This window comes from Spinacia oleracea, chromosome 5 (assembly GCF_020520425.1).
Source record: "Spinacia oleracea cultivar Varoflay chromosome 5, BTI_SOV_V1, whole genome shotgun sequence".
NCBI classification, from domain to species: Eukaryota; Viridiplantae; Streptophyta; class Magnoliopsida; order Caryophyllales; family Amaranthaceae; genus Spinacia; species Spinacia oleracea.
This window is the reverse complement of record NC_079491.1, coordinates 36246293-36318381: the sequence shown is the minus strand read 5'-3', so window position 1 is coordinate 36318381 and position 72089 is coordinate 36246293. Positions and strand designations below refer to the sequence as shown.

At 35.5% G+C, this 72089-nt stretch overlaps 5 protein-coding genes and 1 long non-coding RNA gene across 6 annotated transcripts; 3 read left to right on the top strand and 3 right to left on the bottom strand.

Annotated features, from left to right (window-relative positions):
• Positions 1–4008: 4008 nt before the first annotated feature.
• Positions 4009–11680, bottom strand: LOC110804973 (uncharacterized). The gene is made up of 7 exons (XM_022010571.2): positions 11447–11680; positions 11178–11347; positions 5225–5301; positions 5060–5125; positions 4904–4978; positions 4742–4816; positions 4009–4590 (listed from the first exon to the last, which is right to left on the bottom strand). Exons 1-7 carry the CDS (start codon positions 11596–11598, stop codon positions 4225–4227), a joined length of 981 nt encoding a protein of 326 aa, XP_021866263.2. The 5' UTR covers positions 11599–11680; the 3' UTR covers positions 4009–4224.
• Positions 11681–37601: 25921 nt separating this feature from the next.
• On the top strand, positions 37602–39057 carry LOC130461436 (transcription factor asR4-like). Its single transcript, XM_056829538.1, has 3 exons — positions 37602–37985; positions 38428–38636; positions 38679–39057. The coding sequence occupies exons 1-3, from the start codon at positions 37602–37604 to the stop codon at positions 39055–39057; spliced, it is 972 nt and encodes a 323-aa protein (XP_056685516.1).
• A 4635-nt stretch (positions 39058–43692) lies between these two features.
• Positions 43693–45148, top strand: LOC130461435 (transcription factor asR4-like). The gene is made up of 3 exons (XM_056829537.1): positions 43693–44076; positions 44519–44727; positions 44770–45148. Exons 1-3 carry the CDS (start codon positions 43693–43695, stop codon positions 45146–45148), a joined length of 972 nt encoding a protein of 323 aa, XP_056685515.1.
• A 340-nt stretch (positions 45149–45488) lies between these two features.
• On the top strand, positions 45489–46376 carry LOC130461434 (uncharacterized). The gene is made up of 3 exons (XM_056829536.1): positions 45489–45723; positions 45844–46012; positions 46359–46376. The coding sequence occupies exons 1-3, from the start codon at positions 45509–45511 to the stop codon at positions 46374–46376; spliced, it is 402 nt and encodes a 133-aa protein (XP_056685514.1). The 5' UTR covers positions 45489–45508.
• A 1665-nt stretch (positions 46377–48041) lies between these two features.
• LOC130461433 (protein FAR1-RELATED SEQUENCE 5-like) lies at positions 48042–51480 on the bottom strand. Its single transcript, XM_056829535.1, has 4 exons — positions 50473–51480; positions 50163–50327; positions 48727–49840; positions 48042–48312 (listed from the first exon to the last, which is right to left on the bottom strand). Exons 1-4 carry the CDS (start codon positions 51465–51467, stop codon positions 48199–48201), a joined length of 2388 nt encoding a protein of 795 aa, XP_056685513.1. The 5' UTR covers positions 51468–51480; the 3' UTR covers positions 48042–48198.
• A 1998-nt stretch (positions 51481–53478) lies between these two features.
• On the bottom strand, positions 53479–54905 carry LOC130460804 (uncharacterized). Its single transcript, XR_008920913.1, has 3 exons — positions 54682–54905; positions 54247–54383; positions 53479–53705 (listed from the first exon to the last, which is right to left on the bottom strand). It is a non-coding gene; the product is annotated as an uncharacterized lncRNA (long non-coding RNA).
• Between the last annotated feature and the right edge of the window lie 17184 nt (positions 54906–72089).

Genomic DNA, 72089 nt, shown 5'->3' with positions numbered 1-72089 from the left:
AGCTGGTCTGTGGTGGCAACGATGTGAAAATACCCTTAGAGCCACACCTAACTTTGGATGGGAAGCATTCAAAACTGCACTAAGGAACAAGTTTTACCCACCATACCTGAAGAAGCAAAAGGCGCAGGAGTTCATTGAACTCAAAATGGGAAGTCTGTCCATCATTTGCACTTGCATTGTTGGGGAGTAGATTGATAGAGCAGGTTGGTAGATCAAGTACGATCGAAATCATGTGGCTTGGGATGATTGAGAGAGTTGCATGTTTTCGTTCTTTGAAACTATTTTATTTAACTTTATTTTAATGATGTTTGAAATATTTAAATTATTTATATTTTGGGTTTTGGGCCATTATGGTTCCAAATTGTAGGAGGCCTCGATATTTTATTAATTATGGTTTTTAAAAGTTAGTTGACATTTAATTCCGCTGCGTAATTCTGGTAATAGCCTTAGCTGTTATCACGGTGGCGGTAATACTTTAGTAATTCCTTTATTTTAAGTTGGAAAATGATTTTATAAAAGCAAGGAATTATTAGGGTGTTACACTCGTGATACCACTGTTAGGTTATGATACATATGAATAAACATAAATCATGCGGAAAAACCATAATGCTAGGAAACATATTATTTACACATAATCATATAGCATAATTTAGATGCATACACTTTGTAGCGTGCCCTCCCTAGCTGCGCCCGAACCGAACAAGAACAAGTCTTTAGGACTCCAAGTGTCGTCCCTCCGTAGATAGTCCACAGCACGTCGGGATCCGCTTTAAGATTGACCAACTAGAATCGCCCTTAAGGTTCTTAGATTTTCGGCTATTTGGGTGCAAGTGTTTGGCTGATTTTTGCTTAAAATCTTACCTTGAATACTTCAATAATCTCGATGTAAAATATGTGACCCTAGGCACCTATTTATAGAGTTTATGGAAAGGAATTATAATCCTACTAGGATATGGATTTATTAATTAGAATCCCATTAGAACTCTAAATAATAAATTTAATCTTTTAGGATTAGGATTTAATCAATGCACGAATTCCGATAGGATTAGGATTCGTTACAAACACGAGCGTCGCACGACCACGAGGGAAGCACGCACCGCGCAGGCCTTGCGGCCCACACGCATGAGCGCTGCCTCGCAGCCCACGAGCACGCTCAGCGCGCGCGCCAGCAGCCTTGCTGGGCCTGGCCTTGCGCTGGGCCTGGCGAGACTTGTGGCCTTCGTGTTGGGCGCTCGGCTTGCTGGGCGTGGGCCTGGCTTCGTGCTGGGCCTTCGTCTAGCAAGCCTCGTTCGATGCTAATTCGTACGATGCGCTTCCGATTAAATTCCCGGTTCCAGAATTCATTTCCGATACGAACAATATTTAATATTTCCGATTCCGGAATTAATTTCCGTTTCGAACAAATATTTAATATTTCCGTTTCCGGAATTATTTTCCGATTCCGATAATATTTCCGATTCTGACAATATTTCCGTTTCCGGCAATATTTCTGATTCCGGTAATATTTCCATTTCCAATAATATTTCCGATACGTACCATGTTTCCGTTTCCGGCAACATCTACGACTTGGATAATATTTATATTTCCGATACGATCCATATTTCCGTTTCCGGCAATATCATCGTTTCCGGAGTATTCATTTCTTGCCTTTGACGATCTCAGCTCCCACTGAAAACAAGATCCGTCGATTCCGAATATCCATAGATGGAGTATTTAATGCCATTAAATGATTGATCCGTTTACATACTATTTGTGTGACCCTACGGGTTCAGTCAAGAGTAAGCTGTGGATTAATATTATTAATTCCACTTGAACTGAAGCAGCCTCTAGCTAGGCATTCAGCTCACTTGATCTCACTGAATTATTAACTTGTTAATTAATACTGAACCGCTTTTATTAGACTTAATATTATATGCATACTTGGACCAAGGGCATTATTTCCTTCACTCGGTTGATGCGATGCCTCCTTGTTGCCTTCTTCCTCTTCGAACCTCTGACCCTTTTCCCGTCTCGAACTTGGCAGCTCATATAGGGACTCCGCCACTGCTATGGCCTCGGCAAGATCCTTGGCTCCTCGTCGCCGCACCTCTTGCTCCACCCATCATTGTAGCCCATCCATAAAGTAAATGAGTTGGGTCTTCTCCGGAAGATCCGATATCTCTAGCATGAGTGAAGTAAACTCCTTCACATACTCCTTGATCGATCCGGTATGCTTCAACCCATGCAGCTTCTTCATCGCGATTTCTTCGGAATTCTCCGGATAGAATTGTCTCTTGATGTCGGCCTTGAACTCGTCCCACGTCTTGATCGAGCAAAGACCCTTCTGGATGTCCAACTCACGCCTCCTCCACCAAAGGATGGCAGCCTCCGAAAAGTACATGGTGGCGGTGGAGATTCTCGTAGCATCGTCATCCAAGTGCATGGCCTCGAAGTATCTCTCGATGCTCCACAAGAAGTTGTCGATAACCTTCGAGTCACGCCTTCCTTCAAATCTAGACGGCTCCGGAACCTTCATCCTTGGTCCCTCCCGTATAGTAGCACCCCCAGCTACTGCCGCCTTGAGTAGAACCACGTCCCCCTTGACCGATTCTAGTTGCTCCTTCATGGCATTGTAATGCCCCATGATGGCATCCCTTAGTTGTGCCACCTCTCCCCGAAGTGTGGCAGCAACCTCATTAATGAGGACGTTCACGGCTTCCCTTGCCTCCTCGGCCGCCGCCGTAGCCCCCAACTCCAACACTTGGACTCGACTATCAACACCCTCGATGTCTTGCCCATGGCTAGCAGCAAGCCCCTTCAACTCTTCGAGTTGTTGTTCCGCAATCCCCATGCTGTCGACGAGGTCCGCCGTCACCAGCTCCACTTTAGCCAAGCGACCATCAAGCTCCGTGGTCGATGGCTTCCTCCTCTTGGTGGGATCCTCCACCACGCCAGATGCACCAACACTTTCCTTCATCGATGCCATACGACCAGCCTTCCGATCAGAATTTCGTCCACACAACAGCTAGCACTTCAACGTCAACGATGCTACATCCCAACGAACGTTCCCGCTCTGATACCACGTGTCACGTGCTGACTATTTCCAAGCCTTATGCACGCTGCCCACTAGCGTCACAGTCCCGTCGGAATCACTAGTCAAGGCTACCTTATGTTTTAGCTAGGCTAAGTGTGCTACGAAAATGGCTAAGTAAGGAAACTTTGTAAGCAAGAGAGTTTGGAAAGGTTTTTTTATTGCTTGAGAATGAATACACTTGTGTTGGCTGATTTGCACAAATGAATGGGCAAGCCTATTTATAGGCTCCCAAGTGCCTATAGACTTCCTACTCTAGAACATTCCACACATATCCTACAAAGAATGCCCTACAATTCTCTAGAATGTTCCCACATCCAAGGGAACCCTCTATACAAGGAGGTATCTAGAAATATCTGTACAGCAAGGTTCTACACTCTTCCTAGCTAGAACCTTCAAGAAACAACCAAGCTAGAGTGTCCAAGACCCATCCGGAGCATTCTAGAACCTTCCGGTGCACAACTGTGCATACCTGCTGCAAAACCGGGCCTTCTGGGCCTCAAACCTAAAATCTGGCCCGACCATTGTCTTCATTGGGCCAAAATACATGGGACCCCCAAGTTTCAGCCAATTTGGATATCGTTTGGTCCCCCAAACGACCCACTATCCGATGGACCATCACGTTGCCTGATGGTGTCCAACGACCTTGCCGCCACCCTTGGCGGTGCACCGCGTTGCCTTGCGATGCTTGTTGCCTTGCATGCTGCCACATGCGATGGTGTGGGAGGCCATCCGTGACAGAGAGCTCACTGAGTCACTTCCCTCCGTGTATGTTCCAAGAGACGACTTTCATATTATAAGATCGGGTTTTGCTGTGCATGCGGGAAAGCTTGGATACATTGAAAATGCATGCGGGTTTTGCTGTGCATGCGGTAATGAACCATGGCATCGTGGTTCATTACAATGATGCCATGGTTTATGTACAACACTTGACAATGTAAAGTTTTAAATAAAAAATGGATCGTAAACTTGTAACAATTACAAAGGATATTTTACACAGTTTGATTAAAAACAAAACTTGTCACCTTGCTAGGGAAGTTGTTAACAATGATTTACCCCACAAAAGTATTCCTTGCACCACAGCTCAATCTTATACACCGCATTCATGTAAATTAAAACCTTTGAATCTTAAAAGTTAATGCAAATATCCCAGATTACTGGGCCATGTTGGGAGGTGGAGGAGGTGGTGGTTGCATATGTTGACCAGGAAAACCTTGGGGCGGAGGTGGCGGTTGGTTCCCCATTGTGAAGTTTGCTGGGGGAGGTGGTGGTGCTGGAGGAGCACCAGGAGGCATAGGCCTCATACCATTTCCCATCGATGGTGGTGGTGGTGGTGGCGGTGGCATTCTTGGAGGATTCCCAGATGGAGCATTGGGTGGAGGTCCTTGCGGGGGTGGAGGCGCATGAGGAGGTGGGGGAAGAGGCCTCTGTGGAACTCCTGGAGCTGAAGTACCATTTGGTGCTGGAGGAGGTTGTGGTTTGTTTGCCTCTGGTGGCTTGGGCTTGAAATATAACTGCAACTGTAGAATTACCATATGAATCAGAGAAAAACAAAACAAATCCGAATTAACTTGAGATGACCAAATGATAAACAAAGTCTACATACAAGAAATGACATGTAGTGAACATCTTGATAGCTGAATTCCAATGTCAAAAATAATTAGGACATACCGTGAACATCTTGGAATCAGGATCCCAATGTGAAAAGAATTTGGCGGTAGACTTGTCGATTTCAGTGCTGGGAACCTGAACCAACATAAATTACAAAGCATCAACGATTATTTATCATATTAAAAATGATTCATGAAATGTGACAAGATTGATTAAATTTACCTTAAAAGCTATAATTTCGTAAGGCTCTGCAGCGAACATGAGATATTGGAATCTTTTGTCAACAGCTTCTACCCTCTATTGAAGAAATAAACAATATTAAGATATGCAACAATTAGATTCGGAGTAGTTCAACGTTTCCAACATATCGAAACTAACCTGCTCAAAAGAAGACATAAACCGGTGCCTTGGCTTTGTGTTGTCCTCAATCTCAGGATACTCTATCTGCATTCATATAGAGACAAGTCAGTAACTCCTTTTAAGCAGAGCATATAAGGTCCATGAGCAAGTTTTGCAAATAACAAGAATACAGTCAGCAGTTACCTGGAAAAGAAGAGACCTCTGCTTTGTCTCAGGATCAAATTGCTTAGTTACCCGGTACCCAGGCCTACCAATCTTGACTGCTCAACAAGGAGAGGAAAAATTAGACCGTCAGATACACTACATCATCTTTAAGAAACAAAAGAGTCGGCTATTGAGCACTAACTGTTCGACATAATATGCAGTAGCAAGTAATCGCATAGTAACTTCTACCCCTAAGAACAACTAAAGAATTGATGACAACAAAGTAGTTACAAAGTATAAATACCATACCCCCTCCTGGAAATAGTCAAGTGTACTATGTTAAATTTCTGAAGAAGATATCACGTTTTTCTAGTATAGAAATACACTATGATAAACTTTTCCAACATACCCAACTCAGGGTGACGGACAGAGGGTGGGAAGGGCACAACTAATAAAAACAGTATTATGCTCATATCAGAATGAACCCATGTTTTGAGGATTGGGACCAGGATTATCTGATTCGTGGTTTGCTTCCGTACGAGGTATAAATTCGGGTTCGTGATGACCAGGTTGGCTGATTTTAGGTTCATGAGAGGGGTTTGGAACTTTTCTTTTTGGGTATTTTTAAAACAATTGTCAAAATATTTGATACTTATAAAGATTTTATTTTAGTACTCATACTAAACAAACAAGTTAATAAAACAAAGGAAAGAAAAACAAACAAACTTTCATGAACCATAAAACATAAAAATTTCAAGCCTACCAGCCCCCACCAAGAGTAAGACACCAACGCTAATGAAGAAAAACCAAAAAAATGGAAATTGACTTGAAGCCGGGGTGTGAACTTTAGATTTAGATAACACGAAAGAACAACGACGACAACAATTGACGATCGCAATAAACATGTATTTCTTATCAAACAAAAGGCCCAACACATTTGTTTCTTCTCTCGCCTTCCCTGGCCTTCAATCGGTAAACCTAGGGTTTCAGATTTGACACGACACTACCAACGATTTGGTTGGCGAACCACAACGAATTGGGTCGCCGGAGAACCACGATCCGGTACGGGCAAACCTATTTGAGATTTGTGAGGGGTACCGCGAATCTGGTAACGCTGAATGGGACAGTATGATAGTGAATTCCGGGTATAAATGGAATATTATATCTGACAAATAAGCAAAGACACGCAGCACATTAAGGCATCAACTAAGGCAAATGATATCAAACTTCAACATCAAATATAACATAATAACATGTAGGCTATACTGCTTCAGATTTCAAATTTTAATAAAGTGAAAGCATGTTGGGCACGAAGCCGTTCACGAAAAGATTACAAGGAAAAACATGAAAATTAGACTTACGAGAAGACCACAAATCACAGCACAGAAAACAACGTTGACGCTACAGAAGAAAGATCCACTCTCACTGAAGAACATGTAGGTTCAGAAGACCTTGAACAACCATGCTAGCAACTCAAACAGCCACATGAACTATGAAAGACCTCGAGATTACAGCAAAAAGAATTGACAAACAAAAGTAAAATTTCAACATCATGTAATTGTCCTAGTGTACCTATAGTCTGCTCATGTAATATGCTAAATAACCATTTTACCAGCACCGTGGAGCATCACATAAGCAGACACAAAATTCAATAACTAGCCATTATCCATATGACCGAATAGCAAACACAAACAGATACAAAAGAGGAGAAAGTCAGAATCTCCATTTCAAACATTTTGATACCCTTTGTCTCTCAAATCCTCCATTCTATCTTTGTTTTAGAAAGCGTGAAGCACACTGAAGCGCAAAAGGGGCTGGGAGCTTAAGCGCAAAGCGAAAGCGCACCCGGAAAGAAATAATAAAATTTTAAAAGTTCAGAAAAGATGGAAAGAAAAGATGGGAAAAAAAAAGAGAAATCGAGAAGATGAAAGAAAAATTCAGAATCCGATTGGAGAAATCCGGCGAGAAGGCTAGAGAAATCTGGCTACGGGAGAAAATTGCACTAGGGTTTTCAAAACCACCCCAAATATTCGCTTTTAAAAAAAATCACGTGGTACTTTAAAAAAAGAAGATTAGAGTCACATGACTTTATTTTTTAATTAAAAAGAAGGGTCTATTGTGCCCAGATTACAGCAGAAGCACAGAAGCGCGCTATATTGCTAGGCTTCGGCTGGCAGAAGCGTTCTTCTGTGAGCTTCCGGGGCGTTAAGCGCGCTTTTTAAAACTAAGTTTTCTATGTCCTAAATTCTGTCTCGGTTTACCCAAAGAAAACGTCAATTTGCCCAACTAGTGTCAACTTACGAGTGTCAAAGTCACAATTAAATGCCATGCTTTATTACGATGGTAATTCACACACTTGTGTCTAGTGATTTACTATCACAGGGTAAGCACAATTTACCCAACCAATCTCTCTACTCTATCAAGACTTACAATTCACCTCTTAAAATTTTTACCAACTGACAATCATTTCGCAATAAAACATGCTTTTGCACTATAGAGTGAAATCCATGTGCATCCTGAAAATACTTCAAAGGATCTCAAGCAAAGCTTGTTGGTTAAGCTTGACAAATACCCTCATTGACCTCATATCCTGATTCATAAATCCTCCTTTCATGGGAATGCATGACGCTTATAGAATTATTTATCTACTACCAAAGACTTACAGATGATCTTATGACACTATTTTATGTACCCATCGGTATTTATTACGAGTACTAAAATTCAATAATGTCATATACAAAGCTTAGGCATGAAATCACAAAAGACTCACCACATACATATTTATACAGTGTGTAGAACGGGCCAAAAAATTAGTATAAAATCATAAAGCGAGAAACACATACTTGAAGAAATCAAAACAACAGTCCAACTAAAGAAAAAATACAATACAAGATCACAGAAACGAGCCCAAATCTGATGACATTTGTCCAGTATCTTGAAAGATACCAGACATGATAAAAGTAAGAAGATTATCCTGCCCCCCAAAAAGAGGTGGACACAAACAGAAAATAGTGAACATTTCGTTATCGGTTCGATAAAAGTTCGGCTTGAGCTTTCGTTTGCAAATGAACCAAGCTTGAGCTTAAATTATGGTTCAGTAACTAAACAAACCAAACTCAATGGTGTTCGGCTCGGAAGTTCGTGAGCTCGTTAATTTAAAAATAATAATGCATATTTATGAGATTGTTATGTATCATTTAATACCAATGCCTAAACGTAGTTGATGGGATAATATTTTACATAACTTGTCCAAAATAAACAGTATTAAAATGTTAATCAAGAAAATTATGAATATATTATTGTACTTATTGTTGGAATATGATTGATCAGTTTATCGAGACCAAGGCTCGATAAAGCGAAACTTGACTTAACTCGAAATTGATAAGGAATTTTTTAAGATCGAGGTGAGTTTGAGCTCGAATCCGAACTCGGAATTTTTTTACCAAACCAAGGTATGTTAGAGATCGGCTCGTGTCCACCTCTACCTCAAAACAACTAAAAGATAGTCACGAAAACATCCACTTTGTGATCCTTGTTCTACGAACCCTGCATATCTCACTTAGGAAAGCTGAACTCCATAGTTTCACACATATAGTCACAGACCTAAGCTATGTTACAAAACACCACAAAGAGGTACGAGTTCCCAGTGGGATACAAATCCAAGTGCCCAACATGCCATGACTTACAAACCTAGATGCTAGGATTTCGTCATGATATTGGAGGCTTAAATAGCCAAAAAAAAAGAACGTGAAAAATATTTCTACATTTTTGCATAGGCCATTCACATTAATTTGTCTACAAATACTCAAACATGTTTAAGGTAAAAATGTTTTTTGTCTCCTTTTTAAAAACTTATATTTAATCCCATTCGTGAGCATACCTAGCCTAATCTGGATCAAAATAATGAAATGTCCAACTAGATTGAAGTGTTCAATACAAATTCCATACCCATGTTTTGGTGTTAACAGTACGACATGATACAATGAAACGTTTGGATGAAAAGGACCAACCATAGATCACCCTATTTCTCAAGTTATTATCATGAACATACATAATATTAGACTTGAATATGGATGTTCACTTGTCTAGGTACATCATAGAAAAAAATCGCGGATGCAGTCAAGATCGCGTTAACGGTTGCGTTATCGCGGAAACCGCGTGTAATGGATAAATAGAACGGATCGCGGCTAACGCCGGTGTGAATTTCTCAAAAAAATCATATTACTAGGTTTAAGCTTTGTTTATACCTTTTAAGTTTAAAAGACATTATTTCAACACAACCTAACAAACCCTATCATAATGTGAGTAAGGGACATATTTTGTGAACAAATGATCATACAAAATACCTTGTTTTTAAAATGCATAACTAACTACTAAAATATTTTTGTCCAATTTGTACAAAAGAACGGTGTAACGGGAAAAAAGCGTTCTAACGCGGCGAGTCACCGTTACGCAACGGGCGACATGGGGTGAAAGATGTGATTTTTGTCGCACCATTATGTAACGGGGTGTCGCGGAACGGTAAATCCAAATCCGTTATTGAACGGCCATTACGTCCAAGTTTTAATTCCATGAGATACATACCCGAGCATCCAACTCGACAAAGCTCTAAATTCAAGACATGGGGACACAACATGGGCATTCTTCTTAGCAAGAATTACTGCAGTGGTAGGATAATGTTTAGGAGGATTAAAAAGGCATTAAGATTTTCAAGGTATATTCTAAATCCTTGAATACAACATTCCCTTAAGTATAATACAGAATACTAAAACATGAAGCTAATAACATTAGGAATTTGAGGGCCCAAAAAACTCCAAAAATAGCTTAATTTGACGCTGACTTATTTCTTAAAAGTCTTTTAGATCCATTCATAATTGCATATAAAATTCAACTGTAACCAAGGAACCTCTGTAATCTGTATTACTCCTTGAATGGAAGATCTATTTCATATAGGGTTGACTGCACCCCTTTATGCCTCTCTCTTTGCCATCACTCTCATCTTACCGGTGTGTTAAGAGTAACATGAAGCTTCCAATTGTAACGTAAAGTGTCTGTTATGGATTTGATACCCTTACTCGTGTCCAATCGTGAGACATGTGTTCGACACCAGGAGTAACAGAGATGACAAATAATAGCTAGCATCTCAGTTACCATAATTCCAAATTTTGAAAAAAAAATTAAAAAAAAATCAACCCTTAATATCTCAATTACCATAAATCTAAATTTTGAAAAGAAAATTCAAACCTCTATGCTTCCAAAAAATGAACTCACTAAATCGGAACCCAAATACAAGAAAACCCTAGGAAGCTCTTCTCCCCCCCAAAACACCCTCCCAAACATAAAACCGTTTCCCTTCCTTTAATCAATTCATCTAAGAGGCGATCTTTAAATGAAAATAGCTTACCATTTTTCCCTTCCTTTAATCAAATTCATCCAAGAGATGCTTTCTATAATGAAAAAGATTTAACTCTCCTGTCCTTACTTCAAAAAAAATCCAACAACACAAAATGCATAATATTAACAATTGATCATCTTTCACCAATCCACCATTAATTTAACTTCAATTACTTCCAAATCATCAAAAGAAATATGTTCAGAAATCATCAAACATAACAAAAACATCTCCCGAAAAGACAACAGAAAAGAATTATCCGGAAACAATAACAAAACCAAAGCCTTATTGCCAATAACAAAACGATCGATGGGTCAGCGGCATGAACTAAAGAATCTATTGGTCATCCACAAATACGCTCTTCCTCCATTCTCTTCCATCTAGTGCTACATATTCTAGCAAACCTTTTTAATTGTGAAACCTCTTCCTATTTTCGCTTCTCAAAGCATCTATTTACTAAATGTTCTAGCAAACCCACTTAATCGTGAAATCCTCTTACTCCATTTGTTTCTATCCAGTGCTACATGTTCTTGCAAACCCACTTAATTGCGAAAACTGCAAGAAAGTAAGAAAAGAGAAAGAAAAAACAAAAAAACTAACCAGTTTTACGGAGATTAACTTTGCGCTTATTAGGCTGAGGTTGAGCAGGAGCCTCTTTCGCCTCGCGCGCAGCTCGCTTCGCCAAATTGGTCTGATGACGCTTCCCTTGTGTATGTGCTAAGTAGTTGCCCTCATTATTGTGCAATGTTAGACACAGCTTACACTCGTAACTGTTGCCAATGAACAAAAACCGCCATTAAACACAATTTTCAAGCATTCAAAACCAAATTGAACAACAAAAAAAGAGGAGAGAGAAAAGGGGACCAGACCTGCCGAGATGATTGCGCATGAAATAAGGGTCTTTGGCAAGATCGATGGTCTCGAGGGCGAGACGGCGGAGACGTTCACGGCGGTCAATAGCTTCATTCTGGGAAGTGGCGGCGCCACCGCTTCCTGGCTTGGATCCCCACTCTCTATCCATCTTCTTCTCCCTACTATTCCTTCACTGTTTCTGCTGCCCGCTTGGTCGTCTGTCTCTTTTCTTTTTAGTCGGTTTGGAGTGAAGTTTTTATTTTCTGATTTTTTTTTAAGGTTTGGTGGAAAATAATTCAAAATTACGAAATACCATTAGAAAAAATTGATAATATGGAGTAATACTAATTACTGTTGTGAGAGAACAACTGACTTGGATAACAATAAACCCTAAGATATAGAAATTCCGAAAAAATACTAAGGGTATATTGGGCATTTACATAAATATTTCATAACAATTCTCCTTGGATGTCCATTATTGAAGATTATGCCTCGTTAAAACCTTGCTAGGAAAACATGTGGGATAGAAACCTAGTGAAGAAAAAAGAGTACATCATTCTTTATAATACGATTGGAATGTTGCCTCATTAAAAACTTATTTACACTAATATAAACCTGGTCCATTACACTTAGCATGGACCAGGGCAACTGAGTAATTTTTACGGGAAACATGTGTAACTGTAACGTGACAGTTATTTTGTGATTTTAAATAGTAACTATATGCGTATTACTGTAACTATGTGTTTTAAAGAGTTACTATGTGTTTTGTAGAGTTTAAATGAGATTTGTGTCTAGCCCACTTTATATACGTTTTAAACTTTTTTTTTTCAAAATTTCAGATCTACATTCTGTTCATTTTTCTTTCATTTCTCTCTCTACATTTTCTCTCTATGCTTTTCACAATTTAGCCCAAATTTCTAGGTTTTGTTCGATTTTCTTTATAATTATCTTATAATTCTTATAATTGAATCTATTAGATGAGGAAAAATTGGAGGAAGTAGTAGATCAAGAAGGAGGTTCGTCGTTGCCAAAATCGAATCTAAGAATTTGCGCTCGTCTATAAATCTTCGCAAGAATTTTTAGAGATCACATCTTGGTTTGTTGTTCTTTAAAGAATTTTAAGTCTATTATTTAAAATTTAAAACATTTGTTGTTTTGGAGAAATTAATGTTTTTATTTTACCGAAATATCGTTTTCACTTCGCGAATTCGATTAGTGACTTCACGATTTTAAATAGTAATTATATGAGTAATACAAAACTATATGGTTTAAAGATGTACTATGTAATTTTAATGGTTACTATATGTGTACAATAGTTACTATATTATTTTAATGGTTACTATATGTGTACAATAGTTACTATATGTGTACAATAGTTATTATTTTGTTGAGTGATTTGAAACGTTTGTTGTTTTGTTGAAATTAGGGTTAGTGTTTCACATAGTTAGTATATAAATGTATAGTCACCTTTAATTTATGTTGCGAAATAGTATTTTTAATAGTCACTGGAATGTTCGTTGTATTTATGTTAGTAATAGTTTTTAGAGTAACTATATTTTTTAAAAAGTTACTATAACTTTAAAACAGTAACTATGTGTTTAAAATAGTTACTATATTTTTTAGAAAGTTATTATAAGTTTAAAACAGTAACTATGTGTTTAAGATAATTATTATGTTATGAACAGTTTATAGTGACTTTTTGATAAATAACAGTTACTATACGATTACATTATGTACTATGTTATTTAGAATATGTTTTTGTCCGCTTCTTAGATAGTGACTATATGATTATAATGGTTATTATATGTGTACAATAGTTACTATATTATAATAATAATAATTATAATCACTATATGTTTTATATAGTTACTATATGGTTTATATAGTTACTATATATTTGAAATAGGTACTATTTTTATTTTATCATGATTTGTTACCACATGTTTATTTTCTTCAATAGTTACTATATTATTTATATAGTTACTATATGTTTGAAATATGTATTATGTTTATTTTATCGATCATGATTTGTTACCATATGTTTATTTTATTCAATAGTTATTGTTGTTTTATATAGTTATTATATGTTTGAAATAGGTACTATGTTAGTTTATTATGTTATTTGCATGTTTTTTATGTTTATTCTACATTTTTAGTGATGTAGTTACTATATTATGGATCGAGTTACTATATTATTATCACACCAACTATGTCTGCAACTTTGTGACTAAATGACCATCAATAATATAAATGACCATCAATGATATTTATAGGTACTATATCTTGTATTATAGTAACTATATGTTTGGTATAGTTTTTTATGTATATTATAATGTTATTTTTATGTTGTTTGTTTTCCTCTATGTTATTAGTAATAAGAGTTACTATGTGTTAGGTTATGATACATATGACAAAACATAAATCATGCGGAAAAACCATAAAGCCAGGAAACATATTATTCACACATAATCATTTAGCATAATTCAGATGCATACACTTTGTTGCGTGCCCTCCCTAGCAGCGCCCGAACCGAACAAGAACAAGTCTTTAGGACTCCAAGTGTCGTCCCTCCGTAGATAGTCCACAGCACGTCCGGATCCACCTTAAGCTTGACCAACTAGAATCGCCCTTAAGGTAGTATAGATTTCGACTAAATAGGGGCAAGAGAGTGGCTGATTTTTCTTGAAAATCTTACCTTTGAATACTTCAATTGTCTCTATAAATTATGACCCTAGGCACCTATTTATAGAGGTATGGAAAAGGAATTATAATCCTACTAGGATTTGGATTTATTAATTAGAATCCAACTTGAACTCTAAATAATAAATTTAATCTATTAGAATTAGGATTTAATCAATACACGAATTCCGATAGGATTAGGATTCGTTACGAACATGAGCATCGTATGGCCACGAGCATCGCACCACCCGCGCAGGCCGTTCGGCCCACACGAGCAGTCGCTGCTCGCAGCCCAACAACACGCTTAGCGTGCGCGCGCCAAGGCCTTGTTGGGCATGGCCTTGCGCTGGGCCTGGCGAGGCTGTGGCAGCTCCATGTTGGGCGCTCGGCTTGCTGGGCGCGGGCCTGGCTTCGTGCTGGGCCTTCGTCTAGCAAGCCTCGTCCGATGCTAATTCGTACGATGCGCTTCCGATTAAATTCCCGGTTCCGGAATTCATTTCCGATACGAACAATATTTAATATTCCCGATTCTGGAATTAATTTCCGTTTCGAACAAATATTTAATATTTCCGTTTCCGGAATTATTTTCCGATTCCGATAATATTTCCGATTCTGACAATATTTTCGTTTCCGGCAATATTTCCGATTCCGGCAATATTTCCATTTCCGATAATATTTTCCGATACGTACCATGTTTCCGTTTCCGGCAACATCTACGACTTGGATAATATTTATATTTCCGATACGATCCATATTTCCGTTTCCGGCAATATCATCGTTTCCGGAGTATTCATTTCTTGCTTGTGACGATCTCAGCTCCCACTGAAACCAAGATCCGTCGATTCCGAATATCCATAGATGGAGTATTTAATGCCATTAAATACTTGATCCGTTTACGTACTATTTGTGTGACCCTACGGGTTCAGTCAAGAGTAAGCTGTGGATTAATATCATTAATTCCACTTGAACTGAAGCGGCCTCTAGCTAGGCATTCAGCTCACTTGATCTCACTGAATTATTAACTTGTTAATTAATACTGAACCGCATTTATTAGACTTAATATTATATGCATACTTGGACCAAGGGCATTATTTCCTTCACTATGTTATGATCATAACAATAACTATATATGCAACCCTGCTCGTATATGACTATCATTAATATTAAGAGATACTATATCATGTATAATAGTAACTATATGTTTTTAATAGTTATTATGTTATCATTATGTTCTTTTATGTTCTTTTTATGTTCTTTCTTTGTACTCTATGTTATTAGTAATAAAAGTGACTATATTATTATGACAGTAACTATATGACTATAACAATAACTATATCTGCAATTCTGCGAGTATCTTACAATCGTTAATTCTAAGAGTTACTATATGATGCATAATAGAAACTATTTGTTTTACATAGTTACTATTTTATTTTTTCATAGCTAAATGTTAAATCATTAACTTAGTTTAAATATTATTGATTCAGAAATACAAAGATGATGCATCCAGAATTGAAGTCGTGCAAAGAATAAATTTTGCAAGGAAAACAAAAGCAAGATAAGAAGAAAATCCTGACAACAATGGAAACCAAGGAAGTGGTAGAGGAAGGAGAGGACGTGCTGGTGGAAAAAAGAGACGTGGACGTGTCGATTAGTATTTTTTAGTTCAAAAAATATTTGATTTTAACCTGGTTTATTTAATAGATGCAAATAATTAGAATGTCGTAGCTAAAACAACTAACTAAGTAGTTAATGTTTTCTTTATTATTGTTCTGGAGTTGTAATTACTGTTACTTTTGATATAGTTACTCTTTTTTATTTCAGTAATTATGTGATATACAATAGTAACTACTCCCTCCGTCCCAGATTAGTTGTTACACTTTCCTTTTTCGTCTGTCCCAGATTAGTTGTTACACTTCTAAATTAGGAATGATCCCGCAATTATTATATTGTCTCTCTCTTCCCACTAACTTTTTTTTGTCCCCACACCCTCTCTCATTCAATTAAAAAAAATACCCCAATAATTACTATCACACCTACTTTTTCAATAAAATAACAATTGATAACCAAACAGCTACTTATCACCTAAAACTTTGTACAAAGGCAAGTGTAACAACTAATCTGGGACAGAGGGAGTATATAATAGTAAAAGTTACTATATGACCTCTAAAGCATCTATATATCATATTGTTTATTTTATAATATAGTAATTGTTCTACAGCTAAAGTTACTTTTCTATATGATATAGTTACTCTTTGGATAAAATAATTATTCATATCGAAATGACTATATTATTATTATTTTCATAGTTACTATTTTGAAGATATAGTTACTTTACAGAACCTATAGTTTCTATAATTTATTATTTTTGTCTGCAAGAATGAATATATAATTGTTCTTATTTTTATAGTAATTGTTTTACAGTTAAAATTACTTTTCTATATGATATAGTTACTCTTTGGATAGAATAATTATTCTTATCGAAATGACTATATTATTACGGAGTATTATTTTTTTCATAGTTACTATTCTGAAGATATAGTTACTTTACAAAACCTATAGTTTCTATATATATACTCTTTTTGTCTGCAAGAATGAATATATAATTATTCTTATTTTTATAGTAATTGTTTTACAGTTAAAATTACATTTCTATATGATATAGTTACTCTTTGGATAGAATAATTATTCTTATCGAAATGACTATATTAGTATTATTATTTTTTCATAGTTACTATTCTGAAGATATAGTTACTTTACAGAACCTATAGTTTCTATGATAGAAGACGCCGATTACCCGGTTCACGTTAATTTACAAAAACACCCTGGTCCACGCTAATTATAGCGTGGACCAGGTCCATTCAAGTGGGATTGTTAAAAACCTTACCAGGAAAACCAGTGTGCCAAAACCGTGGTTAAGGGAAAAAATAGTGCAACGCGTATTTCTCCCTCTGATGAATATATTATTTGAGATCTTCTAGTCAGTTGATCCAATATTGTTGGGTATTTTCTCAATTGTAGCAGCAGAGATTTCCTTGATAACAGATTCTCCAAAAATTGCTTGAATCTTCAAATCTTCACTTGAATAGATGAGTCGGGTATTCATATCACCATTCTTTTGAAAATCATGCACGTAGGATGTGCTTCGCTATATCTTATTTGATATCTTTATTCTCGAGTTGTCCAATACATGCATACAATAATAATTCCCTTATAGATAATCAAAGCTTCATCAGAAATAAATACATTTTGTTGTATATGATATTACAAACTTTAGCCATACATATTGGACATACATACCTTCTTCTAGAGGTCACATTTAATATTAGAAATCGATCAACTTTGATCGAACTTTCTCAATTCATTATTTCATGGATATATATGACAAATAACGATATCATTCTAACTCGGATATATATATAGCTAGTAATGTTGTATATGGTTCTTCTAGACCAATAAAATAAAATACATTATAAGGACATTACGTACATTAATCTTATACTTTGAGATAATTCATATTTGTATAAGAATTTTTCTGTTAAAAACTCAGTATGTGTATTTCGTAACTCTTATTTACTTAAACTTCAGGTTGAATTGTCATCTCAAAAACACTCCTTGAGATTTTTGATAATGTATTATCAACGTTGCGATATACATATGCAAAACTTGAAGGACCGAATGTTTAAAAACAACATGCATAAGTTCTTCAAAAACTCTTCTTACTTAATTTGCATGATTCACAACATGCTAGTAAATCAATATTATATATTTTCTTCGCAACTATTAGTCCAATGGAGTAAAAATCGCCCCTTATAAATTTCCATTACAAAATCGGTCTTATTATTCTTTGGATGCTATTCATACACGGCATGATAATAGTTTTGAAACTTGTGTATGCAATATGAAATTTATAATTGGATAATTCAAAATCAAACAATGATAAAATGTAAAATGAATTGAATGTATGATGAATTTAACTGGTTTATGACAGACGTTAATAACGTGTTTTCTTGTAGTGGATTTTGATGTTGATTCAACTGTGTCATCGACTAATTTCACTATTCATAACTCAATTTCTGAAGTTATTAATGGAAGCAATGTGATTGAATAACTCCAACCAGTTCATATTGAATTGGAAGACATTGTAGATGAAATTGATTTTTGGAAGTTTGCAATGCATGTAATGGATGGCTTTATCCAGTGGCGACACTAGTAAGGGTTCAGTGGGTTCAATTGAACCCTTACTAGTTCCCAAAAAACTGACAAGAGTTAAAACAGTAAATTCAAATAAATACAACTAAACGTGTGATGTATCATATAAGCACTAAATGCCTCAGTGGTTGTAGGGGGAAACGTGTTAGACAGTGTCAGGGTTCAACTCTCAAATGCACCATTTTACCGGTCTTTTTTCATTTTTCTTACTGGTTTTGCTTTACAGTTGCAAAATTATCCTAAAAAAAGTACGACTTTTATGTGATTGTTTTATTTTTTTTATTGAGGGGAACTTTTGTGTGATTGTAATAAGTTAAGGAGTAATATTATGCCTTATGTGTATAATTTTAGATGGGGTTAGTATCAAAGGAAACGTTAACCTTTTGATTGATTTTGAATAATTAAGCATCCCTTGATTTAAGATATGTTCTTTAATATGATTTGCACTTTTCTTATATAATTGCACTTCCTTTATTTGCAGTTCCTTATTTACCGTTTTTCACCTTCCTTGAGTAATATTCTTTTTAGCGTGTTTTGGAATAAAATACTCGTTATATTTCGCAATTAATAGGGGGATTACAGACTACTCATAAGGAGACACTAAAAGTTCATTTACCATAATGATCTTATGAGTTCTATTATAAAACAAAAATGTGTCTTGAAGGAAATAATGCCCTTGGTCCAAGTATGCATTTAATATTAAGTCTAATAAATGCGGTTCAGTGTTAATTAACAAGTAAACAATTCAGTGAGATCAAGTGAGCTGAATGCCTAGCTAGAGGCCGCTTCAGTTCAAGTGGAATTAATGATATTAATCCACAGCTTACTCTTGACTGAACCCGGAGGGTCACACAAATAGTACATAAACGGATCAAGTGTTTAATGGCATTCAATACTCCATCTATGGTTATTCGGAATCGACGAATCTTGGTTTCAGTGGGAGCTGAGATCGTCAAAGGCAAGAAATGAATACTCCGGAAACGATGATATTGCCGGAAACGGAAATATGGATCGTATCGGAAATATAAATATTATCCAAGTTGTAGATGTTGCCGGAAACGGAAACATGGTACGTATCGGAAAATATTATCGGAAATGGAAATATTGCCGGAATCGGAAATATTGCCGGAAACGGAAATATTGTCAGAATCGGAAATATTATCGGAATCGGAAAATAATTCCGGAAACGGAAATATTAAATATTTGTTCGAAACGGAAATTAATTCCGGAATCGGAAATATTAAATATTGTTCGTATCGGAAATGAATTCCGGAATCGGGAATTTAATCGAAAGCGTATCGTACGAATTAGCATCGGACGAGACTTGCTAGACGAAGGCCCGGCACGAAGCCAGGCCCTCGCCCAGCAAGCCACACGCTTCAACACACATGCCAAAGCCTCGCCAGGCCCAGCGCAAGGCCAGGCCCAGCAAGGCATGGCGCGCGCGGAACAAGTGGGTTGCGACGGACATGGGCTGCGAGCAAGAGCAGCTCGCGTGGGCCGCGAGGCTTGCGCGGGCTGTGCTCGTGCTCGTGTGCGGTTGTGTGCAATACGAATCCTAAAGCTATTAGAATTCGTTCTATGATTAAATCCTAATCCTAGTAGATAGAATTTATTTAATAGAGTCCTAACATGATTCTAATTAAACTAAATTGGTATTCTAATAGGATTCTAAGTCCTTTTCCATAATCCTATAAATATGTGCCTAGGGTCACAAATTTATATACAAGGTTTCAAGTATTCAAAACTAGGATTTTTAAGCAGAAAAATCAGCCATATTACTTGCCCTATTAGCCGAAAATTATAGAACCTTAAGGGCGATTCTAGTTGGTCAATCTTAAGGCGGATCCGGACGTGCTGTGGACTATCTACGGAGGGACGACACTTGGAGTCCTAAAGACTTGTTCTTGTTCGGTTCGGGCGCAGCTAGGGAGGGCACGCTATAAAGTGTATGCATCTAAATTATGCTATATGATTATGTGCAATTAATATGTATCCTGGCATCTAGGTTTCCGCATGATTTATGTTTTTCATATGTATCATAACCTAACAGTGGTATCACGAGCCTATTATTATTTGCATAATCTATAAATTTATTAACATGGTTAAATTTTACAAATTTGCAAAGAATTAAAAAGGGGTGATTAATTTTCGTAATTGTTAATTAATTGCAAATTGCGTTTATTTAATTAATATGTACGTAGTTTTTCGGCAGTTTCTTCGTTACTCAACGAAATTGAGTGATTTTTGTGTCCATTCCGCATGTAAAAGACATTCTAAAATTTTGACAATTTTTTTTTTTCGGCCGAACCCAGAATTCCCAAATTCGAAGCCTAACTATGACTTTTCGGAGGTTTTAGTTTTCGAACGCAAAAGTTTTTAGATTTAAGATGTTAAATTGAATATTTGCGATTCTTGTTGATAAATCTTGAATTTTTGATTGATCTACTATATATGTTTAACAATTTTGAATGCCTAGACTTGTTAATTATACAACCTAATTTGTAATTATGATTAATTTGTTGAAATTCGAATAATTTAGAATTGATTTGATTTTCATAATTAATTAATGATTTAATTAGGTACCCATGATTAAAAACCACCATAAAAATTGTTAATTTATGATAAATTTTAAATTTTTATGACCTAGATTTGAATCCATGTTAATCGGAAATTAATTGATTAATAAATTTTCGATTTTTCGCCCTAAAATTCTGAAAATAATATGATTTATTAATTTGTCATTAATTTTAAATTAAAATTTTTAATTTTATAAAATTCGATCATAAATGTTGCACGCACAAAGCAATGGAAGCTACGTGTTACCCTTAAGGGGTGTTGTATAGTGCGGGCACGCGACGACGAGCAAGGGAGCTCGTCGCCCATGCGGTACGAATGCAGCGAGCAACGAGCGTGGCATGCACAAGGCAATAGCTGCCTAAGGGCTGTGTGCTACGCGTATGGGGCGATGGGGCGATGGGCAAGCAAGTACAGCGAGCAAGGCAAGCACGTGTGGGCAGCGATGGATGCTGCGCCACAATGTGCGTTGCCTCGCCCAGCAGCACGCCAAGGCAGCGACAAGCGCAACACAACGTGCACGCGGGCAGCGTTGGCTGGCCTGTCCAGCAAGCGTTGCCCAGCAGCGCGCCAAGGCGATGGGCGAGTGGGCTGCGCGCAAGCGTGCTCGCTAGTCCTGACGCATTGGTGCGTTGTTGCTTGGGCTTTGCGGTACGATCAATCGAGTGACAAGGGGTTTGTTGCTTGTTGGACTTGACGAGGCATGGGCGCAAGCCCATGGCCTTGTCTTGACCCGATTGGTTCGTTTTAATTTTAATTTGAAATTTTCAGTTCGGAAATAATTTTAATTAACTTTAAAATTAATAATTTAAATTGTTTTCTCGGATTTTAATTTTGAATATTATAATTATTATAAAGTTTTAATTTATAATACTAAAATTAAACCTTGAATTAATTTAAATTCGTTTAATTCAACTGAAAATAAATTAATTGGATTCGATTATAATTTTATATGAGCTTTAAATTTTAATTAAATTTGTATGTTTCTGGTTAGACTAGAAATACATTTTTTATGTTTAAAATTAGTAAAGCATATAAAGTTATTGGTTTAAGTGGGAGCCTTTAGTCATAAACTCTTGATTAGGTCTACAAATCCTTTAAGGTTAAACAACTTGATTAGAATTAATAAGGACTGAATAATTGGTAGATTATTGGTGCTCTTGATTAATTGCTCCAATATTTATGTGATGCATAACGTGTTTTACTAACCAGCTATGTGGGCCATTCATGATAATGAATGGGGGAATGGTACATATTGTATATGTACTGTTTTGCAGGTTATGAAGTGACTAGTATGGCCCAAATAGGATAGAAAATATGGTCTGCGTTCCATTAATTTGAATGTAATTGGTCTAATGCACCAAAGTTTGTTTTTCAATTCAAATATGGTCTGCGTACCATCAAATAGTTATAATTAGTTTAATCATAGCTTATCCTATTTGAAGAAAATGGTGCCTCCCATGGTGAAATTCAAGACGGAGTTTCCAATCCATTCTCAAGATGGACTTTGAAGTTGATGCTTCAAGATGAAGTCGGGCCATACTAGATCACATTTATCTTATGCATGCTTTAAGTTATTTATTGCTTTAAATATGTCTTAATTATGCATGAGATTATGGCTTGATTATGTTGCATGATTAAGGATTTTAGTTCACTTAAAATCTAACCAACATAGTAAGAGCCTTAAGTTCCAAACTTTAAAAATTGAGTTAAAAGGTGCCATGCCAAAATAACACTTACTTGGATAACCTTTACATCAATCTAGTAATAGTTTTACGCTCAGCGAGGTGTTACTTATTGATCCTAAAGGGGTAAGGTACACAAATAATTGTGAGTACATGTTAGTTTTGGTGAAACTCAACGATATAAGTAAGGAGTCCTTTTATGTCGTGTCAAAATTGATAGGTTTACCTAATAAGTTCTTAGACGTACCTATTAACCAAGAGTAGTTTCTAGACTATTAGCAAAAGGCTTTTGCTTACCTAAAAGATTTTAGAATTGAGTCTAAATACATAATGTGCTTAATTCTTCAATGGTTTTAGGGTCTTGGAATCATTTTATTCACACCTGCCGGAACAATAAATTCGAATAAAATGCCAATAACTTGTTTAAATTGCATGATTGCTTTAATTTTCAAGTTATTACTCATGATAAATGTTTAGACTTTGCATGCTTCAATGTGTGTTTTAATTATTGTTTATAATTAAATATCCTGTACTGCAGTAAATCCTTTTAGAAAGGTAACAGTAAATTTCCTAAATTGGTAGTGAATCCAAGAACGATTCACGGAAATGAGAGAAAGTGAGCAATTTAAAATGTACGTTTCTTATAGCGACTTTTATGGTTGTTTTCGAATATCAAAGTCGAATGGCAAACCGATTGGTGCTTGTGAATTCAAAATGCAATGTAGTTTTGAGATCATAAAGCATTGAGTTTAAATGCTCAGCTTTACCAATGGTTAACAACCTAAAATCTTTTTCCATTTAATTCTCGAATGAGTCTAGACCCTAGACATTCGAATAGATCGATGCTTAGAGAACTTTAGAAGCTTCTGGTAAGATCATCTAGTTGAAACAGAATATTCAACATAAATGGTAAGAAATTTGTTGGAGTGACATTGGACATGTCTAACAAAGTATAAAAGTCAACACTAAAGAATTCAATTCTTAAGACTATAAGAAAGGGTACAAGAAATAGGAAAACAAGGAACAAATGAAAGGAATTTACGATTCCATTTCTACCTATAAGTTTATGTTTAAAGAGAAGTGACCTAGAAATCAAAACTTCCATGGTATCATATACCGCTTGAGGTTCTTACTTCGGTAATAACTCAAACAATGGAAGCTAGGCTACACTAATGGCCTACAAGTGGGAAATGAAGCATGGCAATGCTACATTAGTTGTAGGGTCATCTTGTTTGTTTTAAGTCCTTTAAAAGGCTGGAACTTAATGGCTATTTTGTTCCACAATCAGCATACCTAAATTTCTGCTTCAAACACAGAAAGAATCACTTTCAAGAAAAACAAAAACAATGTTTGTTTGTTTATTTGAATGAAATGGTCATTTACGGGTTGAGTCAATATGCTTGATTAAAACAAATAACTCTTTAACAATAAGAACTTTAATAGGTTCAAATCAATCTTTTGATTTGAGTTCCATTAATCTTTAGCATTGTTTCTTAGACCATATCAACAAGTTAACATTCAAAAGCTCTATTTTGATGGACTTTTGAAAGTTGATTGATTTCTAAATCAATTCAAGACAAGCTAGTCTTACTTGTTGAAAGTAACAAAAGATATGAACTATTGTTAGAACGCCTAGACAATAGAGTTCAAAGCTAAAGAAAGATTTTATGACTTTATTATTTCACCTAGATTTGAGTGAATATTTGTTTATTTACTCAAAGTGATATAAGTTTGAATCCGTTTGGCTAGTTCAAAGATTCAGAAGTATAAAATCCACATGGCAAGAAATCATAAAGATCTAGGATAGATCATGTTGTTGATTACTTATACCAAGAATGATCATCAATGATTGTGTGTTGTAATTTCACGATCTAGCTCCATAAGATATGGCATATCTACATTGGGATGATCGAAGTCAATTAACACTTGATTCGATCAATGATGAATCATAAAGAATTTTCCTATAACTTCTAAACAAAATGCTCAACTACCACCAAACTAAACCAAATTCGTCAAAGCTATTGAAAAGAAAAAATTTAGAATATCTTTTCAATAATATATATCTAAAGAGTTGCTAAACTCAGTGGGAGCTTAGTGTTTGTTATTCAACAAACTAAGGCCCAAGTATAGATATACGTTTCATTGTGATTTATTCAAATGAGACACAAGGGTATAGTTCCTACCACGAATTTTTGAGAACATTATGTTTGTTTGCTCGAAATAATGTCCTTTTAGAGATTCGTTTCCAAAATGACAAGTGGGAGAAAATAGACCTCGAAAGTCTTCGAGACGAACAACAAACATAAACGGACATTCCGGAGGCTTTTTGAAGTGCTTTAGAAAACCCGAACTTATTCTTTAAGGACTTTAGAAGTGGCTTTAAAGAATAGACATCTCTTAGAAGACTTTACAAGTGCTTCAAGGAGAACAGAATATTCAAAGGACTCTCAAAGTGCCTGTTGATATTCTATTGTTTGATGTTCTATACCAAGTAGGCATAGAGTTCAAGTCACTGAAACTATGAGATTCTTCTATTAGATAGTGAAGAAACATAGAGATCAGGTCAATGAAACTATGAGATTCTTCTATTAGATAGTGAAGAAACATACAACTTGCAGTCAAACTATTATCGCGTAGATTAACGAGTTTGTGACTTGTAAGAAAGCTATGACGAAACCTAGATTCCCTAAAATGGTTAGAGGCCATATATAGACTCAAATGTTTTAGATGGTTAAAGGCCATAAAACATAACCAATGTTTTGATGACAAAATTGAAATTTTGTTGATTTGCAAGAATAGATTAAACACCTATTGGTTACAAATTGGTTTTAAGGATAAAAACCATCAAACATGGAATTGTGTTCACACACAAAGCTAGATTAGTTGCTAAAGGTTACAAGCAAAATCACGGCGTAGATTGTGTTGAAACCTCATGCAAAATCGTAATGCTCAAGTCTATAAATTAAGCAATAATTGCATATTGGTACATATGGAAATTGGATTACAAAACATATTCCTCAGTCAAATGTTGGAAGAAACTATGTACATGGCATGTCATAGGATTTGTGGATCCAAATAAAGCTTGAAATAAATGCTAGCTTATGAAATCTAAGTACAGATTTAAGCAAGCAATTGGGAATTAGAAATGTATTTTAGTGAAGGTAATAAGTATTTTAGTTTCATATAATGTACATATGGTTCTTATAGATATATAAGGAGTTTAGTGGGAGTACGTAAAACTTAATTGGTCCTATGTGTATCACACACATATTTATCTATTGTGAAATAACATTCAAATGCTAATGACTTAGATTTGAAATTATTCATCAATGATGGACCATGGCGAAACTTAGTACATACTGGGTATTAAGATCTAGTTACAAAGATCTTATAATATTGTTAAGTAATAACATTTACTAAATCAAACACGAAAGACTCCATTGGAGATATTCGACCCATGTGAAAAATTCTAAGTAATGAATGTTTGAACTATGTATAAGCATTTACTAAGTTAAACATCAAAGGATCGAAATGAGATTCTTAACCTATATTATATGTCAAAGAATTTAGCTGGATTTAGTATCTACTGAAACTAGAATGAGCTAAAGTTACATGAATAGAATTCAATTGGGAATTATTCTACAAAGAATTTATCATGTATGATATAATATGAGGATCGCCAAAAAAAAAAAAATGTATCGTATGGCTTTAGGCATGACGAACACATACCAATCTCTATTGATCTAAGTGAAGATCAACTAGATTGAGATCAAGGAGAACTTATGGTACTTGAAAAGGTACATAGGAATAGATCTTGATTTAAGGAAATAAATATATGCTAAATATTGATGTTACACGCATAAACACTGGCAAAGGATCAAGCAATATCCCTTTGGAGTTAACCATTGGCAAGAACGGGCTATAAGCATCATGTTATGAAATGGCAACATAGATTGAAGACCATGAGTTGTTGCGTGGTAAATTAAATATTAATTTCTATGTTCTAAGATACAGATGGAAAGTCTTCCACATATCCGTGAACTGCTTGGATAAGCAAATCCAAACAAAGCATCACTAGCGACCTATACAGTTGAAGTAAAAGTACTTATTGCCTAAGAAGCAATAAAACAGGGTTGTTTACGTTAAAGAGTTCTTCACTGAACTTGGGTGGATCACATGTCTGCTGACTTGATGGTTCTTCATTGCAAAATGCGTAGAACCACTATCGAAGTAAGAAAGACTAGATCACATAATAAACAAACTCCAAAGATCTTATCATCCTATCTCGAAGAACATTCGATGGAAAGGATATTAAGATTGGCAAAGCATGATAACTAAACCTATGCAACAAGTGAGAAGCAACACTCACGTTGTAGCACTGGAAATCAAGCATAGCTTTGAATTCCATGAACTGTTTTAAAGATGGGTTTGAGGCCCATGGTTGTAAAACAATGGGGTTGAACATTTATCATATATGAAATGTATTTTCATATTCCATTTAATCTTGGTTTAGTATTAAATGATGAGTCCCTTCAATTTGACAATATATTCAAGATAGACTGTCAGGACCAGTCCTGTGACTAAGAAATGTCTATCAAGTGAACTTGAATGTCAAAAATTGGAAATGGTCCCTGGTCGGAGTTTTCTATAAAGATGGACGCATAGAAAACGTTAGACGACTAGAATGCAAGATGACTAGTAGTTCTGTTTCTTGAACTATGTGGACATGGCAATATCGTAATCATTTGCATAGATACTTACTTTGGGAAGACTAGTATCGGAAAGACCTATGAAACTTTACTGTAAGAGATGAAAATCTGTCATAAGTAAATTTCATTAAAATTATTAGACACTAATCCTCAATACCTAAGTGATTTGAGATTACTTGTTTGAGAACTGCTTACTTTGACGTTGTCAACCGTCGCACTGTAAAAGGAGGCTATAAAGGCAAACGCTCAGGTAATCACCTATCAAACGAAGTCTAATCTCAAGATCGCAAGATTGGGATTGTCCTCCCATAAATCGGGATGAGATGCTGAAAGTTGTACAAGGCCACTCGGAGAGCTAGAAACTGTAAAATGCATGGCCATGCTCAGATGAATCATAGGCTATGATTATCTGTTTATTTGATCAGTTGAACTCTGAAACCGAGAAATAACTCTGGACATAATAAGGATGACAACTCTTACCTTATGTTCAAGAGCAAGCATCGAGCGACAAAGGAATTAGGAAATGCACACTTGTCCCTAAGGACAAGTGGGAGACTGAAGGAAATAATGCCCTTGGTCCAAGTATGCATTTAATATTAAGTCTAATAAATGCGGTTCAGTATTAATTAACAAGTTAATAATTCAGTGAGATCAAGTGAGTTGAATGCCTAGCTAGAGGCCGCTTCAGTTCAAGTGGAATTAATGATATTAATCCACAGTTTACTCTTGACTGAACCCGTAGCGTCACACAAATAGTACGTAAACGGATCAAGTGTTTAATGGCATTAATTACTCCATCTATGGTTATTCGGAATCGACGGATCTTGGTTTCAGTGGGAGCTGAGATCGTCAAAGGCAAGAAATGAATACTCCGGAAACGATGATATTGCCGGAAACGGAAATATGGATCGTATCGGAAATATAAATATTATCCAAGTCGTAGATGTTGCCGGAAACGGAAACATGGTACATATCGGAAAATATTATCGGAAATGGAAATATTGCCGGAAACGGAAATATTGTCAGAATCGGAAATATTATAGGAATCGGAAAATAATTCCGGAAACGGAAATATTAAATATTTGTTCGAAACGGAAATTAATTCCGCAATAGGAAATATTAAATATTGTTCGTATCGGAAATGAATTCCGGAATCGGGAATTTAATCGGAAGCGTATCGTACGAATTAGCATCGGACGAGACTTGCTAGACGAAGGCCCGACACGAAGCCAGGCCCTCGCCCAGCAAGCCACACGCTTCAACACACACGCCAAAGCCTCGCCAGGCCCAGCGCAAGGCCAGGCCCAATATGTAACACCCTAATAATTCCTTGCTTTTATAAAACCATTTTCCAACTTAAAATAAAGGAATTACTAAAGCATTACCGCCACCGTGATAACGGTTAAGGCTATTAACAGAATTACGCAGCGAAATTAAATGTCAACTAACTTTTAAAAACCATAATTAACAAAATATCGAGGCCTCCTACAATTTGGAACCATAATGGCCCAAAGCCCAAAGTATAAATAATCCAAACATTTCAAACATAATTAAAATATTAAAGAAAATAGTTTCAAAAGACGAAAACATGCAACTCTCTCAATCATCCCAAGCCACATGATTTCGATCGTACTTGATCTACCAACCTGCTATATTATTCTACTCCCCAACAATGCAAGTGCAAATGATGGATCATCATAGGGTCATTAAGGCAAAGGCCATGACCGGAAACACACAAAGCACGTAGTCAGCAAAAGCTGAGTACTTACAAGCATAGATTAATGAAACTAAGCATGCATCACTCACTAAATACTAATCAACATGCAAAAGCCATATAATAACAAATCAAACAATCATGAGATACAAGACTCGACTCTCGACTCACAATTTAATTAGAATAAGCTTCGAACGGGCCAAAAGAATAATCCACAAAGGGAAAAAGGTGATGGGAGCCAACCAAACACCAAATATAATAATAATAAAATCGGGCCATACCGAGTGTCGGGCCATACCGACGGAATTCCTGCGCATAATATAAATGAAACAACGTCTTGTATCATTAGTATGAGTACGAGCTTTCCGGCAAGACTCCCCCCATTGTTCATACTCAAGGTATATACGTTCCAAGAGTTTTGAAGCTTGTTCCGGTTGCACTTTACGTTTATTAATATTTTAATAAAGGCGAACTCAAGACTCGACAACATGCATACATACACTTAATAAACGACAACCAAAACAATCTTATTTTAATGCTTTAAGACTTGTGATCAACCAAGTAAGACACTTGTGATATTACTACCATGTTCCTCCTCACCAAAGTGAGACTCCACATCATGCATATTAACATGAGGGTTGTGCCCTTGCACGACAAATCCTAATTCATTTCATACATAATATTCCCAACTGAACCCTACATGTGCGGTGGCTTACGTGAGCTAACCCTTCACATGTGGTAAAATAAATAGTACAACGAGGTACAATTAAATGGCTCAAAGTATGATAGACATCCCGTACAATAGCATACAAATAATTAATCCATCCCTTGCATGTGAATTTAACCATACATGCATAAATATTGAACAACATGATTGACAATGAAACCCATACCCATAATAATTTCAACATGCTTGTTCAACAATTAATTCAATAAATCCAACATCACAAAACACATGCTCGTTCACCAAAATAAACATGATTTCACATAATGTAATTCACATCATCAACAATCATGTAATGTCATTGAAAAAAAGGTGTGGTCGCCCTAGACTTGTACGTACCATGAATACCTAAGCGTAGGGGCCACTATGCAATAACGAGCACTCAACTAGAAATCACCTCCTATCATCAAAATAATGAAACTTCAATTATTTCCATGTTCATTAAATTTCCAGCAACTTTATAAAATTTAAAACTTCCTTTAGACTTTAGAATTCGATCGCTTTTCAATAATAAAGTCGTCTCAATTTGCAAAATCAATCCCTAGTACAAAAACATACTTTTTCCGCCTTTAAAATCAACAAAAATCAACACTTTAAACCTTTATTCAAATCTGAAAATATAATTGATTATCATAATTAAAATCATCACGTAATTATGCTAATCAATTGACTCATTAGGTCTAGGTTAAAACCCTAACTTGAAAATCCCAATAACACTAGTTTAATATCATAAAAATCCATGCTTTATTAAATAAACAAATCTGAAAATTCATCCTTTAATAATTAAAACAAACCTAATGAATCACAACACACAAATCCTCAGACCACGGTATTCATAACCGGTTCCCAACATTTTAATTACTCAAAACAATATTAATATAATAATTTAAAATACGGAATTTAAATAGAATAGGTAAGGAAGAAGAGAATTATACCAATCCGGCCTATAGCACGGAACAATCACGAATTAGGGTGATTGGGCGAAAAAGAAATCGAATACGAACACACACACACACACAAACGTGCGTGTGCGCAGCAAGGGCGACGAGCGCGAGCGAGGAGAGGGGGCACAGCAGGGTCGCGCGCGCGGGGGCTGGGCGCAGCGCAAGGGAGAGAGCGAGTGAGCGAGAGGGGGTGCTCGGCGCTGTGCGCGAGGGAAGGCGAGGGCACAGCGCGCTTGGCGCGAGGGAGCGGGCGAGGGGATGCAAGGCACGCAGCAGCGTGCAGCACTGCTGGGCGCGGGACGAGAGAGGAAGAGAGGGAGTGTGCGAGCAACAAGGGGCGAGCAACACACGAGCAGCACACGAGGCACGACCGTGCTCGTGCTGTGCGTGCGGGCGGACCGAACCAAAGAGGAGAGAGAGAGAGGAGTGTTGGGCAAGAAATCAAAAAGGGGCTTTATGAAATTTTAGGGGTTTATTTAACGATGGGGAGTCCTATTTATAGGCTCCCTAATCCCTTGATGGGCCAGGCTTAGGATATTTGAGTTGGGCTTAGGAATTAAATGAATTGGGCTAGCTTAGGATTTAAATTAAACCGTTTGGATTGGGCTTGATTAATAAAACGAACTGGACTTTTTATTTAAAACCCGAAGCTTTAAAAATCATTTGCAACTCATTTAATTTCCCGACTCAAGAATTAAATTCGTTTCGTAATTAATTAAAATAATAAATATTCTAATTAATTAAAATACATTAAATACATTTAAATATTATTTAAATGCTAATAAATCGTAAAATGCTTTATAAATATAATAAAATATATTTATAAATGTTATAAAAATACACTACTACAAAAAGGGGCAAAGAGTACTGTTGAAATACACTTTATAGGACGCCTTAGAGGCGCAACGCGCGGATGGTACAGGCGCGTGCACCTAGATCTAGGTGCACCTGCACCAAAACGCAGAAAAATAAGAACAAAACGCAAAAACATAAAAAAGCAACAAAAAACATAAAAGAACACAAAAACATAAAAGAAAGAACATCAAGAATTAAACCAAAAGAACAATAAGTAAAACAGGAAAGAACAATAGCATTGAAAACCAAAAAAGGTTAAAACAACAAATAAGTAAAAACACGTAAAAGAACAATAAGTAAAAACACGTAAAAGAACATAAAACACTAAAAAGAAAGAACATCAGCAATTAAACGAAAGAACAAATAGAAAAGAACAATCATATTAAAAACCAAAAAGATTAAAACACGTAAAAGAACATAATACACTAAAATGAGAGAAGATCAGAAAGTAAAGGAAAAGAACAAAAAGAAAAAAAGAAAAACACAAACATATTAAAAACCAGAAAGGTTAAAACAAGGAAAGAACGATTTCTCTGCACTTTTAAAAAGAACATGGCAAATGCAACACCAGACGCACAAAAGAAGAAAAGAACCAACGAAAAGAACAACAAAAACGTTAAAAAGTGAAAAAACCGCCAAACAGAAGTTTTTTATTGAAATAATGAACGTGGCAAGAAAAAAACCGCAAAACAGAAGTTTTCCTATGAAAACATAAAACGTGGCAGTTAATTTCTCTCTCCTCAAAATCTTTTAATAAAAAAAAAAAATTAAATAAGTTACTTGTCTTTCATTTTGTATTTTAAAAAATTAAAAAATAGATTACTATTTAAAATAAAAATATAAAAAAATATAATTTAAGTAAAAACAGTAATAAAAAACAAATTTAAAAATACTAACAACAGATAATAAAAAGAACACAAAGAAGACTCAAACGAACATCATTTTCTTTACTTATAGGCCAAAAGAACAAAAAAGCGGACGAAAAGAACAACCAAAAAAAAAGGAAGTTTAAATTTGAAAATACTGTATCAGTTATTTTCTCTCTCTTCAATTTATCATATATAAATACATCATTGAATGCGACATTTATTTTCACTTTCACACTCAACCTACATGCAAAACCTCCACTCACCAACAATCAAAAAAACAGTGCAAAACCTTTCAAATTCTTGCAAATCCGAACTTCCCCAATTTGCAATTCTACTATTTTCACTCTAAAAACTTCCCCAATTTGTTTTTTGGAAGTGATAATCTGGTTACAAAAACTTGAACCCTAACAATTGAAAATGGGGAAATCGAAAAAAGGAGAAGAAGTTGATGCGAAATGTTCTATTGAGTAAGAATTCAACTTCATTTTTCTTTTCTTTTTTCTTGAATTTCAGTTTAATTTTAATTTTTAGAGAATTTCCCATGAATTTTAATTTTCTATAAAATTTCATTTGAAGGGATGATGTTCCTTTGACAACGACTTTATTGAACTTAAGAAACAAAAAGAAGAAAGAGAAAGAAATTACACCAACAATTGATGCGGATTTGTTGGAAGATATCAACAAAGAAGTTTCAGAAACGGAAGAAGAAGAAGAGAGCGAGTAAGTGGATTTTTTAAACAAAAACCTAGGTTCATTTACACCTTCTGTTTGTTCTTTTTGTTTTCCTTAATGTTCTAATTACAATAATGAAACCAAATACATTTTTTAACGAATTTAAAAGTAGATCTACATTTATGTTTTTTTAAAATGTATTTTAAGTCACTGAAGCATACACTTAGAAGAACAATGGTATAGATTTAAAAGAACAACGAATGTTAACTCAAAAGAACAGTGGAAATTTAAATTAAATAAGTAGATCTATGTTCTTTTATTTATTTACTGTCTGTTCTTTTTATTAGCCCTACTGTTTGACGAACAATTCGCCCAGGTTAAAAGAACAACAAATAGACTAAAAAGAACAGTACAATTTTGACGAACTTAAACCTAGATCTATAATTTTGTTCTTATCTATTGAATTTGATCTATGTTCTTTTTTATCTATGTTCTTATCTATAAAAACTTAAAAGAACCAACTGTGCAGGTTTAAAGAACAATCAATGTAGACTCAAAAGAACAATCAATGTACACTCAAAAGAACAGTACAGTATTAATGTAGGCTTAAAAAGAACTATGCATCTAGAAGAAAAGAACAGTCCATGTCTACTTAAAAGATCACTAGGCATTAAAAGAACAATCAATGAAAATTAAAAAGAACAATGTGCTTAGATTTGATGAGATGGTGTTCTTTTTACTTGTTCTTAAATGTATTTTAAAAAATAAAGAACAATCAATCACGGATAAAAGAACAAACCATCTACATTTAAAAGACAAACCTAAAACTGTTGGCACACAGTAAAAGAACACTTAATAAAAAGAACATAAGAAAAGGAACATATAAGCATACCTTGATCGACAGTTGAACAACATTTATCAACAACATCAACATAAATCCTCAGCAAATGATCACAATCCTCTTGAATTTCATTATCTCCTTCAATTTTCTTTCTACGAAAATTAGCAAATTGTATTTTTTCATCTCCTGAGAATTAGTATTCTGATTAATTCACTAATTCTCAAAAAAAACAGGAACAATAATGCGAAAAGTTGGAGAGAGAAGAAAGTAGAAATCGCATTTCACTCTTTCTCTCTCTTAAATTCTCTCTTCTGTTGAGAGAAAATAAAACCTCTCATTTTTCTCTCTCTAAAATGTGTTGCTAAAATTATGAAATGATGAATGAATGAGAATATGGAGGACAAACATTATTTATATAGTATATGAAAAAATAAAAAAAAATCAGATGAATAAGATATTGTACAAGGGTGCAGGATGAGAACTGTGCACTTGTTTTTTGTGTTGTTCCTTTTTTCATAATATGTGTTCTTTCCAAAGGCATAGCTGTGTTCTTTTGTACACGACATGTTGTTCTTTTTCCATTACATGTGTTATTTCAAACATTTTTCTGTTGTTCTTTTTTCATAACATGTGTTTTTGGTGTTGTTATTTTTTTCATGACATATGTTTTTTCATTATAGACTTTCCAAACAAAGGAAAGCATTGCAAGAACAACAGAAGATGGTGCAAGCACTTCAGGAAAAGCTGCTACAACAGGAAAAGCAGCTGGATCTGATTGAGCAAAAAAAGAAGGGTGGAGAAGGACAAAAAAATTCCAGCAAAGATCCTGAAAAGCAGGAAGAAACTGAAAAGAAAGAGCATGAAGTAAAAGTGCATGAAGAAGTGAAAGAACCTAAAAAGGAGGAGGCTGAGGTAAAAGTTCCAGAAGAGCTGGATGAACCAGAAAGAAAAGAAAAGAAAACGAACTTAAAAATTACTTTGAGGTATCATCTGTGTTTGTTAATACTATTTCATATTTACATTGTAGTTGTTATTTTCGTTTCTTAAACATACTTTTGCATTTATGTTTTTACTAGAAAGAAAAAAGACGGAGAAGAAGCTGGTGAGGAACCTGAAAAAGCAAAGGGGGAGTCTTGGAAATCAATACCAAACAGGAAAAGGACAAGGTAACTTACATAAATGGTGTTCTTTTTATTTTCTGTGTTTTACTTTTTTTTACTACTTATGTTCTATTGTTTTGGTCAACAGAAGTCAATTGCTGAAAGAAGAATTTCCCGATCTTATCAAAGAGGTAAAGCAGGAATTGGAAGAGGCACATAAGAAGAAGAGCTTGTTGCCTGCTGAGAAAATTTCAAAAAAAAAAGTTGCACCAAATGCTAAGAAGGGGAATGGAGTTACTTTGAAAAAGACTGCAGCACTTAAGGTAAACTTCACATTACCCTTTTTGTATATCTTTTTATTTACCTTAATGTTATATTATAATAGAGATAAATATTGTGTTTTAAATAAAGAATGTTCTTTTTTTCCTGTCTTGTGTTCTTTACATCATCATTTATGTTCTTTTTTCATTCAGAGGGGTAGCAAAGTTAATCAGATAGTTGTGAGGGAGGTTTATGAAGACGAGGAAGATGAAGAAGGAGGTGAAGAAGAAGGTGAAGAAGTAGAAGAGGAAAGTGAACCCTTAATGAAGAAGGGGAAAAAAGTAGTTGAGAAGGTCAAAAATTTTCTTAAGTTATTTGTTCTTTTTCTTCCTTATAATGTTCTTTTACACCCTGACTAATGTTCTTTATATTTTTTCTTTTTTCCAGAGAGCAACAAGAAGTAAACAAATTGTTGTTTCTGATGAGGTCATGGAGGTGGTGGATGATGAGAAACCAAAATCTTTGGTTGTTGCCAAACCAAAACCTGAAGAAAGGAAACTAAATCTAAGGCAAACTCCGCAATTGATGATGCGATTCTTGAGGGGAATTGCATCTAATGAACCAGATGATATAAGAAAACAACAAGCCGTCGTGGAGTTAGGCTTTGGATCTCTTCTGCAACTTGACATCCCACAAAACGAAAATCCATTCCCGTACGAGTTGGTTAGGAATTTCAACTCGTCCGACCGGTCCTTGCATCTACCAAAGTCTTCCCTTGATATTACTGTAGAGGATGTATACCTGGTGTACGGTATACCTATTGGAGGAGCTCCGGTCGTGGAATGGACTGATGAACAAGATCCTGAAGTGTTGAGGGTTTTTGCTGAATTTTGGGGATACTGGAAAGTGAAGTCTGGATGCCCAAAATTGAAAGAAATGGTTGAAAAACTGATCAAAGATGAGACTCCAGTTGATGATAACTGGAAGAGATCTTTCCTAGTGGTTGCAGTTAACACCTGCATTAAATCCACTATTAATTTATCGGTATACATCAAAATTCCTTTGTTTCTCATTAATGTTCTTTTGTTTCTCATTAATGTTCTTTTGTTTGCGTATTATGTTCTTTTAAATGTTTATTAATATTTTTATTGTTCTTTTATTTGTTTGTCGAATTCCATGTTCTTTTTTTCTCTTTCACTGTTCTTTTATTCTGTATGATGTTCCTTTCTTTTCCATTGAATGTCCTATTGGTGTACTTTCCTTTATATGAATGTTAGTTGTGTTCTTTTCAGTTGTATTCAATATTCTTTTGCTCTTCTTTCATTGTTCTTTTCATTCTCTCTAATGTTCCTTTATTTTCTATTGAATGTTCTATTTTCTTATTCTATTTAAAATCATAATTAATGTTCTTTTCTTTTATATTTTTCTGTTTCAAAAGCCAAACTTCATATTCCTAGCAAGCACTGTAGACTTGGAGCAAGTGAGGAATCTAAATTGGTGCCAGTATGCATACACCAGCCTTCTTGGGGCAGCTATGTACTAGAATGTGGACCGTAGCAGATGGTTTGCTGGTCCACTACCATTTCTAATGGTAAATTTCAATCATTAAGTTAGCATTTCCCTTTGTTATATATATTACTTTCATCTTCTTCTTTCACCTAACTAACAATAAATTATGTTGTTATTGTTAAATTAGGTATGTTATTTCGATCGGGTGCAGATCATGGAAGAGTACTAGACCTGTCAAACGGGTCGGTCGGGTCGGGTTATCAAAAATTACGTTCGGGTTCGGGTTGAGTCGGGTCGGTCACTTTCGGGTTAGGGTTTACAAATGCTTGTTCAAGACCCAGAACTTTCGGGTTCGGGTCGACCCAACGGGTTGAGAGATTTTAAAACGCGCATTATATTTTCATTACTTTAGGTGATAAATATACAAAATATGGGCACAAATTAACAAATTTTCCTACACAAGTTTATATTTAGTCAAATCCAACCATTAAATGACGTATAATTGAAATTAAAATCATATTACACACAACAATAGTAAAAACAACATGTTTATTATGCTTAAATTTTCTCATAATCTCATTTATTACTATAAATGCAATGATTTTCAATCGATCGGGTCCAAAACGGGTTCGGTCGGGTTTTGACCCATTACTTTTCGGGTTGCTCGGGTTCGGATAAAATCGGGTTACGGGTCACAAAATCTTGTTCAGAATCCAGTATTTCTGGGTCGGGTTCGGGTCGGTTTTCGGGTCGGGTCGATTTTTGACAGGTCTAAAGAGTACCCTCCAAGGATCTTCCCCCTAATTTCTTGCTGGACAAGAGATATGATAAGCAGCAGGGTACGCAATGACAATGCTACAGGCTTCGGACATGGCTTGATTCTGGACAGAATTCAAGGTCCACCTGAGCTACAACTGTACAGGGAGGAGATGGAGCTGCTCAAACAGCAAAAAGCACTCAGTGAACAACCACCATCACTTCTTCTTCAACACCCACAACAACAACAGCAGCAACATGATGAACAACCACCGCAGCAACCACTGCAGCAACCACAACAGCAACATCAACACCAAGAGCCTAACTGGTCCACAAATGATGTGCCCAGAGAACATCAAGGTGCACCAGTGACTCAACTCGGGGATGACAAAGATTTGCCAGAGCAACAGGCAGACCCCAGTGAGAAAGCAAAAGTCCCTTCTACAATTGAGGTAAAAATTAAATTCACTCAACAAAACCATTGCATTTATTTTTTCAACGTTTTTATTGTAATGTTCTTTTTCCTCCAACAAATGTTCTTTTACGTCCTCAATATAATCTTTTTTCCTACCATGTTTTTTGCTTTCTGTGTTTATGTTCTTTTTATCAAAAACTAGTTCTTTACGTTCTTTTACATGTTCTTTTAAATGTTTATTCATGTTATTTAAGCATGTTCTTTTTTCTTAAAAAGATGTTCTTTACATTTGAATATGTTCTTTTATATGTTTAAGCATGTTATTTACATGTTCATTTATCTCTTTAACATGTTCTTTCGATCTTTAACAATGTTTCTAAGCTCTACTTGAATGTTCTTTTAGGAATCTCTCTTGTTCTTTTTTCCATTCGAATGTTCTTTTTATTTATCCAGTCCTTATTGTTGTTATTGTTAAACAGGAATTCCATGCTGAATTCACTAAAACCACTACTGAACTCAGTAGTGTCATGAACAAGTTCAACGACTTATTGTCGTTGTCCAGAAAGTTCTTTGACACTACTATTGATGTCAAAAAAAGTCTGCCATTCAATATGGCAAAAATGTGGTCAACATGCTCTGTAACTGAAATTCCAGTTACTTTTGAGAAGGGCAACTCTATAGAAGAGCGGTAAGAAGGAAGGAATACTGAGGAGATTGGTTCAATCCTCAGTCAAGGTAAAGAATTTTTCAGCTCAGACTACTTCACAATACTATTTGAGGAAGCAGTACGAAAGGCAACAGAAGGAAATGAAAGAAAGGAAATCGAGGAATCTGAGGATGTTCCATTTGATTTGCCACCATTTTTAACACCTCCGATCATGCCTTCCCAGCCTAATGTATTTGCTGATTTGACATTGAAGCTTGGAATGGTTTCCGATTCAAATCCTCCTCCTCAGGCACACGACTTTGAAGAGGAAATGAGATTAGAAGCAATCTTGGCAAACAAAACTTTGACTGAACGTGATTTGGAGACAATTTCAGGGGACAAGAAAGATGAAGCTGAAAAACAACAGCCACCTACAGAAAAAACTGAGTATGCGTTCTTTTAAAACAGTTCACATACACATGTATAATAAATATGTGACTGTTTCTTTCATTATTCACAATGTTCTTTTATAAACAATTATTTGTTTTTTTATTCGTTTGATTTGTTCTTTTTATTAATTCTCTGTCTTTATACAATTAATTAATGGATCTTTTGTTTCTTTTATTCGGAATGTTCCTTTCATATATTTCTTTATGTTCTTTCTATATTTACTTTAATATCTTCCTACTTTTAATATTAACTTATATGTTCTTTTTCATTGCACTTTTGTTCTTTAATTCTTCTCATTGTGTTCTTTGTTTCTCCTCACATGTTCTTTTTTTTTTTTTGTAATACACAAAGAACCTGAAAATGTGAGATCAGATATGGAAGGTTTAATCCAAGGAGCTGAAGATGGAAAACCAATGTCTCCAACCGTTAGAACCGAAGACTCCGAGTTTCAGACTATGGAAGGTTTAATCAAAGGAGCTGAAGATGGAAACCCCATGTCTCCAACTGTTAGAACTGAAGAATCCGAGTTTAAGACTCCGACTGCCGCTGAGTCGCAGACTGAAATGGAAACTCCATCAATATTCCTGAAGTAAGACTACTGTATTTTATTAAAATATAATTTTCATAATCTTCAATTTAATGTTCTTTTCTTTCTCGCTTTTGTTCTTTTTATTTATAGTAATATATTCTTTTCTTTCCACTCTTTTAGCACTCCAAGTGCGGTGTACTCGCAACCAGAAAATGCACCTACATCTATGAACATAGAGTATGACTACTGCATTTTATTTTATAAGTTATTTTTCGTTTATTATTACAAGTTATTTTTCATTATCATTTATAAAATGTTCTTTTCTTTTCACTTTGTTGTTCTTTTTATTGTTAGTCTGAATTCGTTTTTCCCTCTAATATGTTCTTTTTACTTTATAATGTCTTTGTTTTCATAAGTGAGGAAGAGGATCCAGATAACGTACAAGTACCTAAACTTGTTAAGAGAAAGAAAAATGTTCCCCTCAAGTTACTGTCACCCTTCTTAACTCAGTATTCACACCTACTGGTTGGGGAAGAATAGTTGAATCAAAAGGAAAAGGACATGCGATGCGTACTGGATTATGCCTTTGGAAAGGGAAGACCAACGTAAGAATTTTATACTATTACAAGTATTTGAATGTAGATGTTCTTTTTGTACATGTTCTTATGGAAATTTTATTTTCATTCTTATAACAGTCAGGTGTTGTACACTGATGATTGGAATATAGTTACCAGAGAAGAGTTTCAAACCCTAGGTATATATTTAATTATTGGAATTTAAAATGTTCTTTTAAATGCTGTTGATGTTCCTTTTACTCATATTTTTGTTCTTTTCCTTTAAAACAGCTCCCAATGTGTGGGTGATGAATAATGTTATTGACACTTTTGCAAGAATACTGAATGATGATCCAGATCAAAGTGTCAAGAGTAACTTGAAGTTCTATTTCTCTACAATCCCTTTCGTAAGTTTTAATATCAATAAAAAATCATATTTTCGTACTTCTTCAGTTATTTTTATTATATAACATATATTTTAAATTTTTTTTTTCGGTGCAGAATATGCTCTGCCAGAGTGAACCGTATGGTGGATCACAGGATAGTCAAGCAACCGAGGGCAAACGCTTAGAAAATTTTATTTTAAGTGTACACCATGAGTATGTAACTGCTGGTGTGAAGTCTTTGAAGGGATTCCATCTGGTAAAATTATAAAATTGTTCTTTTCTTTTTTACATATGTTCGTTTTCCTTTGTTTAATGTTCTTTTCTCTGCTTGTAGTTGTTCTTTCCAGTCTGGTCTGGTGATCATTTTTATCTCATTGTAATCAACCAAAAGGAGAAGAAGGTGGAGATCATTGACAATCTCTCCTTACCTGAAGGAATTACATATGATGATAAATATAAAACATTTGCAGAAAGAACTGTAAGTCTATTTGAAGAATTTCCTCTTATATATTTTATTTGTTCTTTCCTTTGTTGTTCTTTATTCTTTTACTAAATTAAATGTTCTTTTTTCCTTCCTTTGTTGTTCTTTGTTTCTTTGTTGTTCTTTGTTCTTTGTTCTTTTACTAAGTTAAATGTTCTTTTTATTTCAGTTTGAAGCATGGACAATATTTTGTGAACAAGAAGGACATCCTTTGCGGAAGGCACAGATTTCAGCATATGAAATTGTGTTGCTTGAAATGCCATGGAAAAACAGAACAAACAAGACTGATTGTGGGGTATATGCAATGAGGCATATGGAGACCTACAAAGGCAACCAGACTTGGAATTATGGCTTCAAAAACACAGATGAAGATGTAAGTAAATTTTGAATATATGTACGTATATTATTTTAATATATAATCTTTTATTAATGTACTATTTTATGTTTTCAGAAGGACTTTATTTGCAAGCTGAGAATGCGGTACGGTACTGAAATCTTATTATCCGTTCTGAACAAAAGGCATGAGCTAACGTATCTGGCATTGAAGAGAGCTAATCAAGTTGAATAGTTGGTTGTTTTCATGAAGGCAGAATAATAGTTACCTTTTATTAGAAGTATGCTTTAAAAAACAATGGTATATTTTGTAGATGTGGTTATTGCTGGAGTTATGGGTTGTTCTTTTAAACATGTGTGGTGTTCTTTTGGAAACAATTAGATGTTCTAGTAGTTGCAGATAAGTAGTTTGGATATTTTTAACAAGTATTTCAATTAAACGTTCAAGTTCTTTTCAATCCCAGACCATGTTCTTCTATATCATGGGATATGTTCTTTCCTTTCCAAAATTCTTTTTATTCTCTTTTAGTAAGTTCTTTTCACATTTAAGCATATACTCCTTTATGCAATAATTTTGCAATCCTAATTGCACAAAAATCAAAACAAAAATAAGAATATATACAACTAAAAATTCTCATTTCAAAATATTGATTGAGCGAAACATCAGTAGCCCGTAAAAATATACATCAAAAGAGTAAAAGAACATTATTGAGAATACAAAAACAAATGATTAAAAACACAACTCGTCCGAGTTGGTTAGGAATTTCAACTCGTCCGACCGGTCCTTGCATCTACCAAAGTCTTCCCTTGATATTACTGTAGAGGATGTATACCTGGTGTACGGTATACCTATTGGAGGAGCTCCGGTCGTGGAATGGACTGATGAACAAGATCCTGAAGTGTTGAGGGTTTTTGCTGAATTTTGGGGATACTGGAAAGTGAAGTCTGGATGCCCAAAATTGAAAGAAATGGTTGAAAAACTGATCAAAGATGAGACTCCAGTTGATGATAACTGGAAGAGATCTTTCCTAGTGGTTGCAGTTAACACCTGCATTAAATCCACTATTAATTTATCGGTATACATCAAAATTCCTTTGTTTCTCATTAATGTTCTTTTGTTTCTCATTAATGTTCTTTTGTTTGCGTATTATGTTCTTTTAAATGTTTATTAATATTTTTATTGTTCTTTTATTTGTTTGTCGAATTCCATGTTCTTTTTTTCTCTTTCACTGTTCTTTTATTCTGTATGATGTTCCTTTCTTTTCCATTGAATGTCCTATTGGTGTACTTTCCTTTATATGAATGTTAGTTGTGTTCTTTTCAGTTGTATTCAATATTCTTTTGCTCTTCTTTCATTGTTCTTTTCATTCTCTCTAATGTTCCTTTATTTTCTATTGAATGTTCTATTTTCTTATTCTATTTAAAATCATAATTAATGTTCTTTTCTTTTATATTTTTCTGTTTCAAAAGCCAAACTTCATATTCCTAGCAAGCACTGTAGACTTGGAGCAAGTGAGGAATCTAAATTGGTGCCAGTATGCATACACCAGCCTTCTTGGGGCAGCTATGTACTAGAATGTGGACCGTAGCAGATGGTTTGCTGGTCCACTACCATTTCTAATGGTAAATTTCAATCATTAAGTTAGCATTTCCCTTTGTTATATATATTACTTTCATCTTCTTCTTTCACCTAACTAACAATAAATTATGTTGTTATTGTTAAATTAGGTATGTTATTTCGATCGGGTGCAGATCATGGAAGAGTACTAGACCTGTCAAACGGGTCGGTCGGGTCGGGTTATCAAAAATTACGTTCGGGTTCGGGTTGAGTCGGGTCGGTCACTTTCGGGTTAGGGTTTACAAATGCTTGTTCAAGACCCAGAACTTTCGGGTTCGGGTCGACCCAACGGGTTGAGAGATTTTAAAACGCGCATTATATTTTCATTACTTTAGGTGATAAATATACAAAATATGGGCACAAATTAACAAATTTTCCTACACAAGTTTATATTTAGTCAAATCCAACCATTAAATGACGTATAATTGAAATTAAAATCATATTACACACAACAATAGTAAAAACAACATGTTTATTATGCTTAAATTTTCTCATAATCTCATTTATTACTATAAATGCAATGATTTTCAATCGATCGGGTCCAAAACGGGTTCGGTCGGGTTTTGACCCATTACTTTTCGGGTTGCTCGGGTTCGGATAAAATCGGGTTACGGGTCACAAAATCTTGTTCAGAATCCAGTATTTCTGGGTCGGGTTCGGGTCGGTTTTCGGGTCGGGTCGATTTTTGACAGGTCTAAAGAGTACCCTCCAAGGATCTTCCCCCTAATTTCTTGCTGGACAAGAGATATGATAAGCAGCAGGGTACGCAATGACAATGCTACAGGCTTCGGACATGGCTTGATTCTGGACAGAATTCAAGGTCCACCTGAGCTACAACTGTACAGGGAGGAGATGGAGCTGCTCAAACAGCAAAAAGCACTCAGTGAACAACCACCATCACTTCTTCTTCAACACCCACAACAACAACAGCAGCAACATGATGAACAACCACCGCAGCAACCACTGCAGCAACCACAACAGCAACATCAACACCAAGAGCCTAACTGGTCCACAAATGATGTGCCCAGAGAACATCAAGGTGCACCAGTGACTCAACTCGGGGATGACAAAGATTTGCCAGAGCAACAGGCAGACCCCAGTGAGAAAGCAAAAGTCCCTTCTACAATTGAGGTAAAAATTAAATTCACTCAACAAAACCATTGCATTTATTTTTTCAACGTTTTTATTGTAATGTTCTTTTTCCTCCAACAAATGTTCTTTTACGTCCTCAATATAATATTTTTTCCTACCATGTTTTTTGCTTTCTGTGTTTATGTTCTTTTTATCAAAAACTAGTTCTTTACGTTCTTTTACATGTTCTTTTAAATGTTTATTCATGTTATTTAAGCATGTTCTTTTTTCTTAAAAAGATGTTCTTTACATTTGAATATGTTCTTTTATATGTTTAAGCATGTTATTTACATGTTCATTTATCTCTTTAACATGTTCTTTCGATCTTTAACAATGTTTCTAAGCTCTACTTGAATGTTCTTTTAGGAATCTCTCTTGTTCTTTTTTCCATTCGAATGTTCTTTTTATTTATCCAGTCCTTATTGTTGTTATTGTTAAACAGGAATTCCATGCTGAATTCACTAAAACCACTACTGAACTCAGTAGTGTCATGAACAAGTTCAACGACTTATTGTCGTTGTCCAGAAAGTTCTTTGACACTACTATTGATGTCAAAAAAAGTCTGCCATTCAATATGGCAAAAATGTGGTCAACATGCTCTGTAACTGAAATTCCAGTTACTTTTGAGAAGGGCAACTCTATAGAAGAGCGGTAAGAAGGAAGGAATACTGAGGAGATTGGTTCAATCCTCAGTCAAGGTAAAGAATTTTTCAGCTCAGACTACTTCACAATACTATTTGAGGAAGCAGTACGAAAGGCAACAGAAGGAAATGAAAGAAAGGAAATCGAGGAATCTGAGGATGTTCCATTTGATTTGCCACCATTTTTAACACCTCCGATCATGCCTTCCCAGCCTAATGTATTTGCTGATTTGACATTGAAGCTTGGAATGGTTTCCGATTCAAATCCTCCTCCTCAGGCACACGACTTTGAAGAGGAAATGAGATTAGAAGCAATCTTGGCAAACAAAACTTTGACTGAACGTGATTTGGAGACAATTTCAGGGGACAACAAAGATGAAGCTGAAAAACAACAGCCACCTACAGAAAAAACTGAGTATGCGTTCTTTTAAAACAGTTCACATACACATGTATAATAAATATGTGACTGTTTCTTTCATTATTCACAATGTTCTTTTATAAACAATTATTTGTTTTTTTATTCGTTTGATTTGTTCTTTTTATTAATTCTCTGTCTTTATACAATTAATTAATGGATCTTTTGTTTCTTTTATTCGGAATGTTCCTTTCATATATTTCTTTATGTTCTTTCTATATTTACTTTAATATCTTCCTACTTTTAATATTAACTTATATGTTCTTTTTCATTGCACTTTTGTTCTTTAATTCTTCTCATTGTGTTCTTTGTTTCTCCTCACATGTTCTTTTTTTTTTTTGTAATACACAAAGAACCTGAAAATGTGAGATCAGATATGGAAGGTTTAATCCAAGGAGCTGAAGATGGAAAACCAATGTCTCCAACCGTTAGAACTGAAGACTCCGAGTTTCAGACTATGGAAGGTTTAATCAAAGGAGCTGAAGATGGAAACCCCATGTCTCCAACTGTTAGAACTGAAGAATCCGAGTTTAAGACTCCGACTGCCGCTGAGTCGCAGACTGAAATGGAAACTCCATCAATATTCCTGAAGTAAGACTACTGTATTTTATTAAAATATAATTTTCATAATCTTCAATTTAATGTTCTTTTCTTTCTCGCTTTTGTTCTTTTTATTTATAGTAATATATTCTTTTCTTTCCACTCTTTTAGCACTCCAAGTGCGGTGTACTCGCAACCAGAAAATGCACCTACATCTATGAACATAGAGTATGACTACTGCATTTTATTTTATAAGTTATTTTTCGTTTATTATTACAAGTTATTTTTCATTATCATTTATAAAATGTTCTTTTCTTTTCACTTTGTTGTTCTTTTTATTGTTAGTCTGAATTCGTTTTTCCCTCTAATATGTTCTTTTTACTTTATAATGTCTTTGTTTTCATAAGTGAGGAAGAGGATCCAGATAACGTACAAGTACCTAAACTTGTTAAGAGAAAGAAAAATGTTCCCCTCAAGTTACTGTCACCCTTCTTAACTCAGTATTCACACCTACTGGTTGGGGAAGAATAGTTGAATCAAAAGGAAAAGGACATGCGATGCGTACTGGATTATGCCTTTGGAAAGGGAAGACCAACGTAAGAATTTTATACTATTACAAGTATTTGAATGTAGATGTTCTTTTTGTACATGTTCTTATGGAAATTTTATTTTCATTCTTATAACAGTCAGGTGTTGTACACTGATGATTGGAATATAGTTACCAGAGAAGAGTTTCAAACCCTAGGTATATATTTAATTATTGGAATTTAAAATGTTCTTTTAAATGCTGTTGATGTTCCTTTTACTCATATTTTTGTTCTTTTCCTTTAAAACAGCTCCCAATGTGTGGGTGATGAATAATGTTATTGACACTTTTGCAAGAATACTGAATGATGATCCAGATCAAAGTGTCAAGAGTAACTTGAAGTTCTATTTCTCTACAATCCCTTTCGTAAGTTTTAATATCAATAAAAAATCATATTTTCGTACTTCTTCAGTTATTTTTATTATATAACATATATTTTAAATTTTTTTTTTTCGGTGCAGAATATGCTCTGCCAGAATGAACCGTATGGTGGATCACAGGATAGTCAAGCAACCGAGGGCAAACGCTTAGAAAATTTTATTTTAAGTGTACACCATGAGTATGTAACTGCTGGTGTGAAGTCTTTGAAGGGATTCCATCTGGTAAAATTATAAAATTGTTCTTTTCTTTTTTACATATGTTCGTTTTCCTTTGTTTAATGTTCTTTTCTCTGCTTGTAGTTGTTCTTTCCAGTCTGGTCTGGTGATCATTTTTATCTCATTGTAATCAACCAAAAGGAGAAGAAGGTGGAGATCATTGACAATCTCTCCTTACCTGAAGGAATTACATATGATGATAAATATAAAACATTTGCAGAAAGAACTGTAAGTCTATTTGAAGAATTTCCTCTTATATATTTTATTTGTTCTTTCCTTTGTTGTTCTTTATTCTTTTACTAAATTAAATGTTCTTTTTTCCTTCCTTTGTTGTTCTTTGTTTCTTTGTTGTTCTTTGTTCTTTGTTCTTTTACTAAGTTAAATGTTCTTTTTATTTCAGTTTGAAGCATGGACAATATTTTGTGAACAAGAAGGACATCCTTTGCGGAAGGCACAGATTTCAGCATATGAAATTGTGTTGCTTGAAATGCCATGGAAAAACAGAACAAACAAGACTGATTGTGGGGTATATGCAATGAGGCATATGGAGACCTACAAAGGCAACCAGACTTCGAATTATGGCTTCAAAAACACAGATGAAGATGTAAGTAAATTTTGAATATATGTACGTATATTATTTTAATATATAATCTTTTATTAATGTACTATTTTATGTTTTCAGAAGGACTTTATTTGCAAGCTGAGAATGCGGTACGGTACTGAAATCTTATTATCCGTTCTGAACAAAAGGCATGAGCTAACGTATCTGGCATTGAAGAGAGCTAATCAAGTTGAATAGTTGGTTGTTTTCATGAAGGCAGAATAATAGTTACCTTTTATTAGAAGTATGCTTTAAAAAACAATGGTATATTTTGTAGATGTGGTTATTGCTGGAGTTATGGGTTGTTCTTTTAAACATGTGTGGTGTTCTTTTGGAAACAATTAGATGTTCTAGTAGTTGCAGATAAGTAGTTTGGATATTTTTAACAAGTATTTCAATTAAACGTTCAAGTTCTTTTCAATCCCAGACCATGTTCTTCTATATCATGGGATATGTTCTTTCCTTTCCAAAATTCTTTTTATTCTCTTTTAGTAAGTTCTTTTCACATTTAAGCATATACTCCTTTATGCAATAATTTTGCAATCCTAATTGCACAAAAATCAAAACAAAAATAAGAATATATACAACTAAAAATTCTCATTTCAAAATATTGATTGAGCGAAACATCAGTAGCCCGTAAAAATATACATCAAAAGAGTAAAAGAACATTATTGAGAATACAAAAACAAATGATTAAAAACACAACAAACTAAAAATCAAAATATTACCAATCGTAAATCAATCTACAAAGGTTGTATGTGTACTCCAAAATAATCATCTGGAACATATGCTTCCAATTGTGAATTTGAAGATGTTGGATGAACCAAAACCCCACCAACAGGTAAATTTATGATACACTGAAAAAGAACAAAGAAACAATAAGGAAAAAAAGAACATGATTAAGAAGAAAAAAGAACAAACTAGATAATAAAAAAGAACAGTTCAAAAAAGAACATAATAAACATTAAAAGAACAAATAGATGTTCTTTTAAAAAATGAACTGTTTAGCAAAAGAACATAAACAAAAAGACAAAAGAACATATAGAAAGAAAAACGAACAATGATAAACAAAAGGAACAAACTAAAGGAATAAAAGAACAAATAGATTATTAAAAAGAACAATTTGCCAACAGAACATAATAAAGTAAACTAAAAGATCATAAACAAAAAGGATAAATAGAACATAAAAATGGAAAAAAGAACAATGATAAACAAAAAGAACATTCAAAAGTAATAAAAGAACAAATAAATGTTTAAAAAGAACAGTTTACCTGATCAGTAGACTGAGTTTCCTCCCTCAAATTATCAACATGTCTTTCTCTTCTCTTGTTCCAACCTTTCAGTTTATTGCGTTTCTTCTCAACAATTCCTTTAGGTCTCACATTCCTCTCATTAGCCTTTTCAGTCCCGTTCTTAATCTTCCTCTTTCGCTTTGGTGGATTTTGAATCATTGTTGGAATGACTTTTTCAGCAATCGGTTCCACAACATCCGGCAAAACTGTGTCTGTTGAAGGCTCAACGACATCAAGTAGAGTTTCTTCTCGCACATACTTGTTTGATACATTACCATCCCCTTCAACACCACCAATATACTCCTTTACTTTGCATGAAATATCCAACACACCCAAATCAATAAGCTTCCTTGCAGCCGGACAATGTTGAGCTTCATTTATAACTTTAATGCAATTTCTTATGCTTTGCATCCTCCAAACTGAAGCAGAAACAACACTTACTTCATTATCTCTATCTTCTCCTTCTTCAACAATCGTGTTCATAGCCTTTTTGGTCCATCTCTTCATAATGTATTGTTTGGGAATCTCTTCAACATTATGGACAATGAAAACTCGAAGAATATGAGAACAAAGAACTCCTATCTCTCCATATGACTTGCAAGTACAATCAACAACCATCTCTTGCTCATTAAACATCACAACATGTCTAATAAAATCCTTTGTAGGATGCCCAACAATGTACTTAGAAACTGGAAACTCATAGGAAATGCGTTGACACCTCAAACCAATTGCTTTGATGAATCGTTGCTCAAATATCAAATATATTGCAATGGTATACACATCCCGCGCATGCAAACATAACATGTTATCCGCACATGCGTAATATCTATTTCCAGTAGAAGAATTATAATCTCCCTTGTTCTCCTTACTTCTCCATTCATCAATTACATCTAAAAAACACTTATAAAAATCACATAAACCATTCGTTTTATGCAACCTCCTAGAAATAGAATGATTTGTAGTCTCACTCCTTTGAGAAGACAAAACACCCCCAGAAAACCAATCTTTGTTATATGCAGGACACCATTTCTCCTTCAAACTATTTAATCTTATTATCCATGAATGTTTAGCGCAATTGTAATCAGCCAAAAGACTACAAAAGAACAAACAAGGAGAACAAAAGAACAATCAGAGACACAAAACGAACACCCTGAGTAAAACAAAGAACAAATGAAGACAAAAAAAGAACAATATACAGTACAATAAAACTTGAAAAGAAAGTACACACAATCACAGTTCAAGAAGTATGGACTCTATTAAACAAAGAAAAGAACATTAAAATACCAGATTAAAAGAACAAGTTTCATCAACCATGAAAAGAACACTACTTAACATTACAAAAAACATGTTGTCGAATGAAAAGAACAAAACAAAATTTTAAATACTAATCAGTCTATTAGCAAAATAATTATTACCTATTCCAATAATGCTCGAACTCAGCAACTGTGTCAGTATATTTCAAAACATAATCAAACCAACGTTTGAAACCTTCTTTGGCCATAACACCTTTGATGTTTACAACAGCATTTTCCCCAATGTGCCATGTACACAACCGATGCCTCGATTTTGGAAACACTTCCCTAAAAAAACATAAACAAAAAAAATAGATAAAAATATAAACTAAACAGAAAGACAAAAGAAAAAGAACATAAAAAATAGTACAAAAATACAAAAGAACAAAAATGTTTGATGAACGAACATACAAACAACCTAAAAGAACTTTACCTTATAGCCTTGTCCATGGCAGAAGATTGATCAGTCATGATAGTCACAGGTTGCTTCCCTCCCATTGAAGTCAAAAAAGAATTAAAAAGCCAGTCAAAAGTACCTGCCTTCTCATTCAATATAAAACCCACTCCAAACATGATATTTTGAGTGTGAAGATTCATTCCAACAAAAGGCCCACAAATCATATCGTATTTATTAGTACGATAAGTTGTATCATGAATCAATAAATCACCAAAAGCTTCATAATCAGACCGCATTCTTCCATCTCTCCAAAAAAAATTGATCAACTGATTCTCTTCATTCAATTGAAAATCATAATAAAAATCATGTTCTTTAGCTTGCCTCATAGCGAACCATCTGATCAACTGATTTGAATCACAACCATCCAACTTTTTCTTCTTCTCTGCCAAAACAGCATCATACGCGTCAGGAACAGTGAAGCCTAAATTCGCCTCACCACCAACTTCTTTCCTCATAGCTCTAAGAACATCAGCAAGCTTCGTGCCACTACAAGTAAAAATAGTAAGAAAAGCCAATTGTTCTTTTGAAATGTGCCTATGTGACCTAATAAGGTGTCTCTTATTAGCAGGAACCATTGAATGGTTATGCAGACGGGAATGTTTAGAAAGAACATACACTCCAGTTTTCTTATCAACATCAAACTGAACTGAAGCCTTGCATCCAGTTCTCCTATCAATTTTTTTAAAGGATTTAGGCACAACACCATCTGGATTTTTAAACCCCTCGTATGCACAAACAAAAAACCGTTGTCGAACTATTCTAGTACCACTTCTATACTCCTTTTTACCCTTCCTAGTACCAAAACCATTCCTAAATGCATGACTGTTGTATAACTCATACGCCTCATCATCATCCTTAACTACACTTCCCTCTAATGAAACTGGTTCTTCAAAATCTGCATGACGATAAAAAAGAACACAAAGAACATCATAAGTATGATAAAGGAACAAACACAAGACGTAAACGAACATTGTGATAAACAAGTAAAAGTACAATTCATGTACCTTGGCCAACAACCATGCACATAGGATTCTGGATCCTCATTAGCATCATTTTGTTCTGAATTATTAACTGCATTATTTAATATATCTGGAAATTTATAAAATAAAAAAAATCAGAAAAAGAAAAGAACAAAAGAACTTAAAAGAACAGTAGCCATTAAAAAGAACAATGCACCAAGAGTAAACGAACAATCCATGTAGACTGAAAAGAACACTAGGCATGAAAAGAACAATCAATGAAGAGTTAAAAGAACAATCAATTAGTCAATCAAAAGAACACATTAAAACTTAAAAGAACAATTTGGGCAGATATAAAAGAACAACCAATAAAGAATAAAAAAACAACAGTACCTATTAGAAAAGAACAATGCATCAAGAGTAAATTACACACTCCAACTAGACTGGAAAGAACACTACGCATTAAAAGAAAAATCAATAAACAGTTAAAAGAACAATCAGTTTTGTCAATCAAAAGAACACATTAAAACCTAAAAGAACAATATCGGCATAATTATCAACAATCAGTTTTGTCAATCAAAAGAACAATGTAAACTCATAAAAACATAAAAGAACAATCCGTGCAGATATAATAAAAAAACCAATAAAGAATCAAAGGAACAGTAACTATTAAAATGAACAATAAAAATAGAGTAAACGAACACAAAAGGTGACCGAAAAGAACACTATGACTTAAAGAACAATCAATGAAGAGTTAAAAGAACAATCAATAAAGAACAATCAGTGTTTATTTGAAAAGCTAAATATAATAAAAAGGAACGTCTCAATACGTATTCTAAACATGTTCATTTGATACTGAAAAATGTTCTTCTGAAATGATACAATGTTCTTTTCTGCAAACAGACAAAATCAACGTATATTCCTTAAATATAATAGTTATTACAGAATCAGTTTCACCACATAAATGAAATAAATGCGAAATCAACGAAAAAAACCAATTCGTAACCTTCATTATCAACAATCACCAAAATCAACGAAGAATGAGATTCAAAATTAAATTAATCAAACTAATTACAATCACAAAAAACATAAAAAGTACGATTATTATGAAATCGAAATCATAAAATCAAAGAAAAATGCAACTCGTTATTACAAATTGAAAGAATACCTTCGTAACTCTGATTTTCAGCTGAAGAATTCAGATGACAAGAAGAAGAATCATTCGAAATTGATGTTGAAACAGAGAAATCATGGAATATTTGAGAATTTTCCATCAGTTTCTCTCTCTAAAAAAATTTATGCACAAATGTAAGCTTTCTCTCTCCTATTCACACTTTTTGAATTCAAAATTATGAAGCCCAGACATATAAATACCCGCAAAAAGGAGCGAACAACAAAAAAAATCGCGAAAACTAAACAGGGAAGAACAGAGCACATGATGTTCTTTTGTATTGTGAGACTTGTTCTTTTTAACTGCAGAATTAATGAAAATACGCGTTTTGTTTTAAAATGTTTGCGTTTTAATCCCGATGCACCTAGATCTAGGTGCACACGCCTGCACCATCGAAATTGCGTTAGACGCGTTCTCCAACTCAACGCGCTATAAAGTTTATAAAACGGATAAAAGAAGCGTTTTATATACCTAGTCATAAAGTACAGTAATAAGAGATAAGCGTCCTCTATTCCTTTCCTAAAATCATAAAATGAAGAAGGAATATAGAACGGTTAACGTACATAACCGTCTCCTATACTTCATAATAAAGCGCGTCTTTCGTACATAACCGTCCTCTATTCTTCCTATTAAATATTGAGATATAGAACATCTTCCGTACATAGGCGTACTATATACTTCCTGTTTAATATTAAAATAGAAAGCATTTTCCTTACACAACCGTTCTATATTCTACCCTTTTTTTAATATTATTCAAAAATAGTAACACACGCATCCCTAAATTAATGCAGTTCAAGATAGACAATATATTTTCAAGTAACTATGGAATATTGATATTATACAATACCAAAATAAAAATTCAAAATTCAAATATGACTATTTTATTGCTCCCATGAAATATATTTACAATTTTATCTTATACAATGCTCGTAGTAGAATACAAAATATGAACAATGGTAAATAATGGATAGTGGATTCACAATAATAAGAATGTTGTGAAATCATGAAGAACTCCGATTGAAAAATAGAAAAATTAATTTGCTTGACATCTTTGGCATTGTCTTTGGATTTTGACAGACCTGCAATGACATCAAAGACCCGGAAAGAAAAGGAAAAATGTCAGTGCAACATATAATAAAAAAAATTAATAACTAGAAAAATCAAATACGAAGTATGTACGAATGTACGATTAATAACCCCCCGCATAGATCTAATCGAAAAACTAAAGGAAATGGAAAGACTTAACAAGATCTAAAATCATTAACAATCGCAAAAATCCAAAACAAGTCGCAAGATTCATAATCAATCACAATGAATTGAGCTCCCAATTCATTTTAAAAAAGTACACATTTGCAGACCACAAATCTGAAATAAGGAAAAGACTCAAAGTTACTCCAATGAAAGAAAATCTAAACACACAATACTTCTACTTTGTATTTTATTACTAAAGCAATTCATGTGACTTTACATGGTGACTCGATTAATTTAAAGTAATAGACTTAAAGAAAAATGCAAATAGATCTACTAATAATCAAAAACAATCATTACATAAATATTTTGTTCATTCATAACATTCAAAAAATTCCAACGAAAATTCAAACCTAGAATAGAAAAACTCACCTACATTTTGGAACTTTTCCGCCGATAAAAATGAGGTCGAAGAAATTGAAAACTGACCGCATATGTCAACAAAACTCGCTACGAGTCCGAAAAATCAAGAATTCGGTATCTTTTTTCACCCCCGCGTTTAGATCTGTCTAAAAGAAAATCAATTTAAATACATTAATTCATGGAATTCATTCGACGGTGATTCTACCTGTAGTAGTGTAATTCGATTTAATTCTTGCTCCGTCTATGTATTCATCAAACGGGCAATGCTTCTGGTAAATTAATTCGACGTGATATAACAAGAATTCCTTACTTTTTTTTATTTTTTTGTCAATAAACAAGCTAGAATTCCTTAGAGATATATTACAAATAGATAACAAAAAATTTCGTAATCCCTAGGTTATTTGTAGAATGAATACTATGAAAAACAAAATTGAGAATACTAACCTCAAATTAACGAAAGTTGCGGGACACACGACATTCACCGGAGTTTGGAAGGCGGTGGATAAAGGCGGTGCACCGGAGTTGGTGGTAAATGGAGGAGATCGGTGAAAGGTTCGGTAGGAACGGCTGTGCTTAGTTTTTGCTGGAGTTTACTTTTGAGAGTTTATGTGAATGATTCTTTTTGGGGTTTAGATCTGAAGATGGATATGCAAGTATGGAGCCCCCTATGCGGCTATAACAATACAAGTACGGAGCAATTAATTACCTTAAAAAAAGTACAAATTATTAATTAAGTTTCTCTTTTTATAATTTTTTTTTTAAAAAGCTAGAATACACAAAGGTTATATCAAGTATTTTAATTTAACTTCCCTAAAAAAAAGGTATTTTAATATGATTATTCATTTTTTTTAATTATGGTAACGGATATAAGACAGTTGGGTAAGATAACCGTTCTCTATTCTTTTTTCACACAACGGTTATAAGAGAAATGCATACTCTATTATTCTACAAAACGCTTAACTAACTTAACCGTTCTATATTCAGCGTATCGTATTCCAACTTTTGTAGTAGTGATACGAGGTATTACAGTATACCCTCCTTAAAAGAAGTTTCGTCCCGAAACTTGGGTTCGGAAATCCAAAATTTCAACTCAACTTGAGACTTTCTGAGACTTTTAATACGTTCATTTACAAAAGTTTTAAGTTGTTGTACTCTTTACATGATTAAACAGGACAATAATAAGTGCAAATTCAATATAAAGCACTAATTTAAGCATAAAATAGGGGAAAACAAGGTAAAAAGCGCGAAATTCTACCGCACTCTACCCCCTTAAAAGACACGAGTTACGACCCCGTAACTCAACTAACCTCGGGAAAAGCTCGGGATATTTCTTTCTCATTTCGTCCTCCGCTTCCCAAGTGGCTTCCTCAGATTCTTGATTAGACCACAACACTTTGACAATTTTCACATCTTTAGTACGCGTACTACGCACTTTGCTATCAAGGATTTTGACAGGTCTTTCCTCAAAGGTTAGACTTTGGTCTAATTCTATGGTCTCTGGTTGCAACACATGCGATTTATCCGGGATATATTTCCTTAACTGAGATATGTGGAACACATTATGCACTCTATGCAAGTCCATAGGCAAGGCTAGTCTATAAGCTACCTTTCCGATTCTTTCTAAGATCTCATGTGGGCCTATGTACTTAGGGCTTAACTTCCCTTTCTTCCCAAATCTCATGACACCTTTCATTGGTGACACTTTGAGCAACACTTTATCACCTATGTTGAACTCTTCATCCCTACGTTTCAAGTCTGCATAACTCTTTTGGCGATCCTGCGCCGCTTGAATCTTTGATTGGATGGTCCGGATTTGGTTCATGGTGCCCTCTATCATTTGAGGTCCCAACACTACGGTTTCACTAATATCGTTCCAACAAAGTGGACTTCTACACTTTCGTCCATACAAAGCCTCAAATGGTGCCATTCCAATGCTAGCATGATAGCTATTGTTATAGGAAAACTCAATCAAATCTAGGCTATCTTCCCAACTTCCTTGGAAATCAATAACGCATGCCCGAAGCATGTCCTCCAGGGTTTGGATAGTCCTTTCAGTTTGGCCATCCATGGCTGGGTGGAAGGCTGTACTCATTTTCAATGTCGTACCAAAGCTCTTCTGCACACTTTTCCAGAAATTCGAAAGAAACCTTGAATCTCTATCTGATACGATATCCTTAGGAACTCCATGTAACCTCACCACATTCTTAATGTAGGCTTTAGCAAGTTGTTCCATTTTCCAGGTTTCCTTCATTGGTATAAACACTGCTGACTTGGTCAACCTATCTACCACAACCCAAATTGTATCATTCCCAGTCTTTGACTTAGGTAAACAAGTGACAAAGTCCATAGAAATACAGTCCCATTTCCAGCTTGGAATCTCTAAAGGTTGGACCTTCCCTTGAGGTCTCCTATGCTCAATTTTAACCTTCTGACAAGTCAAACATCTAGCCACAAATTCAGCCACTTCGTTCTTCATCCTTGGCCACCAATAGACCTTTTTCAAGTCCTTATACAACTTGTCACCCCCTGGGTGCACAGAATATGGCGTATTATTCCCTTCTTTCATCAATCTCTCTTTCAGTCCTCCACACTTTTGAGGCACGCACCACCTGCCTTTGTACCTCAAACTTCCATCATCATGGATTCGGAATTCTAACTCCTTACCTTGCGAAATCTTTTCCTTGATTCGCTCCAACTTTACATCACCAGCTTGATTCTCTCTAATCTTATCAAATATTGACGGTTGGATGGTTAAGGCATTCATTATTACCACAAGGCTTTCACCACTTACTATTTCAAGGTTCAAACGCTGCATGTCCTTACATAGCTCGTTAGCAACTACTAACGCATTGACACTATGACTTGATTTCCTACTCAAGGCATCCGCAACTACATTGGCTTTTCCCTCATGGTACTGGATATCCAAATCATAGTCCTTAATTAACTTCAACCACCTTCGTTGGCGCATATTCAAATCCTTCTGTGTGAAGATGTACTTCAAACTCTTGTGGTCCGTAAATATCCTACACTTCACACCATACAGATAGTGTCTCCATATCTTCAATGCAAATACTATAGCTGCTAGCTCTAAATCATGGGTAGGGTAATTGGATTCATATGGCTTCAATTGCCTTGATGCATACGCAATAACCTTCCCGTTTCGCATCAATACACACCCTAAACCATTCTTAGAGGCGTCACTATACACATCGTATGCACCACTCTCATCTGGTAAGGTTAACACTGGCGCGGTTGTCAATTGCGTCTTTAAGGCTTGGAATGCTTCCTCACACTGGTCACTCCATTCAAACTTGGTTTCCTTCTTCATCAAGGTAGTCATGGGCTTGGCTATCCTAGAGAAGTCTTGCACAAATCGTCTATAGTAGCCAGCTAATCCCAGAAAACTACAAATGTCAGTCACACTCTTGGGTGTAGGTGAAGGAAATAATGCCCTTGGTCCAAGTATGCATTCTATGTTAAGTCTAATAAATGCGGTTCAGTATTAATTAACAAGTTAATAATTCAGTGAGATCAAGTGAGCTGAATGCCTAGCTAGAGGCCGCTTCAGTTCAAGTGGAATTAATGATATTAATCCACAGCTTACTCTTGACTGAACCCGTAGGGTCACACAAATAGTACGTAAACGGATCAAGTATTTAATGGCATTAAATACTCCATCTATGAATATTCGGGACCGACGGATCTTGGTTTCAATGGGAGCTAAGATCGTCACAGGCAAGAAATGAATACTCCGGAAACGATGATATTGCCGGAAACGGAAATATGGATCGTATCGGAAATATAAATATTATCCAAGTCGTAGATGTTGCCGGAAACGGAAACATGGTACGTATCGGAAAATATTATCGGAAATGGAAATATTGCCAGAATCGGAAATATTGCCGGAAACGGAAATATTGTCAGAATCGGAAATATTACCGGAATCGGAAAATAATTCCGGAAACGGAAATATTAAATATTTGTTCGAAACGGAAATTAATTCCGGAATCGGAAATATTAAATATTGTTCGTATCGGAAATGAATTCCGGAATCGGAAAATTTAATCGGAAGCGCATCGTACGAATAAGCATCGGACGAGGCCTGTCGGACGAGGCCCAGCACGAAGCCAGGCCATCGCCCAGCAAGCCAAGCGCGCCGCACAAACAGCCACGCCAGGCCCAGCGCAAGGCCAGGCCCAGCAGGCTGCACAGCGCGCACAGCACGCGCAGCGCGCGCGGGCGCTGCGTGGGCTGCTGCTCGCGCGCACGCATGGGGGCCCATCGTGGCTGCCGTGCGTGTGTGTGCAAGTGTTTGTGTTCGTGCACGTTTCCTAAAACATGCAGAGTTCGGTTAATGATTAAATTCCTAATTCTATTTGATAAATTAATTAAATTAGAGTTCTTGTAGGATTCTAGGTTTAATTAATTTGTATCTGAATAGGATTTCGATTCCCTTTCAATACCCCTATAAATATGAGGCTAGGGCTCACAATTTATAACAAGTTTCAAAGTATTCAAAAAGTGAGTTTTTGAGAGAAAACTAAAACACACATCTTGCTCATAAAAGTGCCGAAATTTTCTAGTACCTTAAGGGCGATTCTAGTTGGTCAATCTTAAGGCGGATCCGGACGTGCTGTGGACTATCTACGGAGGGACGACACTTGGAGTCCTAAAGACTTGTTCTTGTTCGGTTCGGGCGCAGCTAGGGAGGGCACGCAACAAAGAGTATGCATCTAAATTATGCTATATGATTATGTGTAAATAATATGTTGTCCTGGGTTAATGGTTGTTTCCGCATGATCTATGTAATGTCATATGTATCATAACCTAACAGTGTTATCACGAGCCCCTTATTATTTTCATAATCTAAATTGCATAAACATGGTTAAATATTACAAATTTGCAAGAATTAAAAGGGGTGATTAATTTTCGTAATTGTTAATTAATTGCAAATTGCGTTTATTTAATTATACGTACGCAGTTTTTCGGCAGTTTCTTCGTTACTCATCCGTATTGAGTGATTTTTGTGTCAATTCCGCATGTAAAAGGCATTCTAAAATTTTGACAAAAATAATATTTTTCTGCCGAACCCAGAATTCTCAAATTCGAAGCCTAACTATGACTTTTCGAAGGTTTTAGTTTTTCGAATGCAAAATTTCGTAAATTTAAGATGTTAAATTAAATATTTGCGATTCTTGTTGATAAATCTTGAATTTTTGATTGACCTACTGCATATGTTTAACAAGTTTGAATGCCTAGTCTTGTTAATTATGCAATCTAATTTGTAATTATGATTAATTTGTTGAAAATTAGAATAATTTAGAATTAATTTGATTTTCATAATTAATTGTAATTTAATTAGAAACCTATGATTAAAAACCACCATAAAAATTGTAAATTTATGATAAATTTTAAATTTTTATGACCTAGACTTGAATCCATAACAATCGGAAATCAATTGGATAATGAATTTTCGATTTTTCGCCCTAAAATTATGAAATTAATATTATTTATTAATTTGTCATTAATTTTAAATATAAATTTTAAATTTTTATGCGATTCGTTCATAAAACTTGCACGCACGAAGCAATGGACGCTTCGTGTTACCCTTAAGGGGTGTTGTATAATGCGGGCATGCGACGGCGAGCAAGGGAGCTCGTCGCCCGTGCGGCACGAATGCAATGAGCAAGGGCGTAGTGCACGAGCACAAGGCAGCAGCCCTGCCTTGTGTCGTGTGCCACGAGCAATGGACGAATGGGCATGGGCGAAGGGCGAGCCAAGGCAGTCGCGTGTGGGCAGCAAGCGAGCTGCGCCACAACGCGCGCTGCCTCGCACAAGAGCGCGCAGCGAGCGCGCAGCGAGCGCAAGCTCGCGTGCCACGAGCGCTGCGCCCAGCATTGCTCGCGCGCACAGCCAGCATTGCTCGCGCGCACAGCGAGCGATGTCGCCCGCCCAACGAGCGATGTCGCGCGCCCAGCGAGCGATGGCTCGCGCGCCCAGCGAGCGATGTCGCGCGCCCAGCGAGCGATGTCGCGCGCGCACTGCGAGCGATAGCTCGCGTGCGATGAGCGCTGGCGCGCGCAGCGAGCACCAATGCGTGCGGAGGCTTGCGATGGGGATGCAGCAGCTATGCGACGAGCGCATGGGCTGCGCGCACATGGCCAGCAATGGCTGTGTGCGTGCGGCCCATGGGCGTGCAACGCGTAGGGTGTTTGCGTTACGATTAAAGATCGTTTTGAATGTTTAATTTGAAAATTCCAGTTCACGTAATTTTAATTAATTTTAAAATTAATAATTTAAATTATTTTCTTGGATTTTAATTTTGAATATTGTAATTATAATAAATTTTATTTATTCTAATTATTTTACTAAAATTAAAATCATGAATTAATTTAAATACGACTGAAATTAAATTAAACTTTTTGGATTCAATTATAAATTTATATGAGCTTTAAATTTTAATTAAATTTGTATGTTTCCGGTTAGACTAGAAATACATTTTTATGTTTAAAATTAGTAAAGCATATGAATTTATTGGTTTAAGTGGGAGCGCTTTTTAGTCATAAACTCTTGATTAGGTCTACAAATCCTTAAGGTTAAAACAACTTGATTAGAATTAATAAGGACTGAATAATTGGTAGATTATTGGTGCCCTTGATTAATTGCTGCAAATGTTTACGTGATGCATAATGTGTTTTACTAACCAGCTATGTGGGCCATTCATGATAATGAATGGGTGAATGGTATATATTGTATATGTACTGTTTTGCAGGTTATGAAGTGACTAGTATGGCCCAAATAGGATAGAAAATATGGTCTGCGTACCATTAATTTGAATGTAATTGGTCTAAAGTACCAAAGTTATTTTTCAATTCAAATATGGTCTGCGTACCATCAAATAGTTGTAATTAGTTATAGCTTATCCTATTTGAAGAAAATGGTGCCTCCCACGGAGATTTTCAAGACGGACTTTGAAGTCAAAGCTTCAAGATGAAGTCGGGCCATACTAGATCACATTTATCTTATGCATGTTTTAAGTTATTTATTGTTTTAAATATGTCTTAAAATGCATGAGATCAAAAGCTTGATTATGTTGCATGATTAAGGATTTTAGTTCACTTAAAATCTAACCAACATAGTAAGAGCCTTAAGTTCCAAACTTAAAAAATTGAGTTAAAAGGTGCCATGCCAAAATATACACTTGCTTGGATATCCTTTACATCAATCTAGTAATAGTTTTCGCTCAGCGAGGTGTTACTTATTGGTCCTAAAGGGGCAAGGTACACAAATAATTGTGAGTACATGTTAGTTTTGGTGAAACTCAACGATATAAGTAAGGAGTCCTTTTATGTCGTGGAAAATTCGATAGGTTTACCTAATAAGTTCTTAGACGTACCTATCAACCAAGAGTAGTTTCTAGACTATTAGCAAAAGGCTTTTGCTTACCTAAAATGTTTTAGGATTAAATCGACAAACTGTGCTTAGTTCTTCAATGATTTTAGGGTCTTGGAATCATTTTATTCACACCTGCCGGAACACATAATTCGAATAAAATGCTAATAACTTGTTTGAATTGCATGGTTGCTTTAATTTCAAGTTATTATTCATGATAAATGTTTAGACTTTGCATGCTTCAATGTATGTTTTAATTATTGTTTATAATTAAATATCTTGCACTGCAATAAATCCTTTTAGAAAGGTAACAGTAAATTTCCTCGATTGGTAGTGAATCCAAGAACGATTCACGGAAAAGAGAGAAAGTGAGCAATTTAAAATGTACGTTTCTTATATCGACTTTTATGGTTGTTTTCGAATATCAAATTCGAATGGCAAACCAATTGGTGCTTGTGAATTCAAAATACACTGTAGTTTTGAGATCATAAAGCATTGAGCTTAAACGCTCAGCTTTACCAATGGTTAACAACCTAATATCTTTGTCCATTTAATTCTCGAATGAGTCTAGTCCCTAGACATTCGAATAGATCAATGCTTAGAGAACTTTAGAAGCTTCTGGTAAGATCATCTAGTTGAAACTTAATATTCAACATAAATTAAATGTTAAGAACCTTGTTGGGGTGACATTGGACATGTCTAACAAGTATAAAAGTCAACACTAAAGAATTCAATTCTTAAGACTATAAGAAAGGGTACAAGAAATAGGAAGACAAAGGAACACATGAAAGGAATTTACGATTCCGTTTCTACCTATAAGTTTATGTTTAAAGAGAGGTGACCTAGCAATCAAACTTCCTTGGTATCATATACCGCTTGAGGTTCTTACTTCGATAATAACTCAAACAATGGAAGCTAGGATACACTAATGACCTACAAGTGGGAAATGAAGCATGGCAATGCTACATTAGTTGTAGGGTCATCTAGTTTGTTTTAAGTCCTTTCAAAGGCTGGAACTTAATGGCTATTTTGTTCCATAATCAGCATACCTAAATTTCTGCTTCAAACACAGAAAGACTCACATTCAGAAGAACAAAAACAATGCTTGATTGTTTGTTTATTTGAATGAAATGGTCAATTACAGAATGAGTCAATATGCTTGATTAAAACAAACAACTCTTTAAAGAACTTTACTAGGTTCAAATCAACCCCTTGATTTGAGTTCCACGAATCTTTGGCATTGTTGCTTAGACCATATCAATAAGTTAACATTCAAAAAATTCTATTTTGATGGAATTTTGAAAGTTGATTGATTTCTAGATCATTCAAGACAACTAGTCTTACTTGTTGAAAGTAACAAAAGATATGAACTATTGTTAGAACGCCTAGACAATAGAGTTCAAAGCTAAAGAAAGGTTTTATGACTTTATTATTTCACATGGATTTGAGTGAATATAGGTTTATTTACTCAAATGTGATATAAGTTGAATCTGTTTGGCTAGTTCAAAGATTCAGAAGTATAAAATCCACTTGGCAAGAAATCATAAAGATCTAGGTTAGATCATGTTGATGATTACTTGAGACCAAATATGATCATCAATGATTGTGTGTTGTAATTTCACAATCTAGCTCCATAAGATATGGCATATCTAAGTTGGAATGATCGAAGTCGATTAGTACTTGATTCAATCAATGATGGATCATAAAGACTTTTCCTATAATTTCTAAAACAAAATGCTCAACTACCACCAAACTAAACCAAATTCGTCAAAGCTATTGAAAAGTAATTTCAGTATAACTTTTCATAAAATATATCTAGAGAGTTCCTAAACTCAGTGGGAGCTTAGTGTTTGTCATTCGACAAACTAAAGCCCAAGTATAGATATATGTTTCATTGTGATTTATTCAAATGAGACACAAGGGTATTGTTTCTACCACGAATTTTTGAGAACATAATGTTTGTTTGCTCGAAATGATGTCCTTTTGTAGATTCGTTTCCAAAATGACAAGTGGGAGAAAATAGACCTCGAAAGTCTTCGAGGCGAACAACAAACATAAACGGACATTCCGGAGGCTTTTCGAAGTGCTTCAGAAAACCCGAACGTATTCTTTAAAGACTTTAGAAGTGGCTTTAAAGAATAGACATCTCTTAGAAGACTTTACAAGTGCTTCAAGGAGAACAGAATATTCAAAGGACTTTCAAGTGGCTATTGATATTCTATTGTTTGATGTTCTATACCCAAGTAGGCATAGAATTCAAGTCACTGAAACTATGAGATTCTTCTATTAGATAGTGAAGAAACATAGAGATCAGGTCAATGAAACAATGAGATTCTTCTATTAAATAGTGAAGAAACCTACAACTTGCAGTCAAACTATTATCATATAGATTAATGAGTTTGTGACTTGTAAGAAAGCTATGACGAAATATAGATTCCCTAAAATGGTTAGAGGCCATATATAGACTATATGTTTAAATGGTTAGAGGCCATAAAACATACTCAATGTTTTGATGACAAAATTAAAATTTTGTTGATTTGCAAGAATAGTTTCACATCTATTGGTTGCAAGTTTGTTTTAAGGATAAAAACCATCAAACATGAAATTGTGTTCACACGCAAAGCTAGATTAGTTGCTAAAGGTTACAAGCAAATTCATGACATGGATTGTGTTGAAACCTCATGCATAATCGTAATGCTCAAGTCTATAAATCAAGCAATGATTGCATATTGGTACATATGGCAATTGGATGACAAAACATATTCCTCAATCAAATGTTGGAAGAAAACTATGTACATGGTATGTCATAGGATTTGTGGATCCAAATAAATGCTTGAAAAGAAAAGCTAGTTTATAAAATCTAAGTACAGATTTAAGCAAGCAATTGGGAATTGGAACTGTATTTTAGTGAAACTAATAAGTATTTTAGTTTCATAAAATATACATGATTCTTATAGATATATAAGAAGTTTAGTGGGAGTACATAAAACTTAATTGGTCCTATGTGTATCACACACATATCTCTCTATTGTGAAATAACATTCAAATGCTAATAACTTAGGTTTGAAATTATTCATCAATGTTGGACCAAGGCGAAACTTAGTGCATACTGGGTATTAAGATCTATTTACAAAGATCTTATGATATTGTTTTGGATTAAGTAATGGCATTTATTAAATCAAACACGAAAGACTCCATTGGAGATATTCGACCCATATGAATAAATCTAAGTAAAGGATGTTTGAACTATGTATAAGCATTTACTAAGTTAAACATCAAAGAGTCTAAATGAGATTCTTAACCTATATTATATGTCAAAGAATTTAGCTGAATTTAGTATCTACTGAAACTAGATAAGCTAAAGTTACATGAATAGAATTCAATTGGGAAATATTCTGCAAAAGAATTTATCATGTATGATATAATATGAGGATCGCCAAAAACGTATCGTATGACTTTAGGCATGACGAACATATACCAATCTCTATTGATCTAAGTAAAGATCAACTAGATTGAGATCAAGAATACTTATGGTACTTGAAAAGGTACATAGGAATAGTTCTTGATTCAAGGAAATAAGGATATGCTAAATATTGATGCTGCACGCATAAACACTGGCAAAGGATCAAGCAAGACCCTTTGGAGTTAACCATTGACAAGGACGAGCTATAGAGCATTGTGTTTTGAAAATGGCAACATGGATTGGAGACCATGAGTTGTTGCGTGGGAAATTAAAATAATAATTTCCATGTTCTAAGATATAGTTGGAGAATCTTCCACATATCTATGAACTGTCTGGATAGGTAAATCCAAACAAAGCATCACTAGCAACCTATACAGTTGAAGTAAAAGTAATTATTGCCTAAGAAGCAATAAAACAGGGTTGTTTAAAGTTCTTCACTGAACTTGGGTAGATCACCTATCTGCTGGCTTGATGGTTCTTCATTGAAAAATGCGTAGAACCACTCTTGAAGCAAGAAAAACGTCTGCTAACTTGATGGTTCTTCATTGAAAAATGAGTAAAACCACCATCGAAGTAAGAAAGACTAGATCACATAATAAACAAACTCGAAAAGATCTTATCATCATATCTCGAAGAACATTCGGTGAAAAGGATATTAAGATTGGCAAAGCATGATAACTAAACCTATGCAACAAGTGAGAAGCAACACTCACATTGTAGCACTGGAAATCAAGCATAGCTTTGAATTCCATGAACTGTTTTAAAGATGGGTTTGAGGCCCATGGTTGTAAAACATTGGGGTTGAACATTTATCATATATGAAATGAATTTTCATATTCCATTTAATCTTGGTTTAGTATTAAATGATGAGTCCCTTCAATTTGACGATATATTCAAGATAGACTGTCAGGACCAGTCCTGTGACTAAGAAATGTCTATCAAGTGAACTTGAATGTCAAAGGTTGAAAATGGTCCCTAGTCGGAGTTTTCTATAAAATCGGACGCATAGAAAACGTTAGACGACTAGAATGCAAGATGACTAGTAGTTCTGTTTCTTGAACTATGTGGACATGGCAATGTCATAATCATTTGCATAGATACTTACTTTGGGAAGACTAGTATCGGACAAGACCTATGAAACTTTACTGTAAGAGATGAAAATCTGTCATGAGTAAATTTCATTAAATTATTAGACACTAAATCCTCAATACCTGAGTGATTTGAGATTACTTGTTTGAGAACTGGTTGCTTTGACGTTGACCAACCGTCGCACCGTAAAAGGAGGCTATAAAGGCAACGCTCAGGTAATCACCTATCAAACGAAGTCTAATCTCAAGATCGCAAGATTGGGATTGTCCTCCCATAAATCGGGATGAGATGCTTAAAAGTTGTACAAGGCCACTCGGAGAGCTAGAAACTGTGAAATGCATGGCCGTGCTCGGATGAATCATAGGCTATGATTATCTGTTTATTTGATCAGTTGAACTCTGAAACCGAGGAACACCTCTGGACATAATAAGGATGACAACTCTTACCTTATGTTCAAGAGCAAGCATCGAGCGACAAAGGAATTAGGAAATGCACACTTGTCCCTAAGGACAAGTGGGAGACTGAAGGAAATAATGCCCTTGGTCCAAGTATGCATTCTATGTTAAGTCTAATAAATGCGGTTCAGTATTAATTAACAAGTTAATAATTCAGTGAGATCAAGTGAGCTGAATGCCTAGCTAGAGGCCGCTTCAGTTCAAGTGGAATTAATGATATTAATCCACAGCTTACTCTTGACTGAACCCGTAGGGTCACACAAATAGTACGTAAACGGATCAAGTATTTAATGGCATTAAATACTCCATCTATGAATATTCGGGACCGACGGATCTTGGTTTCAATGGGAGCTAAGATCGTCACAGGCAAGAAATGAATACTCCGGAAACGATGATATTGCCGGAAACGGAAATATGGATCGTATCGGAAATATAAATATTATCCAAGTCGTAGATGTTGCCGGAAACGGAAACATGGTACGTATCGGAAAATATTATCGGAAATGGAAATATTGCCAGAATCGGAAATATTGCCGGAAACGGAAATATTGTCAGAATCGGAAATATTACCGGAATCGGAAAATAATTCCGGAAACGGAAATATTAAATATTTGTTCGAAACGGAAATTAATTCCGGAATCGGAAATATTAAATATTGTTCGTATCGGAAATGAATTCCGGAATCGGAAAATTTAATCGGAAGCGCATCGTACGAATAAGCATCGGACGAGGCCTGCCGGACGAGGCCCAGCATGAAGCCAGGCCATCGCCCAGCAAGCCAAGCGCGCCGCACAAACAGCCACGCCAGGCCCAGCGCAAGGCCAGGCCCAGCAGGCTGCACAGCGCGCACAGCACGCGCAGCGCGCAGCGCGCGCGGGCGCTGCGTGGGCTGCTGCTCGCGCGCACGCATGGGGGTCCATCGTGGCTGCCGTGCGTGTGTGTGCAAGTGTTTGTGTTCGTGCACGTTTCCTAAAACATGCAGAGTTCGGTTAATGATTAAATTCCTAATTCTATTTGATAAATTAATTAAATTAGAGTTCTTGTAGGATTCTAGGTTTAATTAATTTGTATCTGAATAGGATTTCGATTCCCTTTCCATACCCCTATAAATATGAGGCTAGGGCTCACAATTTATAACAAGTTTCAAAGTATTCAAAAAGTGAGTTTTTGAGAGAAAACTAAAACACACATCTTGCTCATAAAAGTGCCGAAATTTTCTAGTACCTTAAGGGCGATTCTAGTTGGTCAATCTTAAGGCGGATCCGGACGTGCTGTGGACTATCTACGGAGGGACGACACTTGGAGTCCTAAAGACTTGTTCTTGTTCGGTTCGGGCGCAGCTAGGGAGGGCACGCAACAAAGAGTATGCATCTAAATTATGCTATATGATTATGTGTAAATAATATGTTGTCCTGGGTTAATGGTTGTTTCCGCATGATCTATGTAATGTCATATGTATCATAACCTAACAGTAGGCCATTCACTAACAGCTTTAATCTTAGCAGGGTCAACTGCCACTCCTTCTTTAGATACAAAGTGTCCCAAAAATGCAACTCTTTCCAACCAAAACTCACACTTTGAGAATTTGGCATACAACTGGTTATCTCTCAAGGTACTCAACACCGATCTCAAGTGTTCCGCATGATCTTCTTCGCTCTTCGAATACACTAGGATGTCATCTATGAAAACCACTACGAACTTGTCCAAATAGGCATGGAATACACGGTTCATTAAGTCCATAAATATTGTAGGGGCATTGGTTAACCCAAAAGGCATAACAGTGAACTCATAATGTCCGTATCTAGTTCTGAATGCGGTCTTTGGTATGTCGTGGTCAGTGATCCTCAATTGATGATAACCCAAACGCAAATCGATCTTTGAAAAGATTCCTACTCCTTTTAGTTGGTCAAATAGGTCTTCTATCCTAGGTAATGGATATTTGTTCTTGATTGTGACCTTATTGAGCTCCCTGTAGTCTATACAGAGCCTCATACTTCCATCCTTTTTCTTCACAAACAACACTGGTGATCCCCAAGGCGATGCACTTGGCCTAATATAGCCTTTCGCCAATAGATCCTCTAGTTGGCCTTTTAACTCATTCATTTCTGCTGGAGCCATTCTATAAGGTGCTTTTGAAATAGGGGCGGTTCCAGGCACTAAATCTATGGTAAAGTCAATAGGTCGATTGGGAGGCATCCCCGGAATCTCTTCTGGAAATACATCAAGGAATTCCTTGACTACTGCAATATCCTCAGGCTGATCCTTGATCACATGCTCTAGGTTCCTCACATTACATAAGAAGGTTGGGTTCCCTTTACTGACTAGCTTCACGAGTTCCATTGCCGTGATGATTCCTATGTTCTTAGGCTTACCAAAACGACGATATGACACTACTTTGCCTAGGCTAGACCTCAAGTGAACCTTCTGCTTCTCACAATCTATTTTGGCTTTGAACTTGGCCAACCAATCCATTCCTAGAATTATATTTAGCTCTCCTAACTCGAATTCGATTAGGTTAGATAAGAATACGGTCTTGGCTATGGTCATAGGCACATCTCTATGGATTTTGGTACACTTCACTATACTACCAGTAGGTATGACTATAGGTACTTCAATCGATTCAGGCTCTTTCAACCCTAATTTCCCCAAAGCATCTACTGATATAAAAGAATAAGTCGTACCAGAATCAAATAGAACTTTAACTGAAACGGAATTAATAGAAAAGGTACCCGCTATGACGTCAGAGGAAGTCTCCTCTTCTTGCCTAGATATCACATTCAACTTTCCTTGGGCAACTCCTTTAATTGTTATAGCCACCTCCATTGGTGTTCCCATTGTTGTTTCGATTCCCATTCTGTTGTTGGTTCCCTCCAGGCTTTCCATAGTTCTGGTGATTGCCATTGCTATTGCCATTGTTACTACCTTGGTGGTTCCTTTGACTTCCACCTCCATTTCCCCCATTCCGGTTCTGATTATTCCGGTTATTGCCTTGGTGGTTACCTTGGTTAGGCTTTCCATTCTTAGAATAGCATTCATACTCCCTATGGCCTAACTTCTGACAGAATCTACAAGTCACTAAGTTCCCATCACAATCCTTTCCAGGGTGAATCATGTTACAGCGCCTACATTCGTAGGTCCGTACTCCATTCCTTCCAGACTGATTTCCACCACCTTGGTTGTTGCGATTACCACCATTGTTAGCCCTAAACTGGAAATTCCCATTTCCTTTGTGCTTCTTAAAATTCCCCTGATTCTGATGGTTATTTCCTTGATTCGAGCTTCCACCATCCTTTCTCTTTTCAGCACTACCATTCTTCCTTTGCTGTAGCCCATATAGGTGAGCAACTTTTCCGTACAGGGTGTCTAATGAGGTAAAGGTCTCTCCAAACAACAACAGTTGTAAGTCCATGGTCAAACCATTCTCAAATCTTTGAGCCCTGAGCTCTTCCGTTGCCACCACTTCAGGTGCAAACCTAGACAGCTCTATAAACTTAGAATAGTATTCCGTCACAGACAGACCTCCCATTTTGAGTTAAATGAACTCTTGCGCCTTTTGCTTCTTCAGGTAGGGTGGGTAAAACTTGTTCCTTAGTGCAGTTTTGAATGCTTCCCATCCAAAGTTAGGTGTGGCTCTAAGGGTATTTTCACATCGTTGCCACCACAGATCAGCTTCACCTCTCAGGTAGTACACAACACTATTCACCCTAAGGTTTTCGGGGCATTTCACAGCTACTATGAGTTTATCAAACTCTCTCAACCAGTTCTCCAACACACTTGGTTCAATCTCTCCGCTATAGAGTGGAGGCTTGCTTTGAGCTATTTTCTTAAACATTTCCCCAGCCGGGTCATGCATTGGGTTTGCTCTGGTTTGAGCTAGGTCACGAACTACCTCAGCTAGTTGTCTAACCACTTCGGAAATCTCTTGGCTAGCCATATCCCTTCTCCTGAATAAATAAAAAGGCTAGCTTTAATATTGGTTGGACACGACATTACTAAGGTACTGGTTCTACAACGAACCTACTCACAACAAGAACACACACTTAGGCGCCACCTAGGGGAAGAGTTGGCGCCACTTTCGGGCCTTCTCACCCCACTATTCGATGCAAGTAAATCTAGATGGTTGCTACTAAACCACCTTGCACATAAAAATTTCATTGAAGAAATAACAAATAATCCCTTTGCGATACCCACACGACTTATGTAATCCCCCGTAAATTTATAAATTTTATTAATGAATTTTAACGTATAGTTATTTATATTTTAAATAGAATTTACGAATTTTAGTAATAAATATATAATTAACGTTTATTTATTTTATTTGATTGCATTTTAAGTATTTTAACGGTTTATGAAATCAAAAATAATTTTAGAATTTTTATGTTGAAAAGAATTGAATTACGAAAACACGTTCGATCGAATTTGGAAAACAATTCTAACCGTTTTGGATTCAAACAAACTAAATCCTAATTCTAGCCCAATTGGGTGAAGCCCAAAATAACAAACCCAAAACTCATCCCTTCTCTACTTCTAGTCCACGTAAAAGAAAAACCCAAAACCCCTCCTCAAGTTCACGTAAAAGAACAGAAACCCTTTCCTTCATCCATTCACGTCGTTCTTGCTTCTGCCAGCCGCCACCACCGCCGGACCTCCTCCCGCCGGTAACTTTCCTTCGACCCTCTTCTTCTTCGTTCTCTTTTTCTTTCTTTCCTTCCTTCTTTTCTCCCTTTGCGTCGTCCCTTACCGTTTGCTCCCCCTCCCCTTTGTTCACTTCTGATTTGAGCAGCAACCACCACTCCTCGCCGAGCATCCTAGCGCAGCCGCTGCATAACCTCGACCACCGCCACCTTGCACGGTAGTTCTCTCCTCTCTATTTCCTTTCCCCTTCGTTTTTTTTCTTTTCTCTCTTACTTTCGTGGCTGACTTTGCTCATCCGCACAGCCACCACCTCCGCGACCACCACTGTCGCATAACCGGCGACCACCGTAGCCCTCGCCGCCGCTTTTCCCCTCCGGCCAACGTCTCTCTCCCTCACTTTTGGTTGTTTCTGGAACCCTAAGCTAAATTATTGTTTTTAATTACGTTTTAATAATTTAATTTATGTTTCTTAAATTAAATTTATGATTTTTATGATTAAGCTATGAATTTTCAGATTATATATTTGAATTAATTAATAATTTAATTTTAAGATTATGTAATTGCATTGAAATAATGATTTTTAATTATTTAAAATATGAATTTTAAGTTTTAATGGAATTGAATCATGGTGGGATGATTGTGGATTATTAAAATTATTGTTGGGATGTTCTAAGCATGTTACTTTGGCCTTGACGAAGTTTTAAACGAATTTATATTGCTCGAAATTTAAAGTATAATGTTTGCAAAAGTTTTCAACGAATTTCAATCACTAATTCAATAATTATGATGCTAGGAAATCAAATGTCCGAGTTTTGATA

Excerpts from the sequence above, each read along its gene's own strand:
- LOC110804973 (XM_022010571.2), bottom strand. The coding sequence starts at position 11,598 with ATGGATAGAGAGTGGGGATCCAAGCCAGGAAGCGGTGGCGCCGCCACT. Across the intron at positions 11,348-11,446 it reads ATGCGCAATCATCTCGGCAG|TTACGAGTGTAAGCTGTGTC; the intron begins GTCTGGTCCCCT and ends CATTGGCAACAG. Across the intron at positions 4,591-4,741 it reads CTGATTCCAAGATGTTCACG|TTGCAGTTATATTTCAAGCC; the intron begins GTATGTCCTAAT and ends GTAATTCTACAG.
- LOC130461436 (XM_056829538.1), top strand. The coding sequence starts at position 37,602 with ATGATAAGCAGCAGGGTACGCAATGACAATGCTACAGGCTTCGGACAT. Across the intron at positions 37,986-38,427 it reads AAGTCCCTTCTACAATTGAG|GAATTCCATGCTGAATTCAC; the intron begins GTAAAAATTAAA and ends ATTGTTAAACAG. Across the intron at positions 38,637-38,678 it reads GGCAACTCTATAGAAGAGCG|TCAAGGTAAAGAATTTTTCA; the intron begins GTAAGAAGGAAG and ends TTCAATCCTCAG.
- LOC130461435 (XM_056829537.1), top strand. The coding sequence starts at position 43,693 with ATGATAAGCAGCAGGGTACGCAATGACAATGCTACAGGCTTCGGACAT. Across the intron at positions 44,077-44,518 it reads AAGTCCCTTCTACAATTGAG|GAATTCCATGCTGAATTCAC; the intron begins GTAAAAATTAAA and ends ATTGTTAAACAG. Across the intron at positions 44,728-44,769 it reads GGCAACTCTATAGAAGAGCG|TCAAGGTAAAGAATTTTTCA; the intron begins GTAAGAAGGAAG and ends TTCAATCCTCAG.
- LOC130461434 (XM_056829536.1), top strand. The coding sequence starts at position 45,509 with ATGGAAGGTTTAATCCAAGGAGCTGAAGATGGAAAACCAATGTCTCCA. Across the intron at positions 45,724-45,843 it reads ACTCCATCAATATTCCTGAA|CACTCCAAGTGCGGTGTACT; the intron begins GTAAGACTACTG and ends CCACTCTTTTAG.
- LOC130461433 (XM_056829535.1), bottom strand. The coding sequence starts at position 51,467 with ATGTTCGTTTACGTCTTGTGTTTGTTCCTTTATCATACTTATGATGTT. Across the intron at positions 50,328-50,472 it reads GCCATGGACAAGGCTATAAG|GGAAGTGTTTCCAAAATCGA; the intron begins GTAAAGTTCTTT and ends ATGTTTTTTTAG. Across the intron at positions 48,313-48,726 it reads AAACTCAGTCTACTGATCAG|TGTATCATAAATTTACCTGT; the intron begins GTAAACTGTTCT and ends GTTCTTTTTCAG.